Source organism: Diceros bicornis, chromosome 3 (genome assembly GCF_020826845.1).
Source record: "Diceros bicornis minor isolate mBicDic1 chromosome 3, mDicBic1.mat.cur, whole genome shotgun sequence".
Classification (NCBI taxonomy): Eukaryota; Metazoa; Chordata; class Mammalia; order Perissodactyla; family Rhinocerotidae; genus Diceros; species Diceros bicornis.
In genome coordinates this window covers 43,588,341-43,660,429 of record NC_080742.1, presented here as the reverse complement: position 1 = coordinate 43,660,429, position 72,089 = coordinate 43,588,341, and positions in this window count along the sequence as shown.

The following is a 72,089-nucleotide window of genomic DNA, read 5'->3' as shown; positions in this document are numbered from 1 at the left end:
AATATGTCAATTATATCTCAATAAAAATGGAAAAAATAAGGCAATTATTTCTACCTTCAAAGGCATTTATTCTTAAAAGTGTTCAAAATACAATTTTATGCATACATATATATATATATGTAAACACATTAGATATAATTTCTATGAACCACTCCCAAATATTTTGCACTTAGAGAAAGACAAAACATGCATTTTATATTTAAGAAAAAAGAGTAGCAGTTATTTTGAAGATATTTTTAAGTAGTAATTACCCAAATAGTCATGCCCTCAAAAGAGACGTAAAAAGAACTTTTGACTCTATTTCTCTTTACCATAATTTTTTCTCTTACTGCTTCTTATAGGTCTATAGAGGTAATCTGGTTAAATGAGAAAAATCGCAATATCCGTTTGGTAATCACGGGCATGTTTGTGATGTGTTTGTAAAGGCATTTGTTAAAAGATTGTGTTGGAATTCTTTATTTTAATCCTTTCTAAGAGGATACCTTTGACTATGTATTCCTACTCCAAAGGTAGCAAATTATTGATATTGAATGTAAAATTTCCAGTCACACTATTACCGTGAGCTTTTTTTTCCATACAAGGTAATCATGTTTGAAAGTAATAAATTATTTTAATCCTCATTTTAATAAGCCACATTAATTGATGACAAAATTTCATCCATCCATTTACTCATTTCTTCAAAACTACTTCTTAAGCACCTACTATATGTAAGGTACTGGGGATATAATGGTGAAGGTGAACTTGTCCTTGACTGCAAGAAGACAGCCTGGTAAAAAGAACACTTCAATAGTGTGTGATGTGTGGTCTATGGGGGTAAAAATAAGATGTTATGAAATCACATCACAGGGGCCTAACCCCATCTGGGCAGGAGGTGTACAGGGTAAGAAAGGCCTACTGGAAGGGGTGATGTCCAAAAGAGGAGTGGAAGTTAATCAGGTTAACTAATGGGCTGGGTAAGAGGTCAGGGTGTTTCAGTCAGAGAAAACAGTGTAGAGGGGAAAGTGATGGAATTCATTGGGAGATCCGCATTTTTTATTGTGCCTGGAGCTGAGTGTGTGTTTGTTTGTGGTTGGATGAAAGAGGGTCCAGAAGATGGGAGAGGGAATCGTAAGAGGTGAGACTGAGTTATAAATAGAGGCTTAATCCTGAAAAGTCTTATGAAGATATGCTAAGGAATTTGAACTGCTGAGTACAGTGGTGGGGAATCACCACAGAGTGTCAAGCCCAGAAGAGACAAAATGACACTTGTTTAGATATGTGACTCTGATCTTCAATGTAGACAATGGAAAATTTGCCCGTGAGTACTAGCTACCACAAGATACGTAAAATGTAAAGTAAAATATATTCAGAAGATTGGATTTTCCTTAGATTACATTGTTAAATATTTAGACTAATAGATCAGTTGTTTTTTACATAAGTAACAGATCAATTTTTTAAAGAACCAAAATAATTTGGATTACCAACCTAAAAAACTGAAATCCATGTCTTCTTTCCTACTTGCTAGGAAAATGTATCAGTTTTGGACAGGTACGCTATTGGATGGACATGTTTCTATTAAAACATTTAAGCACTTTTTTCTTTTGTTTTTCTCCTTTTGGCTATTCAGTTAAGATGATTTGGGTTTTATAAATTGAGTCACTTTGTCTCCCTTTATAATAAATATTAACGGCTATTTAGTGAGATATTGTGAACAAGCCCCCTTGGGTTCTGAGAGACACATTTAATGTCTGACATGGTCTCATCCCACAAGTCTCTTACCTTATAGTTGGAGAAATAAAGCATATATGCAGGAAAAAAATTCCGTAATAGTACAGGATAATATGTAATAAATATCAAATAAGTGGAACTGACATTAAGGATGATTAAAGTTTAGGAAACGCAGAGAACACTATAGGCATGATTCGAGAGAAACTGAGTTCTGTATCTTTCATTCAATAAATATTTTTTGAGAACCTTTTCCAATCTTGGCTTTCAGTTAGAAAATGTCCCTGTTTTTATGGAGCTTATTTTCGTTGAAGGAGATAGACATCGTAAAAATAAATAAGATAATTTCAGATAATAAGAGGTTTTATTAAGAATATGAAACAGGGCAAGGCAGACTAACTGAGGGATCTAGGTATTACTTAATCAGGGAGGCCTCTCTGAGGAGGAGACATTTAAGCTGAGACTGAATGTCAAGAAGGTGACAGCCGTGATCTGTGGAGAGAGAATGCCCAGCAAAGGAACCAGCCAGTCTAAGATAGGAATGAGGTTGGGATGTTCAAAGTTCAGACAGAAGGTCAGTGTGGCTGGGGGGATGGCAATGAGCAAGGAGAGAATGGCAGAAAGTAAAGTTAGATGTGTCTAGATCACGGATGATGGAAGTCAAGGGGAAAAGGTTTATATTTTGTTATAAATGACATGGAAAGCCATTTCAGGATTTTATGCAGGGGAGCGAAATATTTATCCATTAAAAAGACAATCTGTCTGGTGAGTGGAGAAAGTGGTGGGAGCATCAGCTCTATCAAGTGCTACTGCAAGTACAAGGAGATCAGAGAGGTGACTGTTGGACTTGACAATATAGAAATCATTGTGACCTTGACAAGAGCTACTTCAGCGAGTAGTGGCACTTGAAGTCCCAACAGGAACAGGTTGAGGAGAAAAGACAAGGTGAGGAAGTAGAATCTGAGAAACTCATCTTAGTAAAAGCAATTAAGTGCTTTTAAAAATATTCTGCTAAAATAATATCACCTTTTGCTTAAAAAACTTTACACAATGTAGCACATTCCCCAAAACAATGTGTATAAGTATAAGAGATCAGTACTCATGTGTGTGCTTGCCTAGCTCTGAACTTCACCTCTATCAGATTACTCATTAAATTGCCTCTTTGCAACATTTAAATTGCAGAAGGAATAAGATTTTCTCCTTTTTGAGGGAACTTTAGAGCATCTACCGCATGGTTCTAGGCAATAGGGATTCAACAATTTTCCTAAGAATGAACATTAAAAAATATGATTTTCTCTTTTGTTCCCTCTTAAATAAAAACAGTGAAATTTCAGGAAACAACATTACTTCTCTCATGTTCCTTGCTTTTTTAAGATCTGAACTTCAAGATTCAACCGGATTTTCATTGAAATTCACCACACTCCCCTCTACAGCTGTGGTCTCAAAATACCATTTCTGCATTTATTTTAGCCCATGGAATGACTGTGCAGGGAAACCACAGAGTCAATCAGACTCAAAATGCCCCAAATCCTTCCTGCTTTGGAGTTTCCATCTTCAGATCAAAGCATTTCACGCCCGTCAGCAACTTTTTAATGCATTTGCTCCACGTATGCACAACATCCATTTAAAGACTCTCCTTGGCTGATTTCTCTGATGAAGTTGTCTGCTTGCCAGGAGAACAACATTAATGCAGAAGTTACAAAGGGACCTTCAGGTCCTCTCTGACGATGCCCTGATGTATCAGATTGAAGATCAAGATTAGTCTAACTTCAGTTGTGGAGAAACCTTTTTGCACCAGGGGCAAAGAAATTGGTTTTCATTGTACGCAAACTGTGAAGATAACTGAAGCACATATAAATCACTTAAATGAGAAGGCCATTTAAGAAGATAATTAAAGACATAATAGAAGCAATTACTGCCATCTATCAAAATAATGTCATGTCATTAATATTGGATTTAAGAGTAGTTTTGTTTGTTTTAGCTTAAGCTTGCGTATGTGCAGAGGGGGTTGAAAAAACTTAGAAATGATTTTTTTCTTACTGTATTTTTTTAAAACTGAGTTTGAGTATTCTCAGTTGCTTTCTTTTAATGAGAAGAAAAACAATATATGTAACAATAGCTTTGGAAAAGAAGAACTGAAATTCCTAAGGGCTGTAATCTTTTGGAAAAAGTTAATGTTCACGAGTTATGGGAAAGTGATGAGATCCAACATCACTTTTGTTTGCTCCAAGTGTTCAACTCTGCCTGCAGCCAAACCAGGCCTTATAATAAAATTATTACTTTTAAAGGGAGGAAGAGCAGCAAACACATATTATTGAGCCTTTATATCCTCAACAATAACAAGCCTAGGGTTTATGTTTGTATACCTCAAGCTCTGCTAACTCTTCAAGTAAAACTCCCATCTAGTTTTGAAATCAGCTTTGATCTTTCTTTGTTTCATCAAATCATAGTATTTCTGTACTAAAAAATGGAGTTGAATGAAATTTGGCCTATATATCCTTTCATCTCTGTATTTGTCCTAAATCAGTACACCAAGGTTCAGATTCAATATTTGGTTGATAATGAGTGAACTCACTAATTTATGTATTAAATGTTCACTCTGTACCCCATAGTATTTATAATTATACAAAATGTAGGAATAATTTTCTGCTGTTCTCAGGAGTTCCCATTCTAAGAGTGTGAGATTAAGCAGATCTAGATCAGACTTTTGTCCATTTTCGTGTTTCCTTCCTACTCTTAGGAGGAGAGTTATAGTTTCTGATAGGATGGGCTCTTTTTGAGGAAGAATTTTATGAAGGAGGAAGGAAAGAAATAATTGGAAGGGAGAGCAGGGCTTGGCTTTCAGTGTGGCAATTCAGTACACAGTGAGAGAGAGGGTCCCTCTCAGTTTTATATACAGTACTTCCGGGAAAAGGCACACAATCTTGGATTTGTTTTTTATCTTGTTCTTACTTAGCAAAGAAAAAATTAGTGTATTCACAGGTCCAGTTTTACAACATTCCATGTTCTCATAGAGGTACTTTTTTGTTTGTTTAATGGACTTATAAATCTATAAAAGTACAAGAAGCTCAAGTCTACAAATAAAAGCTTAAAATTACAAGGATTAATCTCAGCAATAGGTGGGAAAGAGATGTAGTATGTGGAATGTCAGACGAGAGTGACCCCAAACTAACTGCTGATTCACCAAAAGCATGTGTGTATGTTTTCAGCAATTAGTGGAGAGATCAACAGAAAATATATGTATTTAATTAGCCATATGGTTTATTTTACTGAAATTGAAACTGCATGTCTCTCCCACTGTGCCAGGCTTTCAGGATTTCACAAGGTATATCTATATACATACATAGATTTCATTCATTTTGATTATTCAGAAAAGTGAGCACAATTAGGATAATATCCAAGTCATATTAAGCTGTGTTGTTAGAAAAGTAATTGAAATATAGCAGAGGTATTTCCATTCTTTAAGTAGTAGGAAGTCTGGAAACTCTATTGGTTTCAAGTGTATAAAGTGCATTGTTTTAATTCCTTTACATATTATAGGTAATATGTTAGAAACAGATGATTTCAAGAAAGGTGGCAAGTTCAAGCTCAGTAGTCATGTTCTATAAAGTTGACTTTTAATTTAATTAAAACTCCAAGAAATCTTCGACATAATGTATATCCTTTTTCCATGCCCAACAGAGGAAGCCACGGCCACAAAAATTTAATGCAGGTTACTTCTTGAAGACTTAAAATAAAGAATTTATTATTTTTTTCATGAAATATTAATCCTGTGTACTCCAAAAGGCTCCTTAGAAATGTGAGGAAGAGAAATTGCAGTTCTTTCTAAACCTAGCCATCAGCTTTGATTAAATGCCAGCCAGGTACCCCTTTCTCAGGGCTCCATGTAGGTCTCTGGCAGGCAAACCCATTGAAGATCAGCTCTGTCTGGATGACAGAAGCAGAGATGCTCTATTGGTATAATTGGTTAGGTGGATCCTTCATATCAATTATTTTATCCCTGTTGATATTTTATCCTTTTTCTTCTCTAGTAAAGTTACCAATCACATCATATACGTAGTCCTTACCTTTTCAGGAGGTTACTGTGAAGTGACATTTCCCAGGCAAGAAAACCTAAGTATCACAACTCTCAGATTTGTTTAGTCACTTTTACGTAGCAAAATAATTGATACCTTCTCTATCAAATCAATATGTTTAGTCAGTCATTTTTTTTCAGGATAAAGGTGAAGTCTTATAACTCAAAAGAACAATGAGGCTCATGAGAATTTGACGAAGAACACACTGTTGACTCTAGGACAGTTTGTCCAAATTGCTGTCTTTGATTAGCCCAAGAACTCATAGTGCCTTTCTTCTAGCTCCTTCAATAACTGTAATTAATCACAGAATTTTGGCATTAATCTTTCCACCAAGGCCATGAATACTCTTTAAATGAATGACGATTTTTTTGTGTTAAGTCTCTGTGCCCCAAGGCTATCAAAATTTCATAGTTGAGTTTCTCCACATTCTTCAAAGCTTTCTCTTTCAACTTTTGGCTAAAAACAACATGACACAACATGAGTCTATGAGTTAATCTACATTCAAATGCCTGGTGATACAGCACTTATACCTGTTAATCAAAGCACATGGCTTTTGGAGAAAGTATCTGAAAGTTGTGCCTATAAGAAGAGTAGAAAAGACTATGACTTGATCAGAGCACTTGGACCAGGCAGCCAACCTTCCATATAGACTGTTGGGACTAGGTTTAGGACCTCACAGGGCAGCTGACTTTATGAAATGGGCAAAAAGAGCCAAAAGATCAGAAAATAGTAGGAATAGTTGTCTATTTTATTGTTCTCGGATTCTGTTTCTAGATTTCTGAAAGGATTTTTCACCTTTTCTTGTATTGATATCTAGAATTCACTTCTCAACTAGTGTGGTAGAACTTATCTAATGAAAATTCTGCATTTTACCTCTGGCTTTTAATTAAACTTCTTCTTTGTGTAAACTGGCTTTCTATCCTCCCGTTTTTGTCCTCTTGAAATGGAAACCAGCCAAAACTCCTCTCTCCTGATCTTAATCTCTTTGTCCTGGCATGGCAAGAAATCATCACAATTACAGTCATGCGCTGAAGGACTACGTTTCTGTCAATGACAGACCACATATACGACGGTGGTCCCATAAGATTAGTACCATATGGCGTAGGTGTGTAGTAGGCTATACCATACTAGGTTTGTGTAAGTACACTCTATGATGTTCGCACAACGACAAAATTGCGTAACATAACGCATTTTTCAGAACATTTCCCCATTGTTAAGTGACACATGACTGTATTGATTTTTCCGCTCTTTTTTTTCTGTTCTCTAGCTTCCCTTAACCACTCCTCAATTCCTTTCTTCCTTTCTTTTCCTCCCTCCTTTCTCATCTCTGCTATCTACTTGCCCTGTCCTCGTGATTCTAAATGCCCTTTAGAAGGGCTTCATCACTCTTCATGCTTATCCTAGTTTTCATCAGTTGGCACAGAGACTTCCTGCTTCCTCAAAGACTTCTCAATATACAGAAGTTTATGATAGAAGAGAAAGGGAAATGTAGTCAAGCAACTTTGGGATTTTCAAGCTTTTGGAGAAAGTTCAAAAGACAGTTGCAAAGCCTATGGGAAAGATTTAGAGAAAATAAGATAGCTTTATTGAGACAGAGCTAATAGGAGCTAAAGATCGTTGTATAGTGCATGTTGAATTACAGTGCCTGGAAGCAAAAACGGCAGACTAGTCCCCAAAATGATGATATGTGGGAAAATACACAGTCTAATTGTCATAAATTCTATGTCGTGGTAAAAAATGTTTTGGTGAATAGGAAGAAAAGAGGTAAAACCAGATCCAACCTTAAAATGATGCAATCATACATGAAGATAAATGGATGGAAGCCCAAGCAGAATAAATCCTCCACAGGAATCGGTGTCCATTGCATTTTAACATCACTAACTTGGACAATTACCTCAATGACTAATTAATAAGATTTTGCAAAGATTTCTAGGTCCGTCTTGTTCACCTGGCCATGTGAATTAATCTCATTCATTGTTTTTGTTGTTCATTCTGTTATGTGCCAGCTACTGGGGATGTAAGGATGGTGCTAAAATTAATTGAATACCTTCCTGTACCAGGCCCCATATTATATGTTTTATGTTTGTTAATGTAACTAATCCTCACAACTATCCTGAGAGGTGAGTTGTATTGCCCCCATTTTACAAAGGATAACACTGAGGATAGGGTGGATAGACAACAAGGTCACGTGCAATAAATATTAAAGCCTGGACTTCAATTCACGCCTGTCTGACTCCATTGATCAGGCGTTTCATCAGCTATATATATTTTTTCAGTTCTAAGTCCATTGTCAAAAACCAGAGTATCCTGCCAAGAAAGTTGGGGTTTTTAACATCAATTCCAGGAAGGCTCACAGATATATGATCTAAAAGGAAGGGAGTTGTAGTTTTCAGGTCAAATGATGTAACAGGGTCAACAGATATGGAATCTTCACTTACTTGCCTTAAACTGACCCTTTTAATAAAATGACATGAGTAATCAGGGTTATCTTTCCTGGAGCAAAGTAGAGAACAGTGAAGCTTACTTTACTTAGTTATTTAAGGATCAGTCTCCCTCCTTTATTTACTTAACAAATAGTTATGGGAACCTACTATATACAGGGCAATGTAACAGGCAATGGGTATATACTATAAATAAGAAATGATCTCAGACCTAGGGGTCTTTTAGTCTCAGGGAAGGAGTAAACTTGCAAATAAGTACAAATAAGTTTCATCAAATTGAAGAAACTATTGATTTTTAAGATGTATCATTATTTTATCTACCACCAAGGAAAAAAGATGTCAAATAACCTATGCCATGCCATCAATTTTAAGATTCGAATGTGCATATTAGAATCAGTTAAGTAGAGGAAGTGCCATGCTACACGTAAATGCATTTACAGTGATGGTATTAGGGCTGGGATGAGGATGGGAAAAGAATAGAGTCAGAAAAAGCTTCCCAAACAAAGTGAGCTTTGCATTGAATTTGTAAAGGTTAGTATGTGGTAGTGTGGAGAAAAGATGTGAGGGATATTCCACGAAAGAAATAGAATGCATGAAAAAATGTGGCTGTCTAGCTGGGACACGGCCTGGTGTGCCTAGGATGACAAGTCGGTAGGGTGGCTGAAACACTGCTGAGGGACTGGGAAAGGAGGCATCGAGGGAGTGTGGTGGTTAGTGACACGGCTCTCGAGGTACAGACTAGACTGTCTCCAAAACCAGGCTGAGGTGTTTGCTTCAACATATTGTAGGCAACAGGATGCCATTGAAGAAATTCAAGCAGGAAGTTGAGTCTATCTTCACATTTTTTCCTTCCTTCCAGCCCTTCCAGTGAGGGGCTTCACAGATAACTGCTTTTACATCAAATCATTGCCACCTCAAACTTCATACAACTTGTTTTCCCTGCTGTACTTCTATAGTCATGAAAATACAATTATTTGAATTTCTCATCCCAAGATTCACTGTAAGATTCTAGTAGGTTACATGATTTCCCTCCTCTGAGTCTTATATTATCTCCTTCCTCTTACTTCCCTTTACCCTGATCTTTACTGTTAAAATCCTTCTCATTTCAAAAGGCCCATACCAACGACCACTTCTGCGAGGCACTGTTTCCTGTTCTCCACCAAGTATACAACAGCTTGCCGTTGTTATTTGAACCCCATTTTACTTTTTGAACTCTCTCTTACCAACATTCTCTTGACTTATATTATGTGGCCTATTTTCTCTATTAGACTGAGCTCTTTGAGTGTAGGGATGGGGTCTTAATGTCTTATTAATTCTATATTAGTATCTGTTCTGAGCTCAGTCTAATGGAGATGACATTACAAATAACATGACAAAATTTGGCTTTACATATCTCTTGATCTGCCTCTGAGGAGCAATAGAGGGAATAACATGCCACTATGTTTGTATGCTTCTCAGTGTAGTATCCAGCCTCCAAGGTGCCCTGCAATGGTCCCCACTTCCTGGTATTCACACTCTTGTGTGGTTTCCTCCCATATGGTACCAGGATTGATCTATGTGACCAATAGAATACAGCAAAAGTTATGGTATGTCACTCCTGAGATTAGGTTGTAAAAGAAGGTGACTACCACCTTGGGCTCTCTCTCTTTCTTGGATCGCTTGTTCTGGGGGAAGCCAGCTGCCATGTCATGAGAACGCTTGTGCATCACATGTGTCCAAGGTACATGTGTCAAAGAACAAAGTTAGCCAGACAACAGCCAGGGACGTGGGTGATCCTGGAAGTGGATCTGCCAGCCACAGATGACTGCAGCCCTGACCAATAGCTTGACTACAACCTCAACAGAGACCTTGAGTCAGAACCACCCCACTAAATTTTTCCTGGATCCTTAACACATGGTAACTGTAAGAAAATGATGATTATTTTTAAGCTTCTAAATTTAGGGGTAATTTGTCATGCATCCATAGATAACTAATACACTTAGCAAATGTCATTTCAATTATATTTGAGTAGGGGTCTTAGGCAGACAGGAGAAAAAAGAGTTGAGCACTCAGGTTTAGAAAACAAAGGAAATTACAATCCAATTTCCATTGATAAATGTGTTTGTTGTAATTTTGCCTTAGCTTAATTTTAAGATAGATGTGTGTCTATCTAAACACAGTTTAGATTTAGTGTTCAATGATTTGTTGCCTAACTGTACAATGATCTCTCTAGTCCCCTAAATGAGACCAGAAGAAAAGAAGAGTGGCTTGTGGAAAGGGGGCTAAGATTCTCCTTCTAAGAACTGAGTTTGTCACCAGTTCTCTCACTTACTATTTGGTTACCAACTGGGGAATGTACTTAATCTCTTTTAAATCATGGTTTCTACACCATAAAAGAGATATAATAATTCATGCTCTGCATATCTTGAGGATTAAATGAGTCAGCGTGTGTAAAAGAACTTTGTAAACTATAAGACACCATCTAAAGAGAAGGTGCTTTACAAACTGTGATGCTGACATGTTATTGGCTCAACAGGAGCCATTTACTGAGTCAACTGGAGGATGGCTCTTTGATAACGTGGAGATTCTCTCCCAAGGAGGCATTTGGCCTGCTGGTGACTTAGGTGCCAGGCAAGTGTGTACCAGTGACAGACTTGCTGGCTTATCCTGACTCAGGCCAGGCTTCTCAGTCTCTGGCCCTCTGAATCAAACTTGAATTTGAGAGGAAGGCACCATGGAGAGTTAAGAACAGCATATGCTGGGGGTGAACTTGATGATGTCACTTACAAAGCTAGGAGAATTTGGGACTTGACACTTTAGGCAAGAAAAGAAAATGTATCCATATCATGAAGAGAATCCCAGCTGCATTACTGAGACTGATTTTTAAAAATGAATTATAAAAACAGTGGAAAAATAAGTTCACATTTATATTAAGCTTCTAAATCATCCATGGAATAGACCCCAGCTTGTTTTATCATAACACATTAAAAATGAACATTTTCTATCTTAAATTTTGAGTACACATTTTTTGTGAAGTCATAGTTTACAATACACGTTTTTCCAGCTTTATTGAGATATAATTGACATATAACATTACATAAGATTGCGGTGTATGACATAATAATTTGATATACATATATATTTTGAAATGATTACCACAATAAGGTTAGTTAACATTCATCACCTCACATAGTTACGAAGTTTTTTTTTATTGTGATGAGATCTTTTAAGATCTACTCTTTTACCAACTTTCAAATATACAATACAGTATTATTAGCTATAGTCATCACACTGTACATTACATTCCCACAACTTATTCACCTTATAACTGGAAGTTCTTCTCTCTTAACCACTCTCATCCATTGATTGGATTTCCTTCTTTTTTATGGCTGAATAATATTCTTGTGTGTGTGTGCATATATGTGTGTGTGTGTGTATACGTGTGTGTGTGTATAAAACATTTTCTTTATCCATTCATCTATTGATGGACATTTAGGGTGTTTCCATGTCTTTGCTAGTAGTGCTGCAATAAACATGAGGGTACTTGAGATAGTGATTTCATTTCCTTCAGATATACACCCAAAAGCAGAATTGCTGGATCATATGGTAGTTATGTTTTTAATTTTTTGAGGAACTCCATACTGTTTTCTGTAGTGGCTGTACTAATTTACATTCTCACCAACAGTGTACAAGTTATCCCTTCTTTCCTACATCCTCATTAGCATTTGTTATCTCTTGTCTTTTTGATATTAGCCATTCTAACACATGTAAGGTGATCTCTCATTGTGGTTTTGATTTGCATTTCCCTTGTGATTAGTGAGGTGGAGCACCTTTTCATGTATCTGTTGGCCATTCATATATCTTCTTTGGAAAAATGTCTATTTAGGTCCTTTGCCCATTTTTTAATTAGATTATTTGTTTTTTGCTATTGAGTTGTGTGAGTTCTTTATATAATTTGGATATTAACTCCTTATCAGATATGTGGTTTGCAAATAATTTCTCCATTTTGTAGGTTGCCTCTTCATTTTACTGATCATTTCTTTTGCTATGCAGAAGCTTTTTAGTTTGATGTAGTCCCACTTATTTATTTTTGCTTTTGTTGCTTGTGCTTTAGCTGTCATATCTAAAAAATCATTGCAAAGACCAATGTCAAGACATTGTCAAAAACAATATCTATGTTTTCTTCTAGGAGTTTTATGATTTCAGGTCTTACATTTAAATCTTTAATCCATTTTGACTTAGTTTTTGTGAGTGGTGTAAGATAGAGGTCTAGTTTATTAATTTGCATGTGAATATCCAACTTTCCCAAGGCCATTTATTGAGGAGACTATCTTTTTCCAGTGAGTATTCTTGACTCTCTTGTTAAATATTGGCTGACCATATATGCATGAGTTTATTTCTGGGCTCTTGATTCTGTTCCATTGGTCTCTGTGTCTGTTTTATGCTAGTACCATACTATTTTGATTACTATAGCTTTGTAGTATAGCTTGAACTCAGGAAGTGTGATGCTTCCAGCTTTCTTCTTCTTTCTCGGGATTGCTCTGGCTATTCAGGGTCTTTTGGGGTCCAAATGAATTTTAGTATTGTTTTTTCTATTTCTGTAAAAAATGCCATTTGAATTTTGATAGGGATTACATTGACTCTATAAATGGCTTTGGATAGTATGAGCATTTTAACCATATTAATTCTTCAAAATATACTTTTTATAAATATTCAATGTTGAATGTAACTTTCTGATAAAATTCTTTCTTTGTGACCAAATAATTCCTTGCTTTTATTTATCAATGGCATTAGAATTTTTCTAGAGGCCTGGAATTGTAGAATTACAATAAATCTGACAATCACCTCTGCCATTTCCCAAAAGAAATGGATTTTAAGTAGTCTTGTCAGAAGCCTATTTATTTTCAAAGGCTTTCAGACAAGGTATTGCATAACTTGTTGAGCAGATGCTGTTGGTGCCCCACTCTTATTCCCTCAGTGCCCATATAGTTAGACAGCTTCTTAATGCGAACCCCTGAAACTCTCTGCCTGAGAGCTTTCCCTGGCTAAAGGTGCGAGCTTGGTCCATACATGAGTGGGGAAGGCTGGAAGGTCAGGGTAGTGAACCCCCCTGGAAGCAGCCCTTAACCAACCAGCGACAGGAGATAGTAGATAAATACTCCAGCTTCCTCATGTCTCAGATGAGACAACTCTGAGGTGTGTTCTACCCAGAGGGACTGAGCTCTTCTACCCTAGAGTAGTATCCTGTTCACTAATATAGCCTTGACTGGCTTCCTTCCTTCCCCACTCTCCTACCAGGGCTTCCTAAGATCACTTCCCACATAAACTGTGTGGACTCAGACCATTGTCTCAGGCTCTGCTTTTTGGGGGAATTCAACCTAAAAACTCCCTCAATTAAGTTTTCTAAAAATATTTGCAGCCAGCTCCAAATTAAACATCAGAATGTTCTTTCACCAGTGATATTTACTTGGGAAAATGTGTCTGGATGCCACTTCAGAAAACTTTTGCACAGTTACCCAATCCAGAACAGTGTATCAGAATCATATTTTTCACATTCATCAGTTGGCTGTGTAATAAAATAGACAACATATTCTACAGAGAGGTTTTTCAAATTAAATAAAATATGTTTCTTATAAGAATTTCTACATCTTGTTGCATAATAAAAGGAATAACTTTTTTAGGTAACTTTCATAAGTTAGTGTGCAATGTCTTTCCACTTCTGGTTCTGATGAATCATCAATTGCCTTGCAGGCACAGCTTGGAAAATATTGGGAGAGAAGAAGGAGATGTGGTGGCCGTTCACGTATTTGTTAGTTCGTGATACTTTTTAGTCTAATGGTAACTCGACCGCATTTTCCGCTCGTTGGGAACTAGCGGTGGAGGACAGCAGATTTGTTTGTTGACAAATAAATTGATTTCTCTGCTACCCTCCTAATTAAGATCAAATAATTCATTCTAACATTAATGGAATTGAGGTGAGGATGGAAATGAGCTTGTATTTTAGAAACTTGTGTAATATTCATTTTGATAACCAAAATTATTAATCTTTCATTGATCATTAATTTGTTGCTTATTTCCTACATATATTCATTTGTCTTAGGTCAAATCTCCCAGAACATAGACTCTGAGACAGAGATTTGCATGAAAAGTGCTTATTGAGTGTGCTCTGGGCACAAGACCACCAGGGAGTTCAGGAGCCAGAGAAGCTGAACTGAATTGCAGCTACAGCAAAGGCCTCAGACAATTGCGTGGGGAGCTCCGGTGCTGATGACCCTTCAGGGACATCTTGAATTGAGGCCAAAGGGGCCAGGTCTTCCACCTCTTATCAAGCAGTTGCTGGGTGCTGATGCACTCTGTGAGGGAGTGTGGCTCCCTCTAACCCAGGGAAATTCCCCGAGTGGACTCAGCTCTGAGACAAACTGCAAGTAGCTGGGAAAATGCAATCTTCTACCCTTTAGTGGGGTGACTGGATGACACATCACAGCATCAACTAAGACCGCTAGCAAATGGACACGTTGGTTATAGTGTGAGAACTGCTATGAAAGAAAACACAGAATTTTGTTTATTCAGATATTCTGAGTGATAGTAAACAAAGCAGTTTGATTTTCAAGTTTCAAGTTGTAGGGGAGGAAGAAATATCCTCTACCCACTCTGGGTCCTTCTGGCTGGGCTATGAATTAAAATGACATGAGACAGGATAACAGGAGAAAATCAAACAAAGCTTTATAACATGTACACATGGGAAAGACCCAGGAAAATCTGAGTAACTCACCAAAATGGCAGAGGATCTCATCTTAAATACTATCTTCAGCTAAAGACAAAGGAGGATGTTGGGGGAGGGGCGAGTCAGTTATGGGAGATTACCAGAAAAGCACAGTAAACAAGAGTAAGGTTATTTTGCAGATTTAAGTCCTTGCCTTCTGCACTGATAAGAGTTTCTAGAGATAAGGTCATCCCCCTTCTTCCTGGTACAGAGAGGGAGATACTTTTACAAATGGAGATTTCCCTTACAAATGTAAATGGCTCTTACAAACTGTAAATTCTACCTTTCAGAGCTTCTCCCATGTCTGCAGTTTTTAAAAGTAATAATTCTCATTAGCCCAAAATAATCCTCATACCAAAGAGACACATTTTGGGGTGGCCAATTCTGATCCCCCACAAAGTCGTTAGAATACAACAAATACACTTAAAGCCAATGCTATGTGAATTATAATTTAATTTTTTCTGGCTGATGCAGATGGAGGAAGAAATAATTCAAACCTTAAACAGCCTTAAGAACAACATTTATTAGCAAGGAGAAGCATAGAGGTACACATTCATAGCTTCCTGACTGATAGATAATAGAGAACTGCCTTATCTTATAGCAGCACTTAAAAATGGTTTATTCATAATATCCCTGCATTGGCCTCTGAGTCATTTTTTAGTCTCTTGGTTGCTCTTATTTCTCTGACTAATCCCAAACTGGTTCTTGGTGCCTCCAGGAGACAGGCATTTAGATGATGGCTCTCTCTTGGGACTCCTGAAGGAAGAGACCTCCTAGATGAGTTCTTGGGTAGGTAGGTGGACCTACAAGAGAAGTCTGCCCACTGAATAATTCCCGGAGCTAGAAGATCCATTCTGCTTCCCTCTCAGCCAAAGCCTCTCTCAGCTCCTTTGGTACATCCCACAGGATCTTGCTGCTGGTTCCTCTTACCCTCAGGGGAGTCCTTTTGGGTGGGGTTATCAACAAAAGAACTCCTACTCAGATGCCTTCTGTGATATTCTCAGGAAACTCATATGTTCTTGTGCAACATAAGAGGGAATGCAGAACACTCCACTACTGCCTTCCCCACCCGCTGTCTTTCTTTTCTCACACCCTAGTACACGTAGGTCACCAACTCCACTGCAAGGACAATTCTGGGACACAGGGAAAATCCCACTCAATGTATCTTTTGCTATGTCTACATATGAATTATTCTACATATGAATTATTATCTGTCAATTAATCCTTAGCATCTAATATAGTATCCAAGACAGAGGAAGGATTGAATAAATATTGGTTGAGCGAAGAAACAGTTAGCTGCTCAACATCTCTTTACAGAAAATTTTTTTTAACTCTTTAAAAAGATTTTTCTCAAGTCAGAGTCCAAGTGCTCCCATTCCATCTTGTACTATTTTCATTGGGGAACATCTGTTCCCCAACTTCTTTCTACAGCGTGTTATATACACCAAGACTGCAATTAAGTTACCCGCAGCCCTTTCCTCTTTTTGGCCAACCAACATTATTTCCGTGATCCCTTACTCTTAAGCCTGGGTTTCCAGCCCTTTAATCATCTCTGCTCTCTTCTGGATCCAAATGTCTCACTTACTTTTAAACTGTGGAGACCCAAATGGAAATCTATCATAATGATGCTGTAAAAGTTCGGCAAATTTCAGGGGAAATAAACATCTGTTTGGTCCTTCCTCATTATTTTCTTGCTGCTTTTTCATCAAGAGAGTCTCAGGAAAAGCTATAAAATTTATTTTTTAAGTTAATTCAACAATTTCTCTTCTAGTGTAAGTCTTCCTATTTGTACTCACACAATTTCTACGTAAAAATGAATTCGTAAATGGAGGGTTTTTAAGCTCATAAACATAAACCTTTACACAATATTTTAAAATATCTTGCACATACTTTTAGAATCTAAATGCAGAATACTAGTCTTTTTAACTCTTTTTTTTAATTTTCATTTTTGTGTATTAACTCGACAGCAACATTGTTTTTGAGTCAGTTATTTTTCAACTTAAAAATATTTTTGTTGTCTTTATTTGAACCTTTCTCATGCTCTTGGTATAGACCAACTGAGTAAGAATGAAAATAATAACTAGTATTACATAGCAATTACTATCTGCCAGGAAGTGTTTTAGGTGTATTAACGTATTTAATCTCCATAACAACCCAAGCCAGTACTATTGTCATCTCCATTTTTCAGATGAAGAGGTTGAGGGAGAAGACTTGCCCAAGATAGCACAGCAAATGAGATTCAGAGCTGTGTTTAAACAGAGTTTTAAACATAGGAAGCCTAGCCCTAGCCTAGTCTACACTCTTGTGGCATGCTGCCATATGTTTATGAATATAGGGGTGGCCTTGCCCGTTTGTAGAAGGTTTCTTTTTATTAGTGGTCTTTACTATACACAAACAGAAGTTTTCTTTGTGTTTAAAGATTATTTTTCTAATACAATTATTATACTTGATGCTGGTTTGACAGAAAAAATGACTCACAGTAGTTTCTTTACGGGTATACTCTCATTGTTCCCTTACATTAAGAAGGTTTCATCTACTTTTTCCTTTGAGAATGTGAATCCTGCAATTCTTACATATTGGTAAATCTAACTTCCTTTAGGTCAAATACTGAGCTCATCTTGCTGTCATGAATTGCAAATGTAACCTCCGGGAGTACTGTAAATTTGCCCCAAACAGCTGTGACGTACATCTTGGGCTACCCACAAATATAGAAGAACACTTGATCTTCTTGTCCTGGGTATAATTCATTTCAGAGTCAGTTTTCCACAACAGATGGTTCTATTGTTACCACCCAGATCTTCCTGTGGGGCTTTCGGAGACTGTACTGCCTTTTCAGAGAACACTGGAGACTTTTCCAAGAGAACTGTCTGAACTATTAAATTGGTGGTGGTGTGTTGAGACCCCAGAAAACTTGTTCCAGTTCTGGCTGTTTGGGTTGTTCTTTATATGTTTCATTTAAACTTTGGGGAAAATAATTACCTTGCTGAAGAAAAATAATCATCTTCCAACTTCTTTTATTTAGATTAATGAATTGACTAATAAAATTCTTTTATTTAGGCTAATAAACTGTTTTAAAAAGCCCAATCCTGCAGGTGCCACATCTATTTGAGATGGAAGTTTATCAGAGAAAACCCACGGGCCTGTTTCCAAACATGCCTTTGTCCTTAGTCTCTGTTCATAGAACAGGAAAACAATATTTACAATCATACTTAAGTGTTTTAAAGAATTTTTAGCAAATACTCTTTAACCGTTCCCTAATATTACAAAATGTCCTCTAAAACAATGATTTCTCTTTAAAAAACATGATATGCATGCAGTTTTATGGTAGTGTCTGCATATATTGGGAAATACTTAAGCAACACATGTATTTTCTAGTGTGCTGTAATTTTTAAAAGAGTCACAGCAGAATATTAACAATGTTTCTCTCAGGAGATGGAATGGGGACTGTCGGGGATGGACATGAAGACTTTGACGTTTTATTCATTTCCTCCAATGTCTGGATTTCTTTTTAAACCCTGTGCATGTATTTCTTTACAGGTCGTGTCTGAGCAGTGAGATTATGGGCTGCTCTTTTTTCAGACATTTTTTCATCTTAAACAGAGGTCGTATTTAAAAATGCAAAATGCAGGCTGGCCCAGTGGCGCAAGCGGTTAAGTACGCGCACTCCGCTGTGGCGGCCTGGGGTTCGCGGGTTCGGATCCCGGGCGTGCACTGACGTGCCGCTTGTTAAACCATGCTGTGGCAGCGTCCCATATAAAGTAGAGGAAGATGGGCACGGATGTTAGCCCAGGGCCAGTCTTCCTCAGCGAAAAAGAGGAGGATTGGCATTGGATGTTAGCTCAGGGCTGGTCCTCCTCACAAAAAAATAAATAAATAAATAAATAAATAAAATAAATGCAAAGTGCTTTTTTAACTCTCTCATAAAAGGTTAATCAGTCAATGTATTTAGAGAGTTGGTTAGTTTGACTCGGAAAGGGAAATGTACCTATCTTTATTATCTTAGAATTTTAGCATTGAAAGGATCCAGGCTTACTGCTTTACAATAGGAACGGAATTTAAATGAAATTATACGATTTGTTCAAGTTCACATAACTATTGAGTGGCAGAACTAAAACTAGAATCCAGGTTTCCTGACTATAGCCAGTACTTTTCCTATGAAACCATCCCACCTTCCCTAAGTGTTAATTACTTATATTTTCAAATTTTGTATTATAATTTGCAACTGTAAAAATTTGAAAGTATATTTCATTAATTAGTTGTATCATAAAGCCAAGCTTTAGAAGAGGTATAAATACATGTAAGGGGTAAATATTCATAGGTCAAATGAATTGCAACCATGTTAAGTAAAGTATTAAGTGCTGGAAAATACACCTGGTTTAAAAATGAAATGATGCTCACTTGGGGGAAACTCATTTTTGAGGGATGGAGGATTTTAGATGAAAATAATGATGTCATCTAGTGATTTATATGCTGCCATTCTTCTGAGATTGTAAAGAGACATTCTAATTAGACCTCATAAAAACTCTTTAACTGTAAATATCTTCCTCTTAAAAAAAAAGATTGGTAGAGTGGAGACCCACATGTTCCTATAAAAGCCTCATATAGTGTATGTTTTATTCAAGGACTTTGCAGTCATGAAAAGAAAAAAAAAAAACAACAACTGGGTAATTCTAAGCTAGAAAGAAGTAACAAGCATGAAAAATTATCAGCATTGATGCTGAAACCTAATTCAAAGGCAGACATTATTACAAATACAACTTAGTAGAAGAGAATGTGAAATCACTGCTTTCTCCTACTGAAATCATAGTCTTAATATTTCCTCTTACTATTTATAAAAAGGCTTAGCTCAGCTCTTGAAATCAGTGAACAGAGAGGTGGGATCCGTGGCATATCCTTTTTCTGTAGCTTATAGAAACATACGTGCTCTGCTCCTTGGACTGCTGACCTCTACCAACAGAGGGAACATTCCAGAGGGATAGTTCCCTTCCATATAGAAGCAGTGACATAGAATCGAGATGGCACTCAGTAAGTATTTTCTCAATAAATGAATCAATACCTATTACCGGTTTTCCCTCTTCACTCTAAACCCATAACTAAGCTTCAAAAAGTCTTAAGAAAATTTATTTCTACTTCTTTCCATCCTACTATTTTGCACTGGAAATAGATAAAGAAAAATGGATCCTGGATAATTTCAGGCCAAATTCCTGGAGGAAAAAAATAAGATAAAAGAGAATTTGCTACCTATTTGTAATTGCCTGGATGTTGAATTTTTGTAATAAAATAAATTCTCATTACTTCACCATTACCTCCTTCCTGGAGAGATTATCGTTGCTAGTAACCTTCGTTTGCATTTTTAAAATTTAATTTGCTCTAGGAGGATGATAAATTATACATTATTTTTATTTTCATTTTTTCATATGTGGATACTGAGGCCTTGACAAATTAAGTAACTGGCTACACAAAGAAGTCACTGGGTCAAGGATGGGGCTGGAATAATGGGTCTGAAGAAGAATGAGGTTAAGGAGAGGTAGGTGCTGAATCAGTAGAGTATGAGAGGTTATTGGCACCGAGGAAGGAGATAAGCCCAAGAGAAAGAAGGCTGACTCACCAGGAAGTGGAATTAGCACAAAAGGTCGACTTTCTCTCACAGATAAAGGAAAACTCATAAGTCATATCCCTGACACAATAAAAACAAAGCCTAGACACTTTGGCAAAAACATAATATGCCCAGAATACAATTTTCTAGAAAAGACTGAATAAGATTTAAAAATGTGAAAAACATTTTTAAAACTGGGTACCTATTGGAATAGAAAGAATTTCCAGGCAAGTTAAGGATTAACTCTAGATCCCTTGTCACATCTGGATACCACTAGGAGTAAAGAGAGAAATATTTTAGGAGTTTTCGTTTCAAAATAAACAAAGGAAAATGAGAGAGAACTGTGTGAAAATAATAATGAAAATTAATTTTAGCAGAGAAATATCATTGCTACCATGTAAACTAAGAAACAACTTTTCCAGTATTGCTACCACAGGCTGAATTCATTACAGTTCAGATTGGGGCTGGGATGCTGAAGACACTAGAGGAAGAGAAGAGCTAAATATGAAAATCTTCAGAAACAAGTGGGGAAACCATTAAAATTTATTACTTCAAGCAGTCCATTTTCCAGTCTGCTTATTGAAGCTGTGGAAAAATTGGGCACTCACATTTCTCACTCTCAGATGTGGAAAGTTTAAATTACAAGAAGATGGAAAGGAAGGAAATGGCAAAAGGAAGGAAAACCATGACTTAGTTATGTCTAATCTGAATTTATTGGTATTTCTCAATTTAAGAAAATGCAGAGAAGATCTAACTAAAGGATAGGGATGATGTAAAACTGCAATTAATTTATATACAAAAAGACGAGGAAAAGAGAGGGCTTTCTTAAAGCTTGTAAAAACAAAGAGAAACACTCACTGTCGACTGTACGTCATTTATTTATTCATTTTTACAATAAATATGTATTGAGTAAGCTCTCTACATAACATATGTGCCTATAAGAGGGCATGAAACAGTCACTTGACTATTCTGAACACGCCAATACCAAATGAAGTGGAAGCTATCTCGTAGACGTTAGCGTTGCTACCATTTATTGCTTCCCATGTTCTAGGCATTGTGCAAGAAAATTTACATCATATTTCATTGAATTCCTCTAATAGCTCTGTGAAGTAGGAATACTAGCAGATAGAGTAGGTGAGAAAATTGAGGTTGAGAAGGGTAAGTAACTCATAAATAGAGAAGCCAAGGCTTGCACCTCAGTATAAGTCTTTCTGATGCAAAGCGCTTACTCTTTCTACTATGCCCCACTCTCTGTCACCTCTATCTTGCACTAATGGGTGTTTGTAGTTTGATGAGGAAGAGAAAGTTTTCTGAGGACATGGAAACTAAAGGCAGTACTCTTGGTGGAGGAGGGCTAAATAAGAGAATTTAAGATGTCAACAAGGAAAACTGAGAGAGTGCATGATGTGAGCACCTAGTACAGTGCTTGGCATATCATAGGTGTTCACTGTATGGTAATATTGATGGAGGACAAGGAGGAGGAAGAAGGCAGGCTTAGGATGGATGGATAAACAATTGGCTAAGTAAAAAGATTTTTCTTCTCCTTTGAATGAAGCATATAGGGGTCTGCATGAAGTCATAATTTTGAAAAAATGGAGGGAAGTGTATACAACTGAGGTCATGCCAGAGATAAGGTTCCTACAGGAATCGAAAAGGGACATCCCATCAAGATCTGAAGGTTGAATGCATGGTCTCCAAAACTTCCCAAATAGAATGCGTCCTTATCCCTTTAGTCATCATGCAAAAAGAACAAAGCATTTCAAAGATTAGGGATTTCAAAAGTTTAGGATATATATGTTTCTTAGAATTGCTTGTTTTGTCGTTTATGTCTGTTAAACTTGTAAAGCTGGCTCTGTGTTAAGGTGTTTGCCAGGGAGAAAGTGATTGTCTGGTTCCTCATCTTAAGAATACAGTAGATTATAGGAGGCTATTCAGCAACGTCACAATCTGAGTTTTCAGCATCATCTTGTAATAAGTTTTCCTTTTTTCTCATGACATACTGAAAGGATTTCAGGGTACTCATAATGCCTTTGAACATTTTTTGAAAGAAAAAGATAGACCTTTGAAATTAGGGAAAGCCTTAAATATTTAGAGGTAGTAAATTTTGGTCACACAGATTCTTGAGTGAAGAAATTCTACTAAATAGCATAGCTGTAGAAAGAGGCAATCAAGCATGAAACCCTAGGTAACATTAAATAAAAGACCAAATAAAAATGTTTTTTATAATATCACATTTCTTCAGGTATCTTAACATGTCTGAACCATGCCTAAGCCTGCCTTATCAAAGTTACGACCAGAAAATTAGCTAAATTTCTTCAATCTACATTGCAAACATTTCCAAAGTGAAACTTTCTTTTGTTGTTTTCCTTTATATGTTATTAGAAAATTATATTAGTGGAAAATTATTGGTAGAAAAATATGTATATTTTTCAAAATATACGTATTAGTATTTCATGATTTCTTATTTTAAAAAGGCATTATTTTCACCTTTCCAGAAGTAAAAAATAAATAACCATCAAACTAAATTTACAAACTACAGAACAGTATAAAGAGGAAACAAAGTCACCATCCAAAGACAGCAATTTTCTGTATCTCCTACAGGGCTGTTTGTGTGTCTTTGGGAATGGAGAAGGATGATACGCTTAGATAGGACATTTTATCAGGCTGCCAAGATCAGGACATGTGCTGTCTATTGCCTTTGAGAGAAGCATGGTCTAGAAAATCGATAGCAGTGGCTCTAAAATCTAAGTCTGCACTTTCCCAGAAAAGGAAAGAAATGATTCTCTCTACTCTACAAAGTAATAACCCCCTCTCTAGATAATGAACAGCTAACTCTTTACTTTATAGATGATATATAAAATGACTTCAAATTTTCCAAACTCAGTCTGCATGGTTTTGCATGTTCATAATGTGTAAATGACTCCCTGGTGACCTAGCAGCAACCTCCTCCCTCCTAATTTGGATCTGGCTCCCAGGTGCCTGACCTCATTTTTCTTCTAGGAAAGATGAACCATGAGATTATTTTCATACGTAAATCTCAGGATACTCACAGACTTCAGGTATGCATTTCCTTTTCTAGACAGAAGCTATTAATTACACCCTGTTCTGAAATAAGTTCACTTGTACCCTTCTTTTTAAAGAATCCTTTAACTCAGGCATTAAGCTGCACAGCCTCATTTTCAACAACTATTTAGACAGGTATTAGTTTTATTGGTTCCTTGCTCAACATTATTTCTTATTTCCATATCTCTCTTTCTTGGATTCATGTTTCATTTGCTGGAGTGTGTTCACAAGTGGGTTTTGCACATCTGAAAAGTTGAAACTGGCTAGTTTTTGTGTAATACCTATTAACAATGCCTTAGAACTGGTATTTCATGAAGTACACTTTGGAAAACAATGTTATCAGTTTACTAAATTTATATTGACTGATAGTATTGAGATTTCTGAAGCCTGACTGATTTCATTATTAATATTAAACTTTCTTGTGACCAAACAAGCCCCATTAATGTTGGTTCACATAGGCCCCACACAAAGAATTAACAGGAATACACATTTACCTTATTTTAATACATGACATTTTAATTATACTTTCTCCCCCTGTTCTACTGCATTGCTGAGTTACAGACAAATAAACAGAAATAGGAAATTAAACAAGTTTCATCTAAGGTCTTAAAGAAAAATAAAACAAAAACTTTTCAAAAAGGTAGGCTAAGTAAAGCTATAGGTTTATTAGTCTCTCCTCTACTGTATATTCCCCCCAGCCCCTTAATAGGTCAATTGAATCATAGTTATGTATATAGGAAAAGAAGATAACACATCCTATGCTATGAACAAATATTACCACTGAGCTTTGTACGGCCAAAATTACTTTTGCTGCTAATTTACAAAAAATGAGAAAGTGAGATTTTGGGTAAGAACAAATGCTAAGGTAAGGAGTGTGGCCAGAATCTTAGGCCAGAATAGCAACACTATTTTGAAGACTTCCTAAATAAGTGCTTTTCATTTATAACTGGAAATTTCCACTCCCCCTCCCCCTGCTTATTTGTACTCAAAATTCATTGCCAGGGATCCCATCCTGCAATGTGAAGAAACCATAAAGACAATGAACTCTGGAAATATAGAGTCAAATTTAAAAGACAAATTTATTATTGGAGATTGGTTGCATTAGATTTTGCTGGATATGGAAAATGAATATCATAGCCTTCCCCTTCATATCCTGGAGTAGCCCTGCTGTGCCCACCGGAATTCCTCCTTGAGAACTTGAAACAAGATTTGATTTCAGGCTCCACGATGAACACATGGTGGATATACAAATGGCTTCTAAGCCTTTTGATGTTCATTCAGAGGAAGGAGTGGGGAGCTGTTTCCTGGAAGAGTATGGGGCACCAGGGAGCTTTAAAGAAAGAAACAATGGCAAAGGAAATGTCAGTTTTTTACACTCATTATGTTTCTGTGAACAATGAATTTCATGAAAAGTTTAGGGGCCCTGAATGGACGTGTTACAGGTTCCAATCCTGTTCCCAGCACTGCCTTGGGGACCACACATAATACTTCTAAACTATTTACACTTGAAAAAACAACCAACATCGTACCTACTTCTCCTAGTCACCTAAGGGGGATACTGGGTTGTTTTGATTACAGACAATACAAAAAGCCTTTTGGAACATTTGTTGTTAGAAGATCTATTAAAAGTCATGATTGTATCATCTTATTCTTTCCACCCTCCAATACTCCACATTAATTTTCTCCTTCTTAAGAATGGAGAATACTAGAAAAACATAAAGAAGAAAATAACAACCCTCCATATTTACATCAGCCAGAAATAACCTCTATATGACTTTCAATATGTATCCTTATAGTCATATATAGTTTTGCTTTTAAAGTAAGAATTAAGAATTTTGTAAGTTATGACAAATGGGATTGATTTGTTTTTTTATTAAGCATAGTTCAAATGGAAGTCAGTTGTGGATTTTATTTTCTAAAAAACTTTGTTTTTGCCAAACAATTATTCCAGTTTTCATTTTTCTGACTTTAAGTCACAGTAACACTTCACAGGTTTTGAAATAGATTTTGCGTGACTCAGACATTTCACATGTATTATTGAGTGTATATCATACAAACTCTTGGATTGTTCCGAAGTTACAAAAAGAGAATTCACAGTAATCTGGACAATGCCTTACTCAGAAATTCATACGTGAACTGTTCAACTGACAAGACCCCAGTCAGAGTCTAATCCACCCGTAAGTCTATCTTAGGACTTTCAATGCTGAATATGGTTGAACAGCCAATAATAAACGAGCAATTATCTACCACCTATAATTTCCAAAGAACTGTGTTAGAAACAAAAAGTATAAGCCATGGTCCCTATAACCAAAAAGGAATGACTCTTCATCCTTGTCATGTTTTTAGCGAGGTCCCTTAGGAGAATTATTCCATACCCAACATCCACTGTGACACTCAGTGTCAATTAAACCTTTCAGAAATAAGGGTTATCTAAATTTCAGGTGTTCCCAGACCTGGCTCATTTCTTCCCACTCCCCTTACGTCTATATTTAGAGCTGTACGTCATGTTTCTAATTTTCCCTCCTCTTTTACTAATAATTATCAATTCCTTAAGAGGGACATAAATGAGGGCAGGAGAAAGGTTATTAACTGAGTATTAGACCCTCGGTAATACTCTATATTAGCATATGCTTAACGCTTTAAAAATATTATCTTATTTAATCTTTACCTCTAGCTCTTGAGATTGGTATTTCTGGTTAATAGCTATTCACACTCAAAATCCTATTCTCCTCTTTTTCCTGGGCACATGGCTTCCCTGTTCAAAATTACATTTCTCGGTTTCCCATGATCTTCGCCTAACATCCCATCAGTGAGAACTTAGTCACATGACAATCGGATGTGAGGAGAAGAGCAAAACCTCCATGTACTTGACTTCAAGAAAATTGCTCATCCTGGACTTCCTCTTTTCCCACTTCATGCAGGCTAGCTGGATTTGCTGAGACCCAGCTTTGCCCTTGTTGATGTGGAAAATGGACTAGGAGATAGAAGGAATCTGTGCTCCTGGATAGTTTAGAGGATCAAAACCAACCACCCAGCTTAGAATGCCCACCTTAAAATGGTTACATGAGAAGGAAAGGTACAAACCTCTAGTTTAAGCCATTGTCTTTTTTAAAGTATGATATTTAGAGGTCTCTTTCTTTCAGCAGCTTAGTCTTTATCTCAACTAATAAAAAATTATTGACTTCATTTTACGGATCAAGAAAAGTGAGGTTCAGAGAGGTAAGTCACTTATGCATTAGGATTTTTCCAGCTTCCCTTCCTTGCTCAGCAGAGTGTATTTTCGCTGAAACACGATAAGTCCCTCTAGAACAGGAACAGAGCAAAACCGAAAACCAAGCGGGCCCAGGACCAGAGAATGCTCAGCTCCTACAAGATCCTAGTCGAAACTCTCTTTAATCCCTCCATTTCTGGATCTCAAGTGAGCACCCTTCTGTTTAGCAGTTCTCCTCAAGAGATTTGCTTTCTTGGAACAGCCTGTCCCCATTGTAAGAAGTTCAGAACAGAGCTTTCAGGGTTGTAGGTTGTATGGCATCACCCCAGCTTATCGTGACACCTCTGACAAATAGCAATGGAAGAAAGGACTCTTTCCATATGAGTTCCTCATCGGTCTCGGTCTCTTAGGGAGTACATTATTCCTTACCAAAAAAAATTCATCATCTTCTTCTACAAAGGCCAAATAAATATAATTAACACCAAAGCTGTATTCTGTTGACCAAGTAGCACAGCAGTAAAAAGATAATCTTCAAGAAATTAATGACTAGGCCTCCTCGATAGGTCAATAAGGCAAAAACCTTGAGAGTAAATGAAGACAAGTGGGAAGCCAGCTAGAAGAAACAAACAGGCAAAGCACGTGGGTTGGTTTGTGCTTGGGAAGATGAAACACAGCATGAGGCATTGCATATTTACACAAAAGCAAGATCTGGAAACTTTGTCAGGCTTTGAACTGAGCTAAATGCATGACTTATTTAAGAAGAGCTGGTACTGGGAACTGGTTGAACCAAAGAGTGTCAAGACCAATTCTGAAGATGTTTTCCTATACTTAGCCTGTTTTTACGTGCTCCGAGGATTGCCAAAGAGCCAAACAGATGATCCTTCATCTATGTGTGATTTTAAGTGATGCGAGGGATGATGGCATGATAGACTGTTTCCCCAGAGAAGCAGGAAGAAGAAATTCTTGTAAAAAATGCCTTTGTTGTGTTGGGTAACTGTAAAACAGGCAAAGGGTGAGTAGACCTTCGACAGGCTGTGCCTTATTAGGACAAAACCAACACCAGGCCACACAGCCCTAGTGTGTGACTAGAATACACATCTGTGGACACTCATAAGGGACAAAAGCTCAAAAGTGGAACCACAGCACCACCTGGAATACATACCTTAAGCAACCTAATCTTGTATCCAGCAACACTATTGCCTTTTCCAGAAAAGCCTGCCTTGCTGTTATGGAGGTAGATTTACATATCAAAGTTGATTCCATTTTGGCAGGGCTTATCAGGCCAAAAATAATTGCCTCCTTCATTTGGGGCTTCTAAGAATGCTTTAGAAGTTGTAGTCCAAGCATGCAAACACACACACACACACACACACGCACACACACACTAAATTGTGCCAGGAATCTGATTTCCAGTAATTTCTGGCTAAGATCCCCCTAGTCAGCCTCTCCCGATTTCTCACACAGAAAGATAAAAACTAACAAAAGCCACCAAAAACTTGAATTTTCAGAATCCAAGAGCTCTCACATCAAAATGCAAGATGGATAGAATTGGATTGAAAAATGCAATTAAAACCCACCAATGCCAAATCTCTGCAACAGAGCAAGCTGCTCAGCTGGAAGAAAGTAGAGAAATCCCCAAACCATTTGTCCTTTGGCTCAAAAACACCAGAACTATACCAGCAGGAAAACTGTGCAGCTGTCCCTCTCCTGCACAGATCTACTGCCTTATGAAGTGGTAAGAGAGCCTTCTGTGCCCACGAAACCCTCCTCACATACACTCATTACTATTAATACAGCTTTTCCTATACAAATTAGAGACTGATGTGCCCAGAAAACAACTTGAGAGGAGCATAAAGGGTTGCCAGATTTAGCAAATACAAACACAGCATGCCCAGTTAAATTTGAATTTCACATAAACTACAAATAATGTTTTAATATATAACTATGTCCCAAATAGTAAATGGGGACTACAACTACTTTTTTAGTGTAAGCATGTCCCAAATATTTATGAGACATACTTACACTAAAAAAGTATTTGTGGTTCATCTGAAGTTGAAAGAACTGGCCATGCTGTACTTAATCTGGCAACTCTAGGAAGGGTGAAAAGAGAGAACGCATTACCATATTGCCTCATGGAGACATGGATCCTACAAATAAAAGTGTCATAGGTTGAGGCAAAGACACAAGAAGCCCTTACAACAATACTAACTGAATGTTATAAATTTACATTTATTAAATCTGTCCAGAATATTATAGCCTGGAAATGATAATATCCCAAATCAGCCCAATATAGACAGAATAACTACATTGAAGACCGCCTCTTAGAAACCAAGAATTGGGCTAGAATGTATGTTCATTGACCTGCCTTCTAGCAGATTTATAGCTAGATTCCAACACACACCAAATGTCGTAAGGGAAATCCATGTACTCATCGGTTGACAAATATTGAGTCTAGACAGAGCTAGTTTCATTAAGAATTAAAAAAAAAAACAAGGGAAAATATATTTCAGAACATAGGAAAGTAACTAATATCCCAAGAACATAAAAGTATTTTTTTATACTGCTTGACATAATCTATAGTAGCAAAAGAATATGAACTCCCTGAAACAAGCTCTGGAAGTCATAAGGATGAATTGAGAAGCAAGGTATGTCAGATAAAGACATTTTAGGAATTTAGAATTAAATGTAGTAGAAATATTAGAGTTTTTTGTTGGAGTCATTGAAGGAATTAATAATGTATAACATTGAATCAGAGTTTAAATATGAGATGCACTCTCAAAACTCGTAAGAAAAGTCTAAGACAAAAACAATGAAGAGATGTTAGCTAGAAAGGACAGAGAACTCTGCAAGTTTCAAGAATAACAAGCAATCCAAATTAATTAAAAAGAAAAAAAAGTTTGCATCAGATTTACCTTCTGCAAATTTGCATGTATTTGCCCTAAGTAAACTTTAATTTCCTGTGGGTCGTGTAGAAAGAAGAGAGTGATGTGAAAAGAATACTTAACAATGTAGAAAAATGCTCACAATATGGTATTGAAACAGGAAAAAGAAATAGGACTCTAAATTGAACACACAATATTGACTCAATTATGGAAAACTGCATAAAGCAAAGACTGGGAAAAAAAACAAGGGGCTGGCAGTGGTTATCTCTTAGTGGTCAGATAATGAGGAACTTTTATCTTTTCTTTATCCTTTTCTCTATTTCCCGTGAGCTATATTTATTAGTTCTGTAATAAGTCAAAACATGTCCTATAAAGAACTGTGATACAAAATGGCATATTTAACAGAATCAAACTTTTCAGAAAACATGTATTATAAAAATACAAGAGAAAAGCATAACAAAAATGTTAATAGTATATACAAAAGAAGCTATATGAATGGCGAATAGGCACATGAAAAATTTTCTAAACGTCATTATTTATCAAGGAAATGCAAATTAAAGCCACAGCGAAAGATCACTGTGCACATCAGAACATGACTAAATTAAAATATCTGACAACTCCTAATAATGGCCAAAATGTGCATCTATATTCAGTGTTGGCAGCAATGCCTATAACAGCAAAAACTTGGAAATAGTCTGACTATCTAACCCTATAGAAATTGTTGGAAAATTATTGTATCACATCAAAACAGAATATTTACAGCCAACAACAGTTATGTTTTGAGAGAATTTTAAATGATAGATTAAAAGCTTATACTATAATATTGAGAAAATATGTCAAATATCAACAATAGTTCATCTGTGGTGGTGGTAGGAGATAGCTAGTTTTTTTCCTTCCTGATTTGCCACATGTTAGCATATATTACTGACATTAGAAGAAAAAAATAGACATTTTAATGTAAGGACTTGTTTCTGGAATACAAGTACAATTACTTCAACAAGGAAACTCATTCTTTATGAACCAGTGACACTTGCTGCTGATTTGTGAATGACTTGGGTTTCCTGGGCAATAGTTTTTCTTGATCTATTTTATATTTTTGGCTTCATTATTGGTCCATTTGGTATTCTGTATGGTGGTAGTATTCAAAATGTGATGTGTATCCCTAGTGGTCCCTGGGTTCAAAACTATTTTCATAATAATACTAAGATATCATTTGCCTTTTTCATTGAGCTGACATTTGCTCTCATGGTATAAAAACAATAGTAGATAAAACTTTTGGTGCCTTAACATGAATCAAGGTGGTGCTACTAAACTGTACCAGTTGTCACTGTATTCTTGCTACCATGTATTCACTGTGAAAAAAAAAATCGGAATGTCCTTGAGGAGTCAGTAAAAATTACTTCATTAAATCTCAGTCCTTGAGTACATGTCTTTTTGGCATTCTCTGTGACACAATAGGACGTAAACCTACCCAAGTATGATGATTGTTTTAAGGACAAGCACTTGTGCTATTGATTGCGTTCTGAGCTGAACTGTCACTTTTTAAATGGAACACCATTTTTACCTGAAAGAATGACTGAGGGAGAGCTATGGTTATTCAGATCTGGATATTCCTTGAAAATGATCAAAGTGAGCCTGTTACTTCAATAAAAACAACTGGCAGTATTTGTTGTCAGTGATAAAACCTGAGCTTTCCGGTGAAAATTGGAATTTTGGAAAACTGATATCCATCGTAATAGCTTCCCAATGAAGATTTTCTAGTAAAATCAATTTAATATTACTGAATGTGATCTTTTTATGTTACATGATGAAATGGGCTGACATTCGGAAAATCTTCATAACTCACTGAACCAATATTTTCCAAATGAGCCGTGCATGATGTTACAAAGCTATGTGTTGGTAAAAGATCCATTCCAAGTGCAGGAGAGACCAATGGCCTTGAACGTAATGGAGTAGGAAGAGTTTACTGACAGTTTCAGATTCCATACTGAATTAACTTCTAAGAAGCTATTATTAAAATACTCCTCCCTTTTCCAACCACATTTGAATATAAGGTGGGATTTTCTTTACATACTTCAACCAAAATAACGTATCACAACAGATTGAATGCAGAACCAGATATGATAATCCAGTTAAGTTATTCTCAATAAATCCCTGACTTGGGTTTATAAAGCTCTGAGTTTAGAAGTTCCTCGGGTATTGTTTTAGATGAATGAGGATTACCATCAATTTTCTTGTACCTATATTCAACAAAACAAAGGTAACTGCCTTTCTTACAAAATTTTCCTAATGAGACCTTTTCTCTATTGTCTTACATATTGGAGAGAAAGAAATCAATTGTAATTGTTTATTTTTTGGAAATTGTCCTAACGTTATTGACCTCAATACCAAAAATACATTATTCCAATGTATCAGTTAGGATTGTGTTTAGCAGCACATAATATAAAACCAAAATTGTAGTGAAGGAGATTCATTTTTTTCTTTTATGAAAAGAAATTCAGATAGGTCCTCCAGGGCTGGTGCAGTGACTTCATAATGCAGTCAATGTCCTAGGGCTTGTTAAATCTTTCTACCTTGCCATCCTTAGCATAAGATTTTAATGTTCACATTTGCAAGATGAAGATTTTACCATCCACTTTACCATCCATGCTCCAGGCAGGAAGAAGGAGGCAAGGGAACAGAGAGCATCAGCAACTGTCAATCAGCTTTGCATCTCATTGGCCAGAACTGTCATGTGACCACCTACAGCTGAAAGAGAGGCTGGGAAAGTGAGTTTTAACTTTTACTAACCTATGGTAGTGGCAGGCAGGGGAGAAATGAGTTTGAAATACACATTGGATCAATAAGTTCCAGTGTCTGCCTTACTGAGTAATAATGGCTCTCTTCCGTGGAAGGAAAAATAATAGAAACTGATTAGTCCCAGGAAAAATTGAAGTAGGCATATACTTCCTCCTGGGTGACGTGAATAACAATAGCATTGGCAGGGTGGCCAAAGGTGATATTAATTAATAAATGCAGAACTCATATTCTTAAAAACAAAGAAGAAAGAATTAGCCTTTAATTTTCCTTGTAGGAAAAAAAATAATTTTAGGACCAACAACCTAATTACAGAAAAGCAAACTTAGCAATTGGCAACCTTCTAAATTTATGTGGCCCACAGTATGTAAGGAAGATAAAAGAAAGGAAGACCCAATGATGTCTGTGAGCCAGTCCTTACTAGGAAGAGTCAACTGAAGATGACACCACAGATCCATAATCAGTAAGGAAGACTTCATTCCATCCACAGTCACTGTTTATTGAGCACAACTATGTGTCTGGCTCTTTATAATTGGGATAAAGCAATGAGTAAGGTATAGTTTTCATCTCAGGATACTCAACATCCCAGTGGAATTTGCTCTGAATTTTGCCCATTACTTTATCTACAGGAGTTTTAATGAGCCAATTGGTGTAAAACTATAGAAAATGGTGCTGACATCAAGATCTCTGCCTCTGTTTTATATACTTCTCAAGCTATAAAATACACTTTGCTCTGCAGTTAGGGCACCACGTACAGAATAAATGACTTAGTGACTCTTATTGGGTAAGAGCCTGGAGATGATTTTCTTGAAGCCAAATTCTTGGGAAATATTTTAAAGTAGGAGCGAAAAAAAGAGAACCATATAGCTTTGCTTAGAACAGGTTAATTAATTTTCCCAGGAAGAGGGATTTGAGGAGCAAAGATCAGACTGGAAATTTCTTTTAGCTGAAAGAAGTGACTAAATTTTATCTTCTTTTTTGGAAGAAGGTAGGAATACATAGAAAAAAAACAAGATTTGAGGATCAAAAGTGGATACTTTCTTCAGTTTCCCAAGATTTCAGTGGTAAAAAATAGTTGTATATATAATGCTTTATCACATAATATGTGTTTTTAATCTGGTTTTTAAAATTTTTTTCTTTAAGCCAAAATTTATTTGAAGCAGCTGTTAAGCATCTTGATGAGTTTTTCTGGTTTGGAGTCTGCTGTTAGTCCCGAATAAAAGCAAATACCTACTCAGATCTTTTTAACAGTTAACCAAGATTAAATATACCCAAACCATAGTATTTTTGTGGGTTTCACATTCTAAATTCTGCTTTCAATCCTATTTCCAAATCTTTAATTTGGGGAGGAAGGAGAGAAAGAAATTGGTTTATGGGGTTTATGTGGCCATTAAGGAAAGTCAGAACAATAGATCTGCTTTAGCCACACCCTCCATTTAAACATCCAGCCCTTTTCAACTCAGACCCTCTAATTAGTCAATTCTGGTTCTGTCTAACTTTGGACCCAATGGTTTAGCATTCAGTCCTTTAAACAAGTTATAATATTTTAGTATCATTGCACATATGAACCTCTTTGTTATGAAAATTTTGTGGCTGTTTTGGGGAAAGGGGAAGATCCGTTAAATATTTTACTGGAGAACCTATATGACTATCAATTCTCTGCTTAATTTAAGTCTAGGATAATACGATTTCTGGTTCTGGATCCTATTACTCTAATGGAACAATTACTTTCCACCTGAAACTTTATTTCCTTCATTCTTTACTTGTTAGTTCTATGAAAATCTATACCTCTATAATAAGATTTAAACTTTAATTTTTAAAAATCATTTTGCTGTGTGTAAAAGCCAAGGTATTTTAGTAGATATCAAATGTTAGTATAATGAATACAGGTTTTGAATACAAGGGAAAGGAGAAGGGGAGAAAATTTGGGCCTGGAGTACAGAAGATCTGACCTTTGTCCACATTCTGCCATCAATCAATTGTTAATCTCCCTTAAACTCCTTTTGTTTTTTTTCCACATAAAAAGGTAGGATATTGAGACAAAATATCCATTAGGTTTTATTTATTTCTATATATATTTTTTATTTGTGAGGAAGATCAGCCCTGAGCTAACATCCATGCCAATCCTCCTCTTTTTGCTGTGGGAGACTGGCCCTGAGCTAACATCTATTGCCAATCCTTCTCCTTTTTTTCCCTTTTTCTCCCCAAGGCCCCAGTAGATAGTTGTATGTGAGTTGCACATCTTTCTAGTTGCTGTATGTGGGACGCCGCCTCAGCATGGCCCGACTAGCGGTGTGTCGGTGCATGTCCGGGATCCGAACCCAGGCCTCCAGTAGCAGAGTGTGCGCACTTAACCGCTAAGCCATGGGGCCAGCCCCTATTTATTTCTAAAATTCCATAAATCTCCTAAGTATTAGAGAACAGAGTATATTCTGTTTACTGTTTATGTATCTTCGAATCTTTCCAGTAATCCAGCATACCAACATTGTTAAAACATCATGGAGTACCTTACAGTTTATAAACTTACTCACATATCACATACACTATTAGATTATTATTTGTCTCCTTAGGCATATATTCTAGGAAGACTTAGTTATCAGGACTAGAACAGATTGTTTAATGATAAATGCTTCCTTTGAACAAAAAGCAAGATTTGCACTTCCAAAATCTCATCTAGTATTTTTTGTAAAATCTATGACCTATTAAACCTAAATTCAAAGATACTTAATACTTATTAAAATTGTTCAGCTATTCATTCAATTAAAAGGAAGTTATACACTACAGATTAGAAAGAAGACGTATAAATTTTCAAAAATCATAGCAATAATACCACCCTTTTTCATTAGCTTCATATCAAAATAAAATTTTTTCCAGAACCTTGCTTGAGGCAACATCTGTTCCATATTTACTATTACCAATCCTTTCAGGTTTTTTAAAACCTACTTCTAAAGATAAACTTGATTTCATAGGACTCTAATTTCCAACACTATAAAACAAAGCTTCCTTTGTTTAATTCGTAGTCTATAGTACTTAGACTAGGGAAGTATGTTTTTAATGAAAAAATTCATGGGAGGTGTGTAGATCATTATTAATTTCAGAATATACCAGTGGGGACTATATTAGCGTTTTTCCCTGCATTGCTGCTCACAAAGCAATAGTGATGGTTTTATTACTTCCATAATGCTTTATTATTTTTCTACTCACTTTTCCTGTGTTTCAGACAAACATGATATTTCTCACCAAAAACCCACCCAGGTGGGTAGGCTTCGTAACTGCCCTCTGGGGCATCTTTATTTTATCTCTAACAATCCATGCAAGAAACATACACACACAGGCAAATGCAAGCTCATCCACAAAAACAAACACACAGTTGTCATTTCATCGCTTTCACAAACCTTTCCATTTGTCAGCATTACTCTATTTCTTCCATTCATTTATTCAATAAACATTTATTGAGGACCTTTTATATACTGGGCATTATGCTAAGTATTGTGGACATAAAGGTAAATATTACAGATTTTTTGCCCTTAAGCAGAGGGCAATCTAGTGGCTAATACAGACTTTTAACCAAGTATTATAATGGATTGTTATTAGATGCTGTAAGTGAGATAAGCGTGAAGCACAAAGATAAATCAGAGTTGGAAGGATAGCTAGGAAAAAAATATAAAAATCAAAAATAAGAGTGAAGGCAGGGGGCCTGCGGGACCACACTTGAAAACATTATAGAGCTGGGACCTGGCATTCTCTTTATCCTCAAGGGAAGTCAGGTTATTCTCCCCACTATGTGTTCCCCACACAAAAGTTTTATTAAAGCCTCCTAGCTTCGTGACACAACTCATTCATTCTCATTACTCAGATTCAAACCATTCATTCTCATTCCTCAGATAAAAACCTCTTTTACTTTGGGGCTCCTGCCATCTGGTTACCACCTTCCACCATCCTTCTTGCTATTGTTCACCAACACCCTTGTCACGCCTCCGCATTTATCAAAGACCTTAGCATTCCAATCATTTTCTTTCTTGCCGCCATTTTCCTTGCCAATTTCATTGTCAGTGCAGATGACTCCATCCAATAAACTTTCCTCACGGTTCCCTGATCTCTTCACTTCCAGGGACCAGCACCACCTAGCCTTCCCCACCACACCCATCAGACCCTTCCTGGACTTTATCAGCTCCCTCCTATTTTCCTGTTTTGGATTCTTAAACTCTTGGCAGTTCTTTCCTTAGCCTCACCTTTCTCTCAACCCCTTATTTTCAGCACTCCGGTTATTTGATCACATCAAGACCACGAACACTTTCACTCTCCATTTTCTCTCTATCCTTCCAGACTTTCTTGTCTTCTCTTGATTTGTGTCTGCCTAAACCCCAAAGGCTCATTAATTCATCCACTTGAGCCCAGGTGTGCCTGTTGCAGCACCTGATGAGGAAAACACAAGGCTTAGCTCCTTCCAGACTTGTCCTCTACTCTTACACCTGAAGAGCTTGGCACAGCTGGAGAGAAGGAACAAATGGATGTGACAACATATTCATGGTCTCCAACTTGATGCAGATCCTCAATGCTGCTCTGTAATCAATCTCTTCCCCAGCCTCACAGAAATCACTCAAAACTTCTATCAGTCCTCTTGACGCCCTGACTTGCTATTTTACTTATCAGTTTCAACAGATGACTGAAATTCGAATTCAGGAGAAAACAGTGATCATCAGACCAGCACTGCTTTGACTTCTTGACCTCCTTCTGTCAACATCTGCATGTATCATAAGCTATTCCCTTCAGTTTTAGTGGGAAGAGAGACACCCACCTCTGATGAAAGCTATTCTCTCTACCTTCATCTGGTTCTCATTTCCTCAGCTACCTGATTCATCGATCACCTTCTCTTTTCCACAGATGGCTCCTCCCTTTCAGTATATTAACATATTCAAGTTTCTCTCAACTAAAAAAAACAAGTTCTTTTTCTGATTCTGTTTTCTACTCCGGCTACTTCTCAGCCTTCTCTTCCTCTCACACCTAAGTGTCCACAAAGAAAGTAGCATGCACTCTTAGCCTCCACTTCCTCACTTTCCACCTATGCTTTATCAATTTTTTGTTATAAAATATTTTGTATGTATAAAATATGCATATGTAAGATATAAATGATAATTAAAATGTATTCAGAGCTCAGCTGAGGAAATAAAATATTACCAAGGCCTTTAAAATAAACGTGTATTTCCCTTCCCAATCCATCCCCCTCCCTTATAAAGGCAAACATGAATTTTTGCTTGTTTTCATTTGTTTCTCTATAATTTATATGTATCTCAAAAATTTATGGTTTAGTTTTATATAAATTCTATCATACTGGTGTTAGTATTCTTCTGTGACTTGTTTTGTTTGTTTGTTGGTTTTGCTCCACATCAGCTTTGTGCGATTCATCTATATTGATAAACAGAGCAGCTGTGGTTCCTAGTGTATTATATCATAGGAATTTACTGTAAATGGATGGTGTGTCCAGCTGTTGCTATTGCTACATTGAACCACATGAAATTACAAGTTTTGTACGTTAAAAGTATTTGATTATCAGGGGTTAATATGGTTTACCCTATGCAAAAAACTCTGCTGCAAACGTTCTTGTATATGTCTTCTTATGCCACGTGTGAGATTTTCTCTAGGCCAGGGTAGAAGTGGAATTCATAGTTCCAACAGTATAAGCATCTCCATATTGACTACGTAACGTCAAATTATTTTTCAAAATGATTGTTCTAGTTAGTATCACCACCATCAAACCATCAATGTATAAATGTTCCCATTGTTTCACATTCTTTTTTTGTGAGTGTGCAAGGAAGATTGGTCCTGAGCTAACATCCATTGCCAATCCTCCTCTTTTTGCTGAGGAAGATTGGCCCTGGGCTAACATCTGTGCCCATCTTCCTCCAGTTTGTATGGGACGCCTCCACAGTGTGGCTTGATAAGCAGTGCGCAGGTCCATGCCTGGGATCTGAACCTGCGAACCCTGGCTGCTGAAGCGGAGTGTGTGAACCTAACCGCTACGCCACTGGACTGGCGCCTGTTTTACATTCTTAACAACATTTGATATTAGAGGAAAAAAATTGCAAATCTGATAGGTTAGGTACAGAATTACATTTCATTGTTTTTTTAAATTTTTTTTATTAAGACTTTTTTAGAACAGTTTTAGTTTCACAGCAAAATTGAGAGGAAGGTACAGAGATTTCCCATATACTCCCTGTCCCCACATATGCATGGCCTCCCCCATTATCACCATCCCTCACTAGAGTGTTACATTTGTTACAATTGATTAACCTGCATTGACGCATCATAATCATCCAAAATCTATAGTTTACATTATGGTTCACTCTTGGGGTTGTACATTCTGTGGGTTTGGACAAATGTATACTGACATATATCCATTACGGTATCATACAGAGTATTTTCACTGCACTGAAAATTCTCTGTTCTCCATCTACTCATCCCTCCCCTCTCCCAACCCCTGGCAACCACTGATCTTTTTACTATCCATAGTTTTTCCTTTTTCAGAATGTCATGTAGTTGGAATCATAAAGCGTGTAGCCTTTTCAGATTGGCTTCTTTCAATCTGAAATTCTGGCGTTTAAGGTTCCTCCATGTCTTTTCATGGCTTGATAGCTCATTTCTTTTCAACACTGAATAATATTCTATTGTCTGGATGTACCACAGTTCATCCATTCACCTACTGAAGGACATCTTGGTTGCTTCCAAGTTTTGTCAATTATGAATAAAGCTGCTATAAACACCTGCATGCAGGTTTTTTGTGTGGAAATAAGTTTTCCGCTCATTTGGTTAAATACCAAGGAGTGTGATTGCTGGATCGTATAGTAGGAGTATGTTTAGTTTCATAAGAAACCATCAAAATGTCTTTCAAAGTGACTATACCGTTCTGCATTCTCACCAGCAATGAATGAGAGTTCCTATTGCTCCACAACCTTGCCAACATCTGGTGTTTTTAGTGTTCCAGATTTTGGCCATTCTATTAGGTGTATAGTGGTATCTCGTTGTTTTAGTTTGCATTTCCCGGATGGTATATGATGTGAAGCATCTATTCACATCCTTATTTGCCATCTGTATATCTTCTTTGGTGAGGAGTCTGTTAAGATCTTTGGCCCATTTTAAATGAGATTGTTTATTTTCTAATTGTTGAGTGATTAGGGTTCAGTCTTTTAGGGGGCCTATATCTCTAGACTGTGAACTTCACACAAGTGTTTCTAGTTTTTTCTCCTCTCTTAGCTGGAACAGGATCACTAAAGCAGGCTGGAGTTGGATATTTCCCTTCTCCGGCATAGAAGGGAGAGCTGACTGTAGTTGGCTATTTCCCTTCCCCCAGGTCAGTTAGGTTCTGATAATAGCTCAGCAGGTTAGGCTCTGGTTAACTAGTTTCTCCTAAGGTCAGGCCTTATTAAGAACATAAGTGCTCTGGTTTATTTCAAAATGGTTCCTTTTTCCTCCTCCTGTTGGGGCAGGAGGGGATTCTTCTCTGATATTTACTGTGGGAACCAGGTTGAGCTCCTGGAAGTAAATCTCATAATACCGTGGGCCTCCCCGCCCCATGACTGGGTCCCCCTGGACTTTTTAGCTCTGAAGAGCTGCCCACACTGAGCCTCTAGCAATTCATCAATTATAGTTCGGAATTTCCTACGGGGCACCAGTTTCCCAGGCGGTTTCCGCTGGCGAGTTTCTACTCAAGGTATACAGAGACACTCCTTATTCATCTGTCTGTCTGTCTGTCTCTCCAGTCTTGAGGGCAGCAGTTTCCCCTCTGTCCTCCCCTCTTTTACCAATCCAAGAATTTTTATTTTTCACTCTGTTCCGAGTGGCTGAACAGAGTGGTGGAGTGGTGTCTTCCAAGCTTCATACGTACTGAACAGGCTTTTATTATTCTGGTTTTTAATTTTCATTTTCCTGATTAGTAATGAGGTTGTGTATCTTTTCGTATTTTAGTTAGCCATTTGTGTTTCCTCTTCTATTTATGTTTGTGCCTATTTTTCTGTTTAAAAAAATTTTTTAGTGGGAGTTATCTACAAGTCCTGGATACTAATTGTTTTTCAGTGATACAGATTGTAAATATATCTTTCCAATTGTGGCATATTTTTCCTCCTAGATTTTTATGGTGTCTTTTGATGAACACTAGAATGTTCTTAATGTTAATGGAGTCAAATTCACCCATCATTTTCTTTAGTTTTTGTTGTCGTTAAAGAAATCATCCTTTCCTATTCCACAATCACAAAGATATTTTCCTATTTTTAACATGAAAAATTTTTAAAGTTTTGACTTTTACATTTAATTTTGAAGTCCATATAGAACTGATTTTTGTGTAAGATGTGAAGTAGGAATCCATTTTCATTTTTTAAAAATATGGATACCGATTTCCAGAGCACCACCTATTGAATAGCCTATCTTTTACTCACACATCTCAATGTCAAATCTGTCATTTATGAAGTTTCCCTATAAGCTTTGGTCTAATTTGGGGCTCTGTCTTCACTTCTACTGGTCTATTGGTCTATTTCGGCATCAAAGAAGCCATGATACCTGTTAGGGCAAGTCCCTATACTTCATTTTTTTCTCCTCAACTCTAACTCTTCTACTTAAATCTTCAAATCAGTCTTCTAAACTTCAAGGAAAATACAGTTTAGATTTTGAAAGAAATTTCGTTGACTCTGTATGTCAATTTAGGGATAACTGACATATTTAAAATATTGAATCTTGTTATTTGTGAATATGTATATCTCTGAATTTAGGTCTTTTAAAATATATTTCAAAAAGTATAAATTTCTCCATAAAAGATTGACCATCTTTTGTTAAATTCCTAATTACCTCTATTTGGTTCTACAAATTGCAGTTTTTGTTTAACTGTTGTATATTTGAATATACAAATTAATTTATTATTCTATTAATTTGAATAATTTGTAGCTTTCTTTTGGCTTTTCTGTGAAGACAATCATGTCTTCTGCAAATAATGAAAATTTTTTTCCTATTATTTTCTCATCCTTACAAATTTTGTTTCATTTTCTTATTTTCATGTGCTTTCTGGGATCTTCAGTTCAATGTTGAATATGTGGGGTAATAGTTGGCATCTTTCTTTTGTTCCTCTCTTTAAAGAGAATTATATTACTGCTTTACCAATGAGTATGATGTTTCCTGTGAGATTTTTATAGACACTCTTTTGCCAGTTAGGAAATTTTCCTTCAAATCCAAGTTTGCTAAGAGTTTCTAATATGAATGAATATTGTGTCTATTTTATCTGCAAAAAATGAGATGATTTTATGGGTTTTTACTATTTTTATTAATTTATATTAATAGTTTTTAAAATGTTAACTAGCCTTTTATTTCTTGGATAAGGCCAACTTAGTAATGTGTGTGTGTTTGTGTGTTTTTAATATATTGCTGGATTTAGCTTGCCAATATGTTATATAGGATTTTTGCATCTATATTCATAATTGAGACTGACCTATAACTTTCCTTTTGAAACTTTCATTATTGGGTTTTGGAATCAAGATTATATCAATGACCTCATAAAACAAGTAAAAGAAGAACGTGTCATTATTTTTTATTCTGGAGAAGAATGTGATATTGGAATTACTTGCTCCTTAAATATCTAGTGGAATTTGTTATCAAACTCTTGACTTGGGTTTTTTCATGAGAAGACAGCAGTTTAATTTCTTCAATGTTTTAGAGAATCACACAAGTTTTCTAGTTCTTTCATGAGTTTTGTAAAAGAGAATTTCCTAGAAATGTTTTCATTTCATCTAAGTTATTGTAATCTAAATCTGTCTATAACATTCTACTATCCTTATAGTCTTTGTTTTTTCTGAATCTGTTTCCTTTTACTTTGCCAGTACTGTTCATATCTTTCCCCTTTTTTCTTGATCAATTTTGTCAGAGACATCTGGATTTTATTTGATTTTTTTAAAGAACAGATTTGGTTTTGTTGATTACCCTTATTTTGTATCTTTATTTTCTACTTTATTAATTTCTGTTTTTATCTTTGTTATCTCCTTTCTTCTACTTTCTGGGTTTATTTTGTCAATATTTTTCTAAATTGAGTTAGATACTTAATTTATTAATTTTCAGCTTTTCTAATATACGTACATAAGGCTATAAATTTCTCTCTATGAACTGTTTTATCTGTATGCTACATGTTTTGATATATAGAATTTTTCATAATTGTTTAGTTCTAAAATGTTCTAATATCCATTTTGATTGTTTTGTGCTATTCAGAGGTGTTTTCAAAGTTCTAAACATGAGTTTTTATTTTATTGTATTGTATTAATTTTAATTTATTATTTTTTAAATTTTTTGTTTATTGCAGTAACATTGGTTTATAACATTGTATAAATTTCAGGTGTACATCATTATACTTCTATTTCTCCATAGATTACATCATGTTCACCACCCAAATACTAATTACAACCCATCACCACACACATGTGCCTAATTATCCCTTTTGCCCTCCTCCCTCCCCCCTTCTCCTCTGGTAACCACCAATCCAATCTCTGTCTCTATGTGTTTGTTTATTGTTGTTATTATCTACTACTTAATGAAGGAAATCATACTGTATTTGACCTTCTCCCTCTGACTTATTTCACTTTGCATAATACCCTCAATGTCCACCCATGTTGTCACAAATGCCTGGATTTCATCGTTTCTTATGACTGAATAGTATTCCATTGTGTATGTATACCACATCTCCTTTATCCATTCGTCCCTTGATGGGCACTTAGGTTGCTTCCAAGTCTTGGCTATTGTGAATAACGCTGCAATGAACACAGGGGTGCATGTATCTTTACGCATTGGTGTTTTCAAAGAATTGACTTCAAATTTATCTTATCGTGATTAGAGAATGGGACCCATATCATATCAAATCTCTCATATTTGTTAAAACTAGTGTTATAGCTTATTATGTGATTTTTATATATTTATATAGGCAATAAGTATTATGTGTGCTTGAAAATAATATGATGTCTCTAATTGCTTCCTGCTTTATTCTACGTAATGGAATTAGTTCAAGCATGTTATTTATATTTTCAAAGTCTTTTATATCTTACTGATTTTTTTGTCTATTTGATCTATCAATTGCAAAGTAAAATGTCTCAAAATCACCCACTACAATTTATGAATATCTCCTTCTATACGTTTTGAATTGTGAAATTTGGTGCTTGAGAATCTTTTTTACTGTTAGGTAGTGACTAACTAAAATAATGCTTTTTACCTTAAGGTCTGTTTTATCTGATATTAATATAGCCATATTCACTTTTATTCACCCTGTCATTTAAAAATGTTTGTGTATTTATAGTTTATATTCCTGGTATATTTTTATTTATTTCTATCATCTTATTTTGTGCTTTCTATTCATACTGAATATAGTTTAGAATTAATCTGTATCTTTCTGCACTTCATACGAGGACTTGAGCGTGCTTTAACTCTGATCATGCTCTTTCTGACTTAGTCACTGTTTTAGTTCTATCTTGTTTTTTTTTTCCCAACCTCTCTGCTGAACACACCCTAAGGTGACCCTTATGAGTCATACCTTTGTGTAATTCTCTCCCCTTGAGTGTGGGCAGTACTTGTGACTTCTAATCAATAGAATATTGCAAAAATAATAGGATGTCACTCCCTTGAAGATTACATTACATGGCAAAGGTGATGGAAATGCCATTTCAGTTGTTGTATGATGTTATACAGAGTGAAGAGAGATTCTTCTTACTGCCTTGCAGAAGTTAGCTGTCATATTGTGAGAAGGTCAGTGGAATGGGGTGGCCTCTAGGAACTAATGGCAGCTTCCAGCTGCCAATAAAAGGTCTGGGCCCTCAGTTGTAGAGCCTCAAAGAGATCAATTCTGCTAATGATGTAAATGAGTTTGGAAGTGGATCTTCCTCAATGGCCCCTCCAGATGAGAACACAGCCTGTTTAAGCCTTGATTGCAGCCTTGTGAGACCCAGATCAGAGGACCCATTAAGCTGTGCCTAGACCCGTGATCCTTGGAAACTTAGGATAATACATTATGTGTGGTATTTCTTTACACAGCAATAGAAAACTAATACACCCTCAAATTAGACTTTATTGTTATTGTTTTATAGAGTTAATATTTGTTTAGATACACTCACATTTACCACTTTATTTGCTGATTTTTTTTTTCTTGAACTCAGTTTTTCTGAAATCATTTTCCTTATTCTTGAAGTATAAATTTTAGAAGCTTCTATTGGGAGGAGCTGCTTATGGGAAATTTCTTGATTTAGTTTTATCTCAAAGTGATATTGTACTACTATACAATTCTAAGTATATGGTTATAATTTTTTTTCATAAATTTGATATTATCTCACAGTTTTCTGGCTTCCATTGTTGTTATTTAGAATTTAGTTATCATTCCAATTTTTTCTTTGGAGGTAATCTGTTTTTCTCTCTGTTTTTTTTTTTTTTTTTTTTTTGCAGGGAAAGAGTCACTCTATGCTAACATCTGTTTCCAATCTTCCTTCTTTTTCTTTCTCTTTCTACCCACCCCCCACCCCGCCCAAAGACCTAGTACGTAGTTGTGTATAGTTGTAAGTTCTTCTGGTTCTTCTACGTGAGCCGCCACCACAGCATGGCTACTGACAGATGAGTGGTATGGTTCTGTGCCCTGGAATTGAACCCAGGCTGCTGAAGTGGACTGTGTCGAACTTGAACAGCTAAGCCATCAGGGCTGGCTCTCTGTCTGGATTTTTTAAAAGTCTTTTGCATGTGTATTCTACAGTTTGGTTAGGATTGGGGTTGTTTTGCTTCCTGAATTTGAGGATTCATGTCATCTTGAATTCTAGAATTTCTCAGCCATTTTGCCTGCCAAAATCATCTATTTCTCTGCTATTTCTTCTTGGAATTCTGATTTTACTTATGTTGCATCTTATCACTCTATCCTTTATGTCTCTCAACTGCTTTCAGATTCCGTCTCTGTCTCTGTGCTTTCTTGGGTCTAACTGCCTCAGATCTATATTCCAGCTCAGTCATTCTCTCTTCATTCATATCTAATAGATCAAGTAACACACCTGTTGAATTTTTATTGTAATTACTGTATTTTTATTTCTATATGTCCAATTTATGTTTGATTTTTATTTTGACCACTCAGTTATCTTTATAGCCATTTCTTCCTTATTCATACATTTTATTTTTTTTACTTTAAACATATTACACACAAATTTCATATTGTGATTGTGACAGTTGCAAAATCTGAACTCTTTCTAGGTCTGATTCTGTTGCTTATTACTTCTGCTGACAATTATTCCTATTCATTGTTTCCTTTTTTATTTTGTACTTTTAAATTCTGAGGTGATATAGGGACTTTATGTGTGGAAATTCTTTGAGGCTTGATTTGATGGTTAATTCATCTAGAGAAAATTATTGTTTGCTTTGGGAGGTACTTAGGGAAGCTTTAAGCCTGGGGTTGCTTGAGTCTTTTTCAGACTATGCACAGTGAGATGTGGGACCCTTGCCTGAATAAGAACTAGCTCTGGCTTATGAATTCTCAGGGGACATTTTGTTTGTTTCTTAATTCAAGGCATTTTTTATTTTTTCTAGTTCACACTTTCACTAAAGATGCAATTCTTTACAAGTCCCAGAACTGAAACCCAACTATCCCATTAATGCAGACCTGAGTTGGTCAAGGTCAAAACTGAATCTCTAGATTACTGGAATTAACAGATGATTTCATTGCTTACAACTCTGTGAGTTGGTTCTTCCCAGAACTTTTGCCTCTGATGACTCTGATAGTTTCTCTAACTCTCTCCAACTCAAGCATGCATTAAAATATGTTTTTAATTTTGTATCTACTGCTCTTAGGAGCTTTGCAATGAGTTAGTTTTTCAGGATATTTATTCTGCCAATATTGTTGGAAAAGGAAGTCTCTGTCTACTCTTCACCTTCCTGTAACCAAGGTTTGCCCTTAGCATTTTACAGAATCTACCCTTGCTCAGGTCACCAGTGACATCATAATTCCTAAATAAATGTTCGTTGGGTCTTTTATCACTCTGCAGCCTTTGAAACTCTTGTCCACTCTCTCCATGAATCACTCTTCTCCTTTGTATTATCTGATGCCTCCCTCATATTACATAGGCATACACACAGACACACGTGCTAACTTGGCATTTGCCATTATCAACTCCTAGGATGTTATTTTCACACTGCCTGTTATCCTAATAAGGTCTACTAAGAAATATTACCAAATCAAGGAAACTTTACCTGACCCTTTTCTGTCCAATGGGATATTGGACATACATCTTAACACCTCTATTTCTTATTGTAAGAATTGCTTGTCTCTGAAGATTGTTATGTCATTAATCTATTGTAAAAATGAACCAGCCCATCTTAGAAGTTGCCTGTTGCTTAAAATCCTATCACTTGCTGATTTTATTGCACCCCTACTTCACAGTTGATTCATTTGCTTCAAATTACTAGTGAATAAATGGCCAGGTGCCATTTTCAGTGGCAACCTTCCAATTCTATAGAAGCTTAGAAGTCCACTTCAATAAAGTCACAGTTGGAATGACTGGGGTGGAAGGTTCTAGAGCCATAAGTCACTTCACCACAACACCAGGTTGAGGTCTGATTTCTAGTTTCATCCCTGAGGCAGGATGCAGGCTCATCAGTGACTCTTCAGCAATGGCTAAGAAAGAGCATAGTTTGGTGCTACTCTGAACATCCCCACGAGATCTACCTCTCCATGTTTTGTAGTAAAATGTCCTTTTAATTAAAATTTATACATAATGTTGTTCAAGTGATATTTGATTGGAAATGTTACTTTTCTTTCAACAAACTCAGAGAAGGAATGTCAGTGAACATCAAATCAAATACTAAGATCTGGACTTGTTGCCTTAGCAGTAAGCAAGAAACTGGAAAAAGCCAGTGCTGAGGAGAGCCCCCTGTGGACCAGAGCAAATATATCCAGTTTCCCCTTCCTCTCCAGTTCCCTATTTCCAGGGTTTTTCTCTGCTTCCTCATTCAGTCTGTCTTCTACATATTACTCTTCCTCCAGTATGTGCTCTTAGTCATCATCTCTTCTGATGCCACCTGGGCTTATGTGGCATTCTTAACATCAATCACCAGATTACCCTAATGACTCTCACAGATGTGTTATTAGCTCTGATATCCACCTGAATTTAAGGCACAATTTCAAGCTCTTCCCCGTTGTCTCCTTTTAAAGGCACCTAAAATTCAAGGTGATTGAAAGTGAACTCTCCCCCTACATGTCAGCTGTCAGTTCTCATTGCATCAGCACCTAGTAAAATCTCTTACTAGCTCACTGCTTTCAAACTGCTCCATAAAATAGGGAAAGCCTAAAAATGGCCAAGAGAGAATAAGTCCTGCTTAATCATTAGTTGTAATTTTGTCCTCAACTTCAATGCTTTGTGACATAAGAGATGTTCCGTTCTTCACCTCTGAGTAAAGAAGTTAAAAATGTCTTGTAATTTCTAAATTCCTCTTTGGCCTGAGGCTTTACTCTTACCTCTAGGTCTACAGCTAAGCCCCTCATGACTGATATTGCTAAAAGCCTCATGTTAATAAAACATTATATGTAAAAGAAATCGTCTCACTAGAATTGCTTAATTTGAAAAATAGACAATGATAAAGACAGGAGCCAATATTAAGGCTATGAGTAATGTAGGCAATAGGCAGGAACAAAAATGACCCCAAAGCATTGGCTTCCCAGAACCCAGAAACCGACATCTGTCTAACTTCCTGCTTGAGGTGAAGCAAAGCAGAGGGACTTCAGTCCTTATGTTGCCATGGTCAAAAGATAAATATGAGTTATTATTTTTAAATCAATAAAGAACTTTCCACCACTCCTTTGGCGACTTTCTGCACCAACCATTCCCCCCTCATAACTCCAGTCAACGGTTCTCACGTCTTCTGAGAAAAATAGGTGGAGGATATTTCCGGGAGCCTCCACTGCTGAGGTTGCCCACACTCAGGTAAAGCATGGGAAATAACTGAACTACTAAAAAACTATTCCTGACAGACAGAAGTAGAAAAAATTTACACATATAAAAAAAAGAGAAGTTGAGGTGTTGTGGGGGGGGACCAACTCGATAAACTTCCTCTCATGATAAAATAAAATAAAATTCAAGTGTCTGCTACATCGGCAGAAGCCAAGACCGGTCTTTTTATAGCCACCTCAGAGAATGTCTTCGGGATTGCCAAGTGTTTAGATATTTTCAACTTCAGCACCTGAGGTGACAGGAAGGGTGTATACGACCCTGTTAGCAGCACCCTTTGGAAAGGAAACTGGTGTGTTCTTCAGGACTGCTTATCATTTTCCTTTTTTGAAGATAGGCAGAATTTAGTGACCTTTCCACATAATTTTATTTGAATTCCATATGAGAGCAAAATAGCAAAATAATGACATTTCTTTTGTATTTGTTGTTTTGTTTAAGGTCTGCCTTAAAAGAAAATGACCCAAGAAGTAAAGAGCAGTACATATGATTCAGAAAAAAAAAAGATACAGTCTCATCATCTACTCTACCTGTTGTTGACTTTGGCATCTAGGTTTCTAGGTCTTGTCTATGTCTCTTAACTTTTATTGTGTAGATGTTGAGTAACAGGTGAGAACAAGAGAGAAAGATCAATAACAAGAGAGAAAAATCAAAAGAGTGCATTGTGGCTTGATTTGATATGGACTGGAAAGAGCAGAGGATTACTGGACAGAAGACCAGAGTAGTTGGAATACCTGCCTCAGTGCAGAGAGAGGAGATCAGAGCCAACTGAGCTAGGCTAAGCAAGAGTTTGGGTCAAACTGAGGAAAGGGAAGGCAGCTGCCTTTCTGGTGAGACAATTATAGGAGTGATGAGAAAAGAAGATTTTAAAAAATATTTCTCTGTATCACACTCAGAATATCCCTTTGGTAATTTTCAAGATGCTTCCATAGAGAATTAAATTGCTTTTCAGTTGCAGTTTGTAGGTGTTGGACTGGGTGTCCGTCTGATTGCTGTGGGGTACTGAGATGATCTGTGAGGAAGGAGCAAAAGGCTCCAGCTGTATATGGCTCACATACTTTCAGTCTGTGCCACCACAGCAGGGATTACATTGTCCTTAAGAGTAACTTAAAATACTTGGAAGTCACGTCAACATTTTAGGCCCTGCCAGTACAGACTTAAATAATTTAGTTCTTTGAACATAATAATTTGTTACCTTAATTGTTATACTAATATTTATTGTTATTATTGGGAGATTATAATGTATAAGGATTTGTGCTAAGTGTTATGCCTGACATAGTTTGATTAGTCCCTCTGAGAACTTGATGAGGTCATTGCTTTCTTAGTCCTCATTTACAGGCTGAAGACACTGAGATTTAACAATTTGCCCAGTCGTACAGCAAATAAATGGCTAAGCCAGGGTGTGAATGGAAGCTGCCTGTCCCCTAAACCTGAGATTTTAAGCTCTGCCTCAAAGGATCTGCTTGACTTACATGTATTAATCTGAAAATGGAACCATGGAGACAATTTTGTATCTAGAGTCTTAAAACACGTACTTTGATTTTAAAAGCATGGTCATGGGTAATATAGTTTAAACTCCTGTATTTGGGTTGACTGGGCTGGTTTTCCACTGAGAAAGTTATATTGTTGTCCTTTGGAGGAAAAATGATACTTTGATCCTGTCACTAGAGCTTCCTCCTAAAGAGATGTGTCCAGAAAGAGATTCGAATTTGAAAAATGTTTCCTTTTCCTTATGGCTATTCCACACATCCTTTTAACTAAATGGGAAGATTTTATGTTGTGAAATTCACTTATTTCCTTCTTTTCCCAAATTTAAGAGATCCTGGAGACAACCAAAACAGGATCTGACACCAGAATAGGCTCTCTGTCATTCATCATCTTTGAAAGTCATGCATCATGAAATACGACATCAGTTACACTCAAGATACAACAAAATGCACCAAAGAGACACAGGGAGTTCTGTTTCTAGCATGTCATTCCACAGTTTTAAAACTTGGCTTTTGTAGATCTGCAGGTGGACTTGGAAAACAATATCATGTTTTTTCAAATGGCTAAGAAAATGAATGGATATGTGAAAGAAAAAGGGCATTTCTTTTCTTTAGATCTTGAAGTTTTAATGACTATCTTTCCATTCATGCACACACACACATACTCATACATATATACAAAATAAAACAATTGTTTTATTTTTTATGTTTAAGTCACTATTATTATTATTATTTTTTTTTAGTGAGGAAGATTGTCACTGAGCTAACATCTGTGCCAGTCTTCCTCTATTTTGTATGTGGGACGCTGCCATAGCATGCCTTGAGGAGTGGTACATAGGTCTGCACCTGGGATCTGAACCTGCAAACCCTGAGCCGCTGAGGCGGAGCACATGAACTTAACCACTACAGCACTGGGCCAGCTCCAAGTCACTATTATTATGAGCACTCTAAAACCTTAAGCAACACTATAGATGACTTCCAAATTACAAACCTCTTCTAGCAGTTCTAGAAGTCTAATAACATGGAGTTCTGGAAAGTCCCTCAACGGACACCAAAACATGGATAAAAACTGTACATTGAACAACTGCCTCTCAAAAAAATTCCCACATACATTATTGACAGAGATTATTTGACAACATGTAATGAGAAGAAACAGTGATGCAATCTGATTAATCTTAGAAAAGAAAGAATGGCAAATGCTACCCCAAGGAATAGGCCAAGAGAGAAAAAAAAATAATTCTTCTATATGCAATGTGCATTCCTCTATAGAAAACATGCTAAGAGGAAATGAATAATTGCACCTAGAATTGCATATCTAAGCGTATGACACACAAGTACAAATAATGCATGGAAGTCGGCCTACCCTGGTTATGAGAAAACTATAGTTCTTTGTAAAGGGAGAAATTCCTGGAACCTGACTCCTAAAATTCTTTTGTCTAGCTTTCCTCTCTTAGTACTTGTTGTCAGGATTATTTGCCATTTAAAACGTTCAGACTCCAAAATATATATATTTTTTCTTTGCTGAGGAAGATTTGCCCTGAGCTAACACTTGTGCCAGTCTTCCTCTGTTTTGTATGTGAGTTGTCACCACAGCGTGGCTGCCGCGGAGTGGTGTAGGTCCATGCCTGGGAACCGAACCCAGGCTGCCGAAGTGGAGCATGCTGAACTTAACCACTAGGCCGCTGGGCCAGCCCCCAAATTCCAAAATATTTTAAGGACTTAAGAAGTGTTTTAATATCCTGACTGCAGAAAATACATTTCACGTCTATGTATACATGCACACCCACACAAACACACATACACACTTACACATCTTCTACCTTTGACTCTGTCCCCTTCCTCTACTATATACCAGTCAATAGCTGGAGTAATTCCTTAAAAAATATAAATTGTACCTTGCCCCTCCCATGCCCTCCTTGGCTTCCAGTTCCAAGGTCTGGTGTGACTTGGCTCTATTTAGCTCTTCACCTCATATTGTTCCACCCAACCCTTTGCTCATGATCTTCTGCCACTGGGGTCTCCTTGTTCTTTCTCCCACAGGCCAAGCTTGTTTCTGCCTCTGGGCCTTTTCTTGGCCTGAAATGTTCTTTTCATGGTTGGCTCCTCCTCATTTTTTCTAGTTACTATCTCAGAAAGGCCGTCGCTGACCATTCAATGTGAATGAGTCTCTTACTACTATTCTCTCATGATACTCTGTTCTTTTCCTTTATAACATTTGTCACAAAAGTATGCATTTTTGCATTTACTTATTTAAAGTTGGTCTAGAACATCAGTTAAAAGAAGGCAGGAACAATGTCTGCTTTATTTTCTATTGTATATTCAGAATCTAGCACATCATTTGGTATCAGTGTGAGTACGTGTGTAAGCAATAATCTTATTTAATTGATCAACTTCCTTTCAAATAAAAATTGTTCTGGCTTCTAACTCTCCTTCATTTTTCTTCAAATTGCCTCCAGTTATCTCACAAGAAACTCTGAAATTATAGTGAATTTTACAATGAAGTGAGGCAATGTAAGACACCCACTGTCTGTTGGTGTACTTATAAGACAGAAAAACAACCAGTTAACTAAAAAGATGTCACTAGCAATGTAATTTTTCCAGAATTCCAGCCTTAAATTTTGATCAATCTCGTCATTGTGATTATTTGAGATGTGGTAAGCAGGGTCAGCCCAGACCTTAAAACTCAGATTTTATTATACCGTAATGTCTACTTTGACCTTGTCATCCAGATTGGCTCCCCGACTCATTCTGGCAATGGGCAAGTAGAAAACAAAACCAGTCAAATTGGTGATTTGTATTGTGCAGACAAAAGAGTAGGTTGGCCAAATTCTTCGTTTTTCACTAGTTATTTTGATGTCATATTGACCCTACCTTTGGCTTTAGAGACTCTGCAAAGTGGTCACTCTTAAAATGTCGTATTTCAAAATGGTCTCATTGGCGATGGCTGCTGCTTACTAAGGCACAGAAAAGAACATCTGTCACTTAATATGGCTTTGAAGAAGCTTAGAGAATGTTTCCTTCATTTCATTGAAAAACATGAATTGGGTCACTTTACTTATTTCAATTGCCATATTGATTCACAAAGAGAAATAACATCCCTCAATATGTTGCAAACATTTTTGAATGAACTGTAGGAAAATGAAAAATAACTCCTGATGCACTGCAGATCCATTCCTCTGAATGGCTTCTCTTTCCTTAGCACCATCTTCTAGCTCCTCCTCAGTATATAGCTTCTGCTATTGCTAACTCTCCTACCATTATTAGTTCCTTAGTCCTTGATTATTTTCTTGTGGCAAGCCTACTTTTCAGACAAATGTGCAAGTCTTAAAAAAAAAGAAGCTGTTATTCTCTTATAATAATGTGTAGAATAAATGGACTCAGAGAGTGTACAAACCTTAGAGAATCTTTGGGCAAGATTTGGACTGCTGCTTGTAAAGCTACATTTATTGATAGAAAACTTTTATTACCTTTGGATGGTTGAGAAAAATTCCCAAATTATTGTTCAAATATGTGTATGTGTGTCCATTTCAATTTTTAAAATTCAGACACATAGGATTAACCTCGTAGCTGGGAAAACCAAACAAAAAGCAAAGTCCTGTCTCAAACATACCACATTATGAAAAACAAACAAACAAAAAACTAACAAAAGAAAAACCAATAGTCACTGTGTTGGATTCATAAGCAACACATTTCAAATGTATTACCAAGAAAAACTGTTATAAAACTTGTATAACACCAGGTAAATTATACTTAGGAAAAAAATCATGTCAGTTGAGGAACATACCTCACAATTTTGGCTTGGCACAATACTTTTCAAACGTTAGATTGCTTTTTTTTTTTTTTCTTTAAACCCAAGGGCATAAAAACATGCTTTAGTTCTTTGAATTTATATAAAAGTGGAAAGAAAAATAGGAGTTTATTAGTGTTGGATGCTTTTGTGCTTATGTAACAAAAAAAAATCTGGCTGAAATGCTTTGGCAAGTATGCAATGCGTCTTGCAGTGTAATAACTTATGGTGTTTGGAAGAAAAATAAAAGCTGCTAAGATATTGTGGTTTTGAACTTGGCAAAAGAGTTGTAGAATGAAATTGGCCTGTGCACTTTCACAAGAAGTTATACAATGGATAACAGACTTTCTAAATACTGTATATAATGAGATGATAAGCAACTTACTACGTTGAATCCTACTGTAACCTTTTTAGGGTCCATATATTAAATGAGTCTTAAAGGGAGATTATTTTATAAAGAAGACTCCCCAGAACATCAATAAATAAACCTTTTGAATGTAGTTCAAGAAAGTCATACTTTAAGTTATATTCAAGAGAGATTGCAATATAGCAGTATTTTAATTACTTTAACATCAAAAAATATTTAGTAAATACTTCCTATATACTGACATCTACAGAGGATACAAATATTAGTAAGAAAAGATAGACCTTGCCTTTGTAGAATGTATGGTCTCATGGTCTCCCATGTAGGCATATAGCCATAACAGTTCTATGGGCAAAGTAATTTAAGTTTTATGAGACAGGTAAAGTATTTCTGTGTTCCAGGTAATGGATCAGGAAAAGGCTTTGTTGGTGTCACTCTCTAATCTCTAGGGAAGAGCTAACTATTCCCATTCTCACAAGCAACACCAAAACATGAATTAGTAAATAAAACAACCTTCTCCAAAGATGAAAGAACATGATAACAAGTATAGGAAGGAGAAAATGAAATCCTCAAATATGCTTATTTAAGATACTACAGTAATGAGTAGAGTATTCATTCATTCCATGAGAGGATGGAACAGTTTAAATCTCCCCTTTGTGGTGCTCTCTTCCATCTCATATGGCTGATGTGGTCTTTATGGTAGTGTCCAGTGTTCTGAGGCAACATCCATGATAGGGCCTTTTAGAAATAGTGGCACCTTTTACTCTTGGTATTGTAATAAAGGGATAAGTACAGTTGGTGAAGTAGAAATGGCCCATCTCTGTGTGCTAGAGCAGAAGAGAGCTTAAGGTTTGTTGCTAATCCCTATCTGGAAATCAGGAGCCTGTCATTTTTTTGGAGTGAATCCCATGAAAATAAGCCTCAGAAATCAAACAGAGATGGTGTCATATGCCACTGGCAGTTCATAAAGGATTTTAGGATTTGGCTTCCCAGCTGTTTCTTCTTTACAAGCTTTATGAAAGAGCTTTTGAAGTTAACCTTGAAAGTCGCAAAGGATTTCAAATGGTAGAAATAAGAAAAAGAAAATTCTGGAAAGAGGAAATCGTGCATATGCAGGTGTGCAGAAGAATGGGGCAGGTTGGGAGTAAGGGTAGCAGAGCTGGAAAAAAAGATATAAGTAAGTGTTTCAAGAGAGACAATGCTGGAAAGAGAGGTTGGGATCATATTGAAAGCGAGGATGAGAAAGTTGTGATAAATTTAGCATGTCTCCAACATTACTACTTGAACACATGACCAAGGTGCTATTTATATGTCCTAGACGAAGATTTTTTTTTTTTTTTTTTTTCTGACTTCCATCCCTTTGAATCAACTCTCTGGACTTCATCTTCCCACTCCTGGAAGGAATCTTGGGTAGATCTGATAGCTTATCCAGGTAATAAATAAGTAGTCTCCTTTTCCAGGAATTAAAATGCCTTGTCCAGTGTAATATCAAAACTCAAAGCTGTCATCCAATTTACAACTTCTGTTCTTCATTGGGCTGGGAATCTTTTTCTAAATTTTAGTATTTTTATACACATTTATTTTCATTCAGGGTTATTTTCATTTCAGGGTTATTGAGGTACAATATACATACAACAAATTGCACTATGTTTAAATGTACAGTTCAATGAGTTTTAACAAATTTATTGTCCCGTAACAACCAGCATTATCAAGTTATGGAACATTTCCACTATAATAAAAAGCTTTCTCTTGACCTTTTGCAGTCTCTCCCCTCATCCAGCCTCTATTAACTGCTGATCTGATTTCTGTCCCAATAGTTTTGCGTTTTCTAGAATGTCATATAAATGAAATTGTAGAGTATGTATTATTTTTCCTTGGGCTTTTTTCTCTAGCATAATGCTTTGGATATTCATCTAAGTTGTTGCACATATCAGGCACTTGTTATTGCTGAGTAATATGCCATTGTATGATGTACCTTGATTGTTTATCCATTTACTAGTTGATGAAGATTTGAGTTGTTTCCAGTTTTTGAAATGAAGCTGCTATGAACATTCACATATAGGTCTTTGTGTAGAAATTTGTTTTCAAATCTCTTGGTTTAATACCTAGGAGTGGAATTGCTGGGTCACACAATAAATGTATGCTTAACTTTATGTAAGAAACTGCCAAAATATTTTCCAAAGTGGTTTTACCATTTTGTATTCCTCTCAGCAATGTATGAGAATTTTCAGTTTTAGCAATTGTAGTGGATGTGTTCTGAGTGATGTTTGAAGTTATCTTTTCTTATAATGTCTTTGTCTGGTTTGGGTATAAAGGTAATGCTGGCCTCATAAAATGATTCGAGGAGGGATTTTTCCTCTTCTAGTTTCTAGAAGAGTTTAATTCTTCTTTAAATGTTTGGTAGAATTCACCAGTGAAACCATCTGGGCCTGGCTTTTTTTTCCCTGGGAAAGTTTTTTTCTTCCAGTTTTATTGAGATATAATTGACATATGGCACTGTATAAGTTTAAAGTGTATAGCATAATGACTTGACTTATGTACATTGTGAAATAGTTGCCACAATAAGTTTAGTTAACATCATCTTGTATAAATAAAAAAAGAAATTTTTATCCCTGTGATGAGAACTTTTAGGATCTACTCTCTTAGCAACTTTCAAATATACCATTCAGCGGTATTAACTATAGTCATCATGTTGTACATTATATCCTCAGTACTTAATTATCTTATAACTGGAAATTTGTATCTTTTGACCACCTTCATCCAAATCTCCCACGGGCTGGGAATCTTGGAGCAGGGAGAGGGGGAGTAGTTGGCTGCTTCTCTCCCTTGAAATACCTCCTCCCTTACTTGCTAGCTGCATTTTCTGGTGGTCAAAGGAGGGCAGGGAGAAGAGGAACGTGAAGGGAAGTCTTATTTAATTGGTACAGTTAATAGGGCACTGGTACCCTCTACTTGTGGCAGATGACAAGAGCTGACTCTCTCGTGAGAGACTTGTGAGAGTTCCTTGAACCTTGTAACCCCCTCACCTCCCAGAACTTCCACGGCCATTGCCTGGAGCCCCCTCAGCCTACACACTCCCTCAGTTTCAGTGATGGATGTTGGTTGTGCTCACAGCCAGGAGCCCTCTTCATTTTCAAGAGAGCTTGCAGCCAGCTCCCTCTCTAGCCCATGGAAAAGGTATATCATCTTTTATTCACCAGTGGTTGAATGGCAGCCCTTTCTCTCCTCACTTTGCCTTCTCAAAATGCTGCCAGTTTACTGCTCTGGACTATTTTTAGACTGACCCCTAGCCCTGCACTCCAAGGGATGACCAAGTTCTCCAAGTGATTCTTTCAAATTTCCCTTCAATTGATTTGAGATGAATGGGAAGAATCCCTTTTCCTTCCCCCATGGGAGAAATACATAACACATTTATTACTTGCTTCAAAGTTATTAATTACTACCTTCTTCTTCATGCAAGGGTTTGTTCTGTGTAACCTGGATGTGGATTATCAGTTGCACAACTTAACATGTGCTGCATCGATGGTCTTGACTCTTCATTTAGGATCTTGGGTTTCTTAGCACTTACTGGTTTTATAGGGATCTCTGCCGAATTTTGACAACAGAGAAGGTCTAATTTAATATCCTGTTTCATACATAAACAAGAGATCCAGTGTGTATGAATGGTGTTTCTAAGGGTCAACTTATGAGTTACTTGTTTGAAACAGTGAGATCATGTTCCCTAAAAACCGTGTATAATCATTATACGTGAGGTCCAGAGAGGACCTCTGAGACCTATGTTTATGTGGGTCAGTTATTGATATATAGAGTATTAAAACATAAATTTTTAGAACACAAGCATACACAAGCACATGTTCCATTAGACATCAGAGCAATGACATCATCACATGTCATGTAGCCTCTGGAAAACTCAATTGTGCACTTGTGAGAAAACAAGTGAAAAAGGCAAATAGCATCTTGATATTTTTATGAAAATAGTTTCGACATCATGAACCTTCTGAAAGGATCTCAGGAACTCCTCAAGTGTCCCTGGACCATACTTTGAGATCTGCTTGTCTAGGTGAGAAGGGGCTGGGATTTAGGAAAGAAGCAGTGTGTTCAGTGCTCTCAAGTGAAGAATTCTGATAATGTTTATGAGAAGAGTGGGGATAGGACAACCCACAAAGAATGCTTTGAAAATGCTAGATCATTGGAATAAAGGTATGTTTTTCTTCATTCATTAAATAAATATTTACATGCCAAGCATTGGAAATACAGTGGTAGATAAGACAGAGACCTTGATCACATGGAATGTGTATTCTACTTTATAGAAGCAGATAACATAGTAAACAAAGACACAAATTAATTTGAAAATCATGAGACCTTCAAAAGAAAAAGTATTTTGCATAAAACATGAATAGAAAAATCTAAGATAGATTTTAAGCTTCAGAAGATGGCAGTGAAGGGCTCAGTTTTCAGAAAGATTATGGGTATCATTGCAGGATACATTATAAAAAGAACCTTAAGTAGTGTGGGAGCAGGAAACAACAGGCCGGACGACGCTGCTCGGAGGGCTTCCAGTCCTAATTCAGCTCTGAAGTCACAGCAAGACTTTCGAGGAAACAAGATGGAGAATGAATTTGTGTCATTTTAAATCACAAATTTCCTTAGAAACAACCTCTGATTACAAATAAGGGAAGCGAGGGCACGTAGAGAGGATGAGCCATCCTCTGTCACATGTACCACGAGAACACATTTTGGTATCTATGTTCCAAATGAAAAGTTCTGCTAAGGAATTAACTGCTGTAATTTTTATATCATAGAGAACTTTCTTTGGCAAAGACGAGATTGGATGCCATTCAGCAAATTTCACACCTAAATTGATCTGTATCTGTTGTACTTCTAAGTATGTAATCTTTATGTATTTCTGTAGGGGTTATTGGTGTGCCTCTGAGAGTGTGTTTTATGTGGCAATATTTCCATAATTATTTACACTATCTCCTTCATTATGAAAATTAATCAGTTCTATTTGGATATCTGATTTAAAATTCTGATTTAGAGAGTCATAATAAATCTATTCTCTCCTCTATTCCTAGAAGTTTATTTTTCATTTCACCTCAGAATTACAATATTTTAGTTTTAGTTTTGTTTTATTTTTGATAAGGAGTGAGATTTTCTTTCATTTGTTTACCCAGAATTATTAATCCATAGTGAGAAAAATATTTTGTGTTGCATGACTTTTTACAATACAAGAATTTGGGTAGAATATTTAGAGAAGAACTGGTAGGAAAACTTAAGGGCTAAAATGAATGATCAGAAATTTCTTAGGTATATATGATATTTGTATTAAATAATGTGATAATTTTTAACAAAGATTTTAGAACTTATATATGCAAAGGAACATTGTACCTTCAAAGTAGTCACTATAAGCTGATGCTATCATTTTTCAAAGTATTTAAATATGGTCTTATTGGTTCATAGTCACACCTAATATATGCCATACCAGTAAATGTTGCATATATTTCCACAAATGTTCAAAATGCTCACAACATTTTAACTAGACACATTAGCTGATTTTAAAATTCTTCTGTATTTCAAATAGAGTATTTTTAAGCTTTAGCATAAATATTATTAAAAACGTTTTATGTTTCAGTATTAGGCATACAGCTTTTATTATATAAAAGTTTGTCCTTGATTTGCATGAACATTGAAGCCACCATGACTGAACTGTGTTGTAATCTAAATACTTATTTGCTACAGCATAAGATAATGAAAAGGAATCTCAAAGAATAACAAAACCCCTGCCCATTACACATTTTTTTCTTACGAAAACATCGAAATATTTCTTCAGGTATTTTATTTCATCTCTTGAAAGAAAAATCTTTTATTTCTACTTGGAAGAAACGGCAAAGCCAAAGCTTTAACATTTATTAAGATTATGCACCAGTACCAACAACTCTTGGCGTTGGTGACTTTAGTTTATTACCTCAAATCACAGCCAATGGCATAAAACCAAAGTCCCAGGTCAAGTGTAATAAACTTTTATGTCATGTCTGGATTTTGTAAACCTCTGTATTGAGCCACCCACAATGCACACGCATGACTAAGACAGAGCTTCTGGTATTAACTGCCTAAACATTTAGAGAAAACATATTTTTCTTAAATTTTGATCATTTTTTCAACCATACTACCAAATCAATAAATTGATTAGAGGTAGAATAAGAATTAATTGTTTAAAAATCGGCTATAGGGCCAGTCCCGGTGGCCTAGTGGTTAAGTTCGGCACACTCTGCTTCGGTAGTCCGGGTTCGGTTCCCAGGTGTGGACCTACATCACTCGTCTATCAGTGGCCATGCTGTGGCGGTGGCTCACATAGAACATAGAGGAAGACTGGCAACAGATGTTAGCTCAGGGCGAATCTTCCTCTGCACACACACACACACACACACAAAAATCAGCTATAGCTATTTTTTTTTAATTGAAAGAAAATAGAAATGAATATTTGGTAACTCTCTAAAGAGGGAAGGGCTTCACAAATTTAAAAGTGGTGGAAGAAATTACAATTGAAAAAGCAAAAGATGAAAATTTGAACAAATAAGTGAAATAACCAAACTATCAAATGCAGATAGTCTGTAGTAATTCCAACAGGCATATTATATTACTTCTGTTATACGGCTTTTTATTCAAGTTGATAAGAAAAATACTAAGATGTCCAATAAATTACTGGCCAAAGAATTGGAATGGACTTCACAAAAGAGAAGATATAGAAGTGTAATTTGCATAAAAGTATTTATCTCCACTAGCAATGGAAGAGATAAAAATAAATATAATGATGATATATTTACCCATGAGATTATCCATTAAAAGTTAGAAAAAAAAGTTTCAGTGTTAGTGATATGTGGTCACTAAAGTACTCTTTAGTGCCCATGATTTTTAAAACTCTTATGGAAAACAATTTGGTAATATGCATCATAGACCTTCAAATAATCCTATCTTTTGACCCAGTAGTTCACTTGGATTATTACTTTATATTAAAAAAAAGCCTGAGCACTAAAATGATAATTACAGTGTTATTTTAAATGACAAAATTAAAAGCAACTTAAATGTCAGTATCAGGAAAATGGTTAAGTGAATTATGGTACCTCAACATGATGGAACATTTTGCTTCCACTTAGACAGATATTTGAGTCTTTTAGAAAACTGTTGTCTGCGGCCAGCCTGTCATTTTTCAAATCCCTACTTATTAGCTATGTGTCCTTGGGCAAGTAATATAACCTCTCTTGGCCATTTAATTCACCTGAAAAGGGGGATAAAAATGCTAACTACCTCGTATGGTTCTTGTGAAGGCATTTAATTAATATATGAATAAGCTTAAAGTAGTACTTGGCTCATAGCAAATGCTTAAATATTAGATATTATTATTATACTTAAAATACCCAGAAGTTATATTTGGCAAGATCACAATAAAAAAATGTATGGAAAAAGGCTGAAAGTAAATATCCAATGATGTAAATAGATGGTTTTAGTTGGTAGAAGAGTGGATAATCTTTGACTTTATATTTCTGACCTTTTATAATGATGATGGGTCAGTTTAAAAGAGGGAAAATTATGGAAATATTTGATTTAATTTTTAAAAGCATATTTAATTTAAAAAAGATCATATATATAAATCAATAAAGGAAGAGCATCCTTTCTTCAGAATGTTAAAGAAAAGAATTCAACAGAGGACTAACATGAAGATTGGGAATAACTATCATTTAGGGCAGAATGTCTTAATTACTAGCACAGAGAAAGGAGTGAATTGAGCCAGCAGAGAACAGAAGAGACACTTAACAGGAAGGGTAGCATTCGGCTAAGGCCTGACTGTATTCAATTTAAATACATGGGAAGATCTATACTTTTCAGACTGAGAAAATAATGAAGGCAGGAGTGTGAAAGGAACAATTGCCAACAAGTCGCCTGGATTGGTTGAAACGTATGATACTGAAGGGACAAAAACTGAAAAGGCTGTTTGGAATCTATAATGGAAGGTCTTGAATGACAAGTTATACACTTGGACTACTTCTAAAGGCAATTAGGTCTGTTCAGGTTTTTATTGTCCACCATCTATCTAGAGAAGAATAGATGAAGTTTAACTCATTGAAACATTGTCTTCTACTAAAAGATATTAAACCATAAAACAAACAATATTACTGTAACCCTTTGATTCTTCTCAATGAATAGGCTTCTCAGTGAACTTGCTCATATTAGTAGCTAAGGTCCTTTGGGATCTGCCTGCACCCAACTTCCCCTACCCTCTCTCGGTGTTTCCCCACACCGGGGGGTCTACTGTCCGTCTCCTGAACATATACTTCTTCCCACATTTCCAGCTTCGGTCAAGAAACTCCTTTGTCCTCCTACTTGTCTTTTTGACTGCAATGCTAATTTCCATACCCAGCTCAGCCTCTAGTTCCACCTTTTCCAGGGCTGTCCTCTATAACTCTCTCTGCTTGTTCTGTTAGAAGACACATAAATTCTTGTGTACTTCCTTGAGATCACTCAACGTTCTTGCCTTGAAACATTTTTCTGGCCTGGTACTCATTTTTAGGAGTTAACAGTATATTTGCATTCAGGATTCAATTGTGGTGCATCTTGGTGTCCTTCGTGTACAATCTTTTGCACCAAATCAGTGCTCAGCTTATTTTTTCATTGCTTGTTTTTTTGACCAAGTCAATGAATTACTGAGCAACACTCTGGATACACTAAAAGAGCTCACTTAATCTATCCCATTCTGTTTCTGGTCACATCTGTCAGGAAATAGACTTAATTTTCTCATTAAACCCGTGTAATTTTCAGATGTTATTAGTGTGTCTGCAATTATTCCAAAGAGTTTTAGATATTAGCAATAATTTCCAAATACTGTAGCCAAACCAAATTGGTTTCTGGCCTAAGATTTATTTCTTTTTGTATGATTTTTATATATAAACAAAAATAATGAGATCTATATTTAGAACATTACTGGATTTAAATGCATTGGATATTATTTACAATTTAAAGCAGCCCATTTGGAGACAGTTAAATTCAGCTTCAGTTTTGCAGCTAGTAAAGGAAGATATATAAAACCAAGAAGAGGTCCAGTTGACAGTGAGAGGATGCTCAGTTACAGGCGTGTCGTGATGAATGCCCTGAGAAGCAACATTGAGACTTATGGCTGATGATTTTTCCTCAAGGCTGGCTTGATACAAGGATGTCCATGAAATATGTGTAATTTCAACTCCGTTTTCATGTTAAAAATAGCACCAGCAAGGATTTTTACATGACAAGGATAATAATCCTGGATGTGCACACAAATGTAGCTATCAAGATGCTTGTCACTGCATGATTAGCATTCTGAAAAATTGGAAACCATCAAAATGTCCTGCAATTTTAGAATGATTGATAAAAATAACTTATGATACACACATGGGCTGGACCCGCAGCTGAGTGGTTAAAGTTCCGCGCACTCCACTTCAGTGGACCAGGTCGCGGGTTCGGTTCCCAGGTGTGGACCTACTCCACTCATAAGCCATGCTGTGGAGTCATCCCACATACAAAATAGAGAAAGATTGGCACAGATGTTAGCTCAGGGTGAATCTTCCTCACCAAAAAAAAAAAAAAAGAAAAAAGAAACAACACCTTATGACACACAGATACCTATACATGGGAATCCACTGGTATAGCTACCACATGATGTTCTGGGAAAATGTTCATGGTATGGTCAGTTCCAATTAACACAGCAAATAGGTTCTGAAAAACAAAAATGTGCCTGACACTAGTTATGGGCTCTGGAGATAACAGCTGACATAGAAGTGGTGAGAAACATACTACAACCACGATCAAATGAATTTCAGGCACTGCTAAGGCTTATACAGGAGATAAAGTAGGGTGATGTGAGAGAGGGACTGGAAGGTTGGAGAGGGGCTGCTTTGTCTAGACTGGTCAAGGAAGGCCTCTCTAAAGAGGTGACATTCAAACTGAAACCCAAATGAGGCAGGCACACGTAGATCTGGGGAAGAACATTCTAAGCAGAAGAAACAGCAGTGCAAAGGCCTTATTAGGACAGGAATGAGCTTATGATGTCCAGAAATATCTGTATCAGAATGCTAATTAATAATGATTATTTCCTACTGGTGGGATTACAAATTTTTATTTTCTTGTATTTGTTTACCTGTAATGTTCTTATTTTTCTGTAATTGACATGGATTAATTATTAATAAGAAAAAATAAAAGGTAATATAATAATAAAATACCACTTCATCACCGTACTTTAGGTGGTAGTTTCCCAAATTGATTGTTTGTGGTAACAAAGATAAGGCCTTAATTTAGATGGCAAATAGGGCATGCTTTGCCAACTAGATGATTAAAACAGCCTATTTTATAGATCATTCTTATCTTGGCCTGCTGTTTTCTTTGATTGGGAAGTAATTCATTTAACCAAGGTAAGATAATCCACAGAAGCATAAGGATAGTTTAAGTTGCACATTTGCTAAAGAAACTTGGTCTAGACTAACGTGATGGCTCTGCACAGACTGGGGCAAATTTATTTTGGCTCCAAATTATGATAAATAAAATGTATCCTACTTACCTAGAGTTAAAATCAAATAGGAGCGGGGCAGTAATCCTTTACACATGACTTCTAATAACACAAATCCACATTTAGATGCAGACATGCTATACATAATCTTACATACAGGACTTACATACAGCACCAATTGCCAGGCAGGAAAAATAAGACATCTGCTTTCTATTGATTCTGTAGCGAGCAACTCATTGAATCATCAAATTTCTTCCCAGTGATATAAGCACTTTGGTCTTTGGTCCATTTTATGATAAGAGGTTAATAAATGATCCAAGAGAAAATGCACATTTGAAATCACACTGTATAGTACTCATCTTAGTTTCTTTTTATTTAAATCAATTTAACTTAATCTCCAAACACTGGTTGTTTGCTGTGGCAGCAGAGAGAAATGTGATTAGAACCACACAGCTGGTTAATTCACTAAAGATGCAGAAGGTCTATAGAAAAAGGAGCTATTCCTTTGCAAATAATATAAAGTTAACAACGCAAACTTTCTTTGGCAAAAGAAGGAAGAGGTTTTGACCTCTACAGGGCCAAATTTTTATGAGCAGTTGCACCACAAAATTGAAATTAAGTATGTGTGGGATTTGGATTAAGTACACCTTTGGGGATATACAAGAAGAAGGGATGGATGTTTTGGAGGAAGACCAGGGGGGAAAAATCACTTTCTGCAAAATTTTGCTTTAGTTTGGCTCTGCTGAAGGGACATTTAGGATTTATTTGATCTCTGAAGTTCTATTAGACTTTACCTTTTAATGAAAAGCAGGATAGAGTTAGAGTCATAAGGGACTCACTGGGTATAAACTTTAATTAAAATTGAAGGTTTGTAAGAACATTTATACTAAACATTTCAGTCTATTCAGTTTTCTTTCAGATGTATCTATTGTAAAAAAAAAATTTGTCTCAAAAATGGATTAAACACACGTGCCAAATTGGATTTTCCTTCAAAGAATCTGAATATAATGAGATGGTCTCTCCATTACAAAATTGTTCAGGCCTTGGAAGATGGTACAATAATATATATATTTTTTCTCTTTTTGAGATATAATTGACATAACATGTTAGTTTTGGGTGTACAATGTAATGATTCGATATATGTATATATTGCGAAATGATCACCACAGTGAGTCTAGTTAACAAGCATCGCCACACATAGTAACAGTTTTTTTTATTGTGATGAGTACCTTTAAGAACATTTTTAAAGACACAGAAGAGAACCTCAAACTCAAACAAAATATAAAATTTATTTTAAAAGTTGATAAAGCTCAACTTTTAAACTTCAAGTTGTAAAGATATTCTGGAACGTTTCAATCAAACAGATGAGAAACTATAGACTCCTTTTTTGAACTATCTTAATTTGACATCTCCAGATTTATTTATTAAGGAACTCAGGGAAAATGTAGATAAAATTATTGGAATATAATCAATAGCAATAAAGTCTATTAGTAAAATTACGATGTTATTCTGACAACTGGAAGAATATTGTAACAAAAAATTTTCATAGGTAAACTGCAATAAGTCTCTAAATTCTAAAAGGCAGTGAATGACTAAGGATGCTACCGGGTTGTGGAGCACCCTTCCAGCCCTTGGGACACTCACCTGCAGTCTATGACATGACTTCAGAAATGCACTAAGAACCATGGCGTCAGTGCCAAACAGTGGACCAAATATTAGTAAAGTGTAGCTTGTTCCCTATTCATAGAAAAAGTAAATGTAAATCTAAGTTCTGGTATTAACTTCCTGTATCCTACTGGACCTTTGGTGCATTTCCTGGGAGACAAGAACAGCAGTTTGAGACTAATGCTCTTAGGTGTTTTCATGCTTTAAAATTCTAAGATCTAAGATCAGGTCATTATCCAGTCCATGACTGATTTGTTAGGCTCGGATCCAAATAATGTTAATTATTCATCCGGATACCATTCCTTCTGTGAATAATGATCAATTCTGCCTTATTATGAATACTTAACATTATCCATTTAACATATTCATATTAATCCTTTGGTCTCTGGGGAAGAAAAAGATGCTTGACTGACTATTTTGTATGTAATTTGCCTAAACACTTCACATTTCTCCCCATGTTTAAAGTATTTGGGGATATATATGCTAACTTATAGTTAATGGAGAGGCAATATTATTGGAAATATACTACTCAGAATATTAACATAATGAAAGCTTCATTGGAAGAAAGTACTTTGGAATAAACCTTAGGATTTATCATAAAACTTCTAACCTAAGAGTTGTGTGGTTAAAAATAGTAAAGCACAGTCTTTTAGACAGGCTGCCCAACAGTTCTCAGAACCCTGTAGTAATCGATGTGACCGTGGTGTTGGAGCCGAGAGACTGGCTCTCATCCAGTTGAACTTGGTGATTTAACTTACCGTGGTTGAATAAATTATATTTCTTCTTTTTAGTTTGTCATGTTAATCGTTCAGATAGGCAGTGATGGATGCATATAGAGATCTAGAGAGAATATGTGGCTTAATGTTTGGTAGAGAGAGAGTAAGAGTGCTTCATTCTTTGGTAACCTTGGGTAACTTACTTTTAAATTACCTTTTTTTTTTTGCTGAGGAAGATTCGCCCTGAGTTAACATCCTTTGCCAATCCTCCTCTTTTGTTTGCTTGAGGAAGATTAGCCCTGAGCTAACATCTGTGCCAATCTTCCTCTATTTTTTGGTATATGGGCCATTGCCACAGCACGGTTTGATGAAGCAGTGTGTAGATCTGCATCTGGGATCCAAACCCGCAAACTCAGGCCACTGAAGTAGAGCACACGGAACTTTAACAACTCAGCCACTGGGCCAGGCCCTAAATTACCCTTTTAAATTTGACATTTGTGTTATAGTATCTTACAGGTGTCTATTCTTGGTCCAAATTCCACGATATTTTAAATAGACCTAAAACATTGCACATTTCTACAGAGGTACCTAGTTGATTTAAGGGCCATTAGATTAATCTTTTGCCTTAAATGCTTTTCATTTTGAGTATGATTTTCATTGTGTGTACACCTCGAAGAATTTCACACCCACCAGGAGGACCATACCTCCCACCCTTCCATGAGACTCATACAAAGTCGCAGGTAACATGTTGCTGCACATAATATTTGGCTGCAGAAGGGGTAGAACTTTAACTTTTCCCTTAATATTTAGTAGTTTTCATTGCTCACTGTTAAATCTACCTGCCAGTTTAAGGAAATCCATTATTTTATGAAGTTAATTCCCCAAGTGGAATTTGAGGTACAATGATCAAGAAATTTAAAAAGAGAGCCATGAAGAGGAAAAATATGCTCTACCAAACATGCTCTGTTATATTTTTTAAATAATCTTCTGTGGGAAAACACAAGCACATCTACACACACATGCACACCTACACACACACTAACCCATGACAATACACTCATCTTCCTCCACATGTGTGTGTATTTGGATACCTCTGAATGTCCTCATTGCTAAGGTTAGCTATGTAGTTTATATGGGCCTATTCATTTATCTATTTTTCTACGTCAACAGTTTGTGCAAAGCTCTCCATTGTGTCTAAAACAGACCAAAGCTCTAGAACACAGACCATTCACAGTGAATAGGCCACTTAACAGTAGCCTCATGTGCTTTTGTTTCTACCAATTGAGTGGTGTCTTGACTGAGATTCATTTTTATTTGTTCCAAACCTGTAATTTATGAATGTTACAAATGAAATAAGTGCAACAAAGAGGAAATTTGCTGTGCCTATGAAAACGCAGTTAAAAGTTTTAAAACATTTTGAGAAAGGAAGTCGTTAAAAAATGCTTTTGAATAAGGTATGGGCAAGAGAGATGTTGAGAGATTAGGGAGGGATATATTAACATTCTAGAGAGATTCTGCACTGTGCTTTCTTTATAAGTATCTCTGAGTTCTCGTTCCATTAGAAAAAAGGGGTCTAGTAGTTAATTACAGTTACGATAGATGGAAGAAAGACAGTGACAAGCTCCATCAGTAGATCTATTTCAAAAGACAGGCCTTGGCTCTGTATCAAAAAATCAATTAAAAGAGGCACGTTTATGTGTTTTAAGTTAAAATAAAAATTTTAAGGTGTGTATACATCGTGTTTTCGTGACTCCCTGCATTTAACTGAATTTTTCAATTAACCAATTACCTATTAGTCTGGATCTCATCATAGAATAGTGCTTCTAATGTAATTAACTTATGCTGGTGCCATTTCACACCAGTACTTGAGTCACCTTAGAAAAACACAGATGTTTTTGTAAAAGTTTGTAAAATGTTATGTATGTAAAATTTACATAGATGTTATGTAAAAGTATAAAGTCAAAGCTGAGATTTTAAGGAGGAAAGGGAAAAAAGAGAGAATAATAAATCCAGTTTTATTTAGTTCTGAGATTTGGGTCACATTAATTTTCTAATGGCCAAAGCAAGAAGAAAAATTGACTGCGAGATTCATAGCATCCAAATTAAAATAAAAGAAAAATGAAAACACTAGTTGTTCAGGCAAAGGACAACTTTTCCTGATATAGAGAAAAATCTGATACACAGCAGGTCAATCTGGCATAGTTGTTTGGATACTAAAATGTAGCTGAAATAAAACATGAAGTGCTTGAAAAACCCAGAAGGACTCTATTACATGGCAGTATTTCAGTGTAAATTTCCAAGATAACCTTATACTAATAGCAGCTCATTTTGGAGTGCTTAAACATTACCAGGAACAGTTCACGGTTTATGTAGATTATCTCAATATTCCTCACTGCAATTACGGGTGGTAGATAGTATCACTAGTGACATTTTAAAGACAAGAATCTGAGGCCCAGAGGCCAGGGTTGTAGGTCTAATATAATATATTAGGTTGTAGGTTTACTATAACAATGGAAAGTCCCAGATTAGTACTAGTACATTGGATTAAAATTCATCACTCAGTGAATCTTTTCCAGATCTATTTCTTGTTTACTTAAACTGGTTTAGGTACTTAGTTGACTCTCTACCAATTCTTTACTTCTTTGAGGTTTGTTTCAGCATTGCAATGGATGAATAATCGTTCCCCAAAGATGCCTAAATCCTAATCCCCAGAAGCTGTGAATATGTTACCTTATATGATAAAAGAGACTTTGCAGATGTGATTAAGTTAAGGATCTTGAGATGGGGAGATTAGCCTGGATTATCAGAGTGGGCCCAGTGTAATAATAAGGGTCCTTGTAAGAGGCAGGCAGGAGATAGATGAGTAGTAGTAAACAGAACAAGAGGTTGGAGTGATGTGAGGAAGGAGTCAAGAGCCAAAGAATGCAGAAGCTGACAAGGGCAAAGAAATAGATTCTTCTCCTACTCCAGAAGGAATCAGCCCTGTCAACACCTTGACTTTAGCTCAGTGAGATTGGTTTTGGATCTCTGACCCCCAGAACTGTAAGATTATAAATTTATGTTGTTTTAAGCCATTGAGTTTATGGCAATTTGTTACAGTAGCAATAGGAAACTAATAAAAACATTCCAGACATACAGCTGTGCCTACCATTAGATTGGTCTGAATGTTGGTATTAATATTTGATTCCTACACCAAGTATCAAAGTTTACTGCATCATTGTAAAAATATAATCTGTTGTTGGTTTAGATTTTGTTGATGACTAGAGAAAACGTTATATATGTCCATCTTTGAGAAAACTCCTAAGTAAAAATTTAGAATTAAAAATCAGATAAAGGTTGGCTAGTCGTTTTACCAAAGAATGCTTTGTTTATCAAAGGCAAATTTACTTCATGAGTCTTAAATATTGAGCCACACTAAAACATTTCAAAAGTGAGTCAACATAGAAAATTACAATGCTTCCAAATTTTGGGACCACATCTATTGCATAAAGAAATCAAGCAAGGAAGTAAGTGATAAATAAATAAAAGATGAATGAAAATTAGAAAATTTAAAAAATGAAAGTAATTTTTATTTTTTTGATCACAAAGAACTCTAAAATAGACTTGGTATTGTTGACCTTAATGCTTTTCCTTTATTCCCCATTAGTGCCCAAATATACTTTAATACCTTAATTTGTAAAAATTAAATAATATAAATTATGTGGAGGTACCTAGATTAGTATCTGGTACATGGTGGGTGTACAAGAAATATTAGTTGAGTGTGAATGGAGGTGGTGATGGCAACTGCAGGGCAGCAGACTCTGTTTATTGGAAGGCGATGGATGTCATCCCCAGCTTAGAGCTGAGAGAGAACGCTTTTCCTTTCTTTCAGTAGTGGAGAGGGGGAAAAAGGACCCCTTCACGTCAGCCCTGTGTCAGGGCCTCAAGCTATTCATATTAGCTACCATAAATAACTTATGTTGACACTGACATACTTCTAGGCCATAACATTTTAATAACGTTAGAGAATCTATGAACATGAAATGAGTTTTTAAGTACTTAATATATGTGTTTTCCTTCAGAGTTCTCTCAACAGTGAGATGACAAATCTAATAAGTGGTCACTTTAGTAGATCATTTTTGCTCAGCATTTGCCGAAAGGCAAATACCCAATTAATTGCATACACTCTCTCTCTTCTGTCAACAGAGTACTAGTACACCGTTTTTCACTAACACTGCAGTGAGAAAATCTCTCTCAAAATCATATGGAGCATATTGTAAGCTGACCTATTGTCATTGAATGTGGATACAAGCTGCTCCAGAAGTTAGCTAGCTGGCTAGATGGCTAAGAAGCCGTGAGTAGGGGGTGAGAAATTTATCTTGAAGTGATGTTTGTAAATTTGCATTTTACATCAGACTGAAGGTGTTTTACAACCCAACTGGATGTTTCCTGTCTGTGGACCTGTTGGAACCTTCATATAGCTCCAGTCTCACCTTTTCTAAGCTTGCACTGATGACAATGGCGAAAAGGATTGATTTCTTCCCACTCCCACCACATCAGCAAAGACTCAATCTAGACATGGAATCTAAGATTTTGCTAACTGAAGTTTGTGCCACTGAAAAATGGAACATTGATAACACCTTGAATTTGCCATTTGAACAGAAAGAATTGTGCCCAATAGTAACAACAGTATTTCTAACCAAAACTCAGTGTGTGACCCCCAAAATACAGAAGAGCTCTAAGATCTCTCTCAGATCTAAAGTTATATAGTTCTATGTTTTAAGCTCGTTGTCTTTTCCAACATAGTGCTATTAATTTTTAAAGCAGTAGTTTCCACCTGGGGGTGATTTTGCCTCCTAGGGGACATTTGGCAGTATCTGCAGACATTTATGATTGTCACAACTGGTGATGGGGTGCTACTGGCATCTAGTGGGTTTTTATGGACTGAATATTTGTGTCCCCCCAAATTCATATGTTCACATACCTAATTCATTCACACACCTAATGCAATGGTACTTGGAGGTGGGGCCTTTGGGAGGTAATTAGGTCATGACCAATATGATGGGATT